This window comes from Drosophila simulans, unplaced genomic scaffold, assembly GCF_016746395.2.
Source record: "Drosophila simulans strain w501 unplaced genomic scaffold, Prin_Dsim_3.1 Segkk87_quiver_pilon, whole genome shotgun sequence".
NCBI lineage: Eukaryota > Metazoa > Arthropoda > Insecta > Diptera > Drosophilidae > Drosophila > Drosophila simulans.
In genome coordinates, this window is record NW_025416883.1 from 67,530 (window position 1) to 139,618 (window position 72,089).

At 40.1% G+C, this 72,089-nt stretch overlaps 2 protein-coding genes, 1 long non-coding RNA gene and 1 pseudogene across 3 annotated transcripts; all 4 read right to left on the reverse strand.

Moving 5' to 3' along the window:
• Positions 1 to 1,842: 1,842 nt before the first annotated feature.
• Positions 1,843 to 14,264, reverse strand: LOC120285674. Its single transcript, XR_005544894.2, has 4 exons — positions 8,794 to 14,264; positions 5,168 to 5,260; positions 4,949 to 5,089; positions 1,843 to 2,854 (listed from the first exon to the last, which is right to left on the reverse strand). It is a non-coding gene; the product is annotated as an uncharacterized LOC120285674 (long non-coding RNA).
• Positions 14,265 to 37,107: 22,843 nt separating this feature from the next.
• LOC27208205 (NADH dehydrogenase [ubiquinone] 1 beta subcomplex subunit 2, mitochondrial) lies at positions 37,108 to 37,665 on the reverse strand. The gene is made up of 3 exons (XM_016183816.3): positions 37,475 to 37,665; positions 37,294 to 37,417; positions 37,108 to 37,237 (listed from the first exon to the last, which is right to left on the reverse strand). The coding sequence occupies exons 1-3, from the start codon at positions 37,561 to 37,563 to the stop codon at positions 37,172 to 37,174; spliced, it is 279 nt and encodes a 92-aa protein (XP_016025878.1). The 5' UTR covers positions 37,564 to 37,665; the 3' UTR covers positions 37,108 to 37,171.
• A 24,911-nt stretch (positions 37,666 to 62,576) lies between these two features.
• Positions 62,577 to 67,147, reverse strand: LOC123327439 (annotated as a pseudogene).
• A 2,729-nt stretch (positions 67,148 to 69,876) lies between these two features.
• On the reverse strand, positions 69,877 to 70,531 carry LOC27208877 (NADH dehydrogenase [ubiquinone] 1 beta subcomplex subunit 2, mitochondrial). The gene is made up of 3 exons (XM_016184427.3): positions 70,372 to 70,531; positions 70,191 to 70,314; positions 69,877 to 70,137 (listed from the first exon to the last, which is right to left on the reverse strand). The coding sequence occupies exons 1-3, from the start codon at positions 70,458 to 70,460 to the stop codon at positions 70,066 to 70,068; spliced, it is 285 nt and encodes a 94-aa protein (XP_016025917.2). The 5' UTR covers positions 70,461 to 70,531; the 3' UTR covers positions 69,877 to 70,065.
• Between the last annotated feature and the right edge of the window lie 1,558 nt (positions 70,532 to 72,089).

Consider the following 72,089-nt stretch of genomic DNA (forward strand, 5'->3'; position numbering starts at 1 on the left):
AACTTTTTATTTACAACATTACAACTAAAACAATAAAAAATTTACCCATTTGTAAAGTGCAGACAAATGGGTAAATTTTTTATTGTTTGTAAAGTGCAGACAAATGGGTAAATTTTTTATTGTTTTATCGGTTGAGCCCCCAAATGTAGGATATTTATTGTTTAGCACAATTGTTTTTCCTAGCAATATTTTTATATTATGACAGTTTGCTTATTATATTATTTATATTAGGTATTAAATAAAACGATGACTCGTGCCAACACTTCTTGCTCTCCGGACATACGACGACTACGCAACTTTGCCTTACTCCGGACACGACAACTTTCAGCTTTAAGATCTTTTAACTAACCACGATAATCTATCGATAACTATAAGCATTCCTTTATATGGACGACTTAATCGTCAATGAATGCTCACAACAACACATGATCAAAAATTTAACTAATGTTTTTGAACTGTTTAGGACAAGTAAACTGAAGCTACATTCGAAAAATGCTCATTTTTTATGTACGAAGTGACATTCCTAGGTCATAAGTGTACAGATAACGAAATACTTTCGGATGACAAAAAATATGATGTCATTACAAACTACCCAGTCCCACATAATACGGTCACTACTTTCCGTAATTCGTCATTGCAAATGTCTTCATATACGTTGGGCTTAGAAGCGTCAAGAATTTGTGTAGACAAATCTTTTTGTATTTTTCCTGCGCAGGATTTTTTCTGTTTACTTTCCTGCCTGGTAGTGACTTTCAGGACTTTACATTGTAGGTTTTTTAGTTCCGATATGGTTATCCTGAATAGAGCATCTGCCACAAAATTGTCTTTTCTCTTTAGATACTCCGACCATACAAGGTGTTAACTCCTCCCCTTCAATATCTCGCAGATTAAGTAGCCTTGGTCTGCCCGGAGGTAACGGGTGAATCCGGGATCACGGTGATATTGTCTGATTTCGGTAGAGGTCAATTTCCTCCACAGGAAATACAAGGGAGAAAAGATGAGCAGAGCCAATCCTATCTCCGTTAGGAATGAAGCCAAAAGCTCTCCGGTAACTTGGGATACCTTTTTTTTTTAATTTCGCACGGGTCCCACGGCCACACCTCCCGCCCAACCGACCGAGGGGCGCTGCCGTGTATCGTACGGCTCGATTCGCGAGAAGATAGACGCCTTATATGTTAAATAATAAATAAATATTAGTGTTAGTAGGATCAAATGATGTACTAAAAAAGTTAAGGTTGATTGCTTTGGGAGCGGCAGAGAGTCAAGATTACAGGTAATAGGATAAAGTCTATTATAGTCAGTACATAATACTCTGTAAGGGTCATGCAACTCATAGTTAGATCTACAACGATTTAAGTTTTTATTCTTCTTTCAAGTTTGAAGTGAATCTACTTGGAACCGAGAAGTTAAGCCGACTAATTAAGTCGGGGCTCTCAACATCAACACGAATAAGCTTACAACTACAGACTGTTCCAAGCATAGCTCTACGGTTAGCTAGGGAAGGTAAATTAATTAAAAGTAGTCTACTGGAATAAGGAGGTAATATACGCTTTGCATCCCAATTTAGGCACCGCAAGGCTAAAAGTAAAAAGTTTTTTTGAACTGATTCAATGCGGTCCGAGTGGACTACGTATTGTGGACTCCAAACAGGTGATCCATACTCAAGAATCGGACGGACTAACGAAATAAATAAGGTTTTAGTCATGTAAGGATCATAAAATTCCTTAGACCACCTTCTTATAAATTTAAGCACACCCCTGGCCTTATTGACAATTGTCGAAATATGGTCAGAAAATTTTAGTTTAGGGTTCAGAAGAACACCAAGATCATCAACCCGTGTTATTCTGTCCAAAGGGACCTGGCGAATAGACAGGTTTAACACGCTGAAGATCGTTAAGCAGTGAGCTTTCGTTTATAGTGGGGCAAAATATTAGATTCGACCTAGATACGGCATAAGAGTATGTCTGTTCGGAATGAGGTAAAGTAGAATATGTTGTTTGGAAAAACTTGGCGAATAGATCGGCTATTGCCTGGTCCGATGTTACCGTAATGTTTTTAAAAAATAGCGAGGATAGGTAGGAACTTGTTTTTCGCTTAGTGTTAACGAAATTATAAAAATGTTTCGGATCCTGTACGAACTGGAGATTACAACGGTTTAAATAATTCCTGTAGCACTTAGCATTAAAAACGGTAAAGTTTAACCGAGCGCTTACATATTTAGAAAGGATAGACTGAGAACCGGTATTTTTAAATTTTGTATAAAGTCGGGACTTTACATTCGCTTTGAAGTATGAAACTTGAGTTATGATCTTTTCAAGATCTTTAAACTGGCGTCATGTACGTACTTTAGAGATAGCCGGTTATCGTTGGCTGTTACTTGCATCCGTCTTTCTTCAGCGTGGCTAACCGTTGTGTGGCCAATGGACAGGTAACCTTCTACTTTTGCGTAGGTCGCGTTGGGGCTCATCGCCAGCTTGCGGTGTTGCAGCTTTACCTGCTTCCCTTCGTGGGTCGTGGTATATAGCTGCATAAGGCGACTTGTGACTTTTGAGTCTTGGTTGGCATGGATGATAGCTTTGTTTAGGATAGCAGTTGTCACGTAGATGTTCCAACCAGTTTATCTAGCGAGGTTTTCTCACGGGCGCACTGGCTATCCGGTTAATACCCTCCGTTGCGTCTTTGAGATAGTACTCGACCAAGGTCTCAATTCTCATGTCCGCCAGGGTAGCGGCAAAGACACTAGAATAACAAGATGCGTAACGGCCATACATTGGTTTGGCAGTATGCAGCCACTTTTTTGGTGACGGCCAAAATTGCTCTCTGTCCGCTCGCTCACGCTGAGAGCGTAAGAAATCTAAAAATAGAATTTGCTTTCTTGTGTGAGTAAAAACAATAGACGAGAACGTGTATATGTGTGTGTACTTGTGCTAGAAGACGATTTTCGGGACGAATTCAATTCTGATCGATGAAACGAATTTACATATTTGGAGTTTTGGCCAATTTCGTAGCAATATGATGAAATAAAATAATAATTAAAAATTCACGCCCGTTCGAATTAACTACCCTTTACATATTTATATTTATGTTGATAATTAATTATGTATAATTATATTATATAATTATATTACATAATTATATAATTATGTATACACTACATTTATTGTGCTCTTAATGGTCAACAATAAATTTTTTTATACACATTTGTTTTTTATTATTTTTAAAAATATTTCAAAAACTTTAATGTGTATTTTACAAATATTAATAAAGATCAGATGGTTTTTTTCTTTTTCCGAAGTATTAAAATATTAAGTAATAAAAATTTATAAAATAAATAAAAATATGAAAACAGTTTGTTGCAAAAGTCAAACTGAAGTGCGGACACAAGCACTCGACAATAATTGCCTTTTTAATTTTTCACACGTCGCACGCTGAATACTCTAATGACAAATATTCTAATATAAAGTCATTTGTGAAATATATTTTGTGATATTATGATTCGTCTATTACTATTTCTAAGCTTTATTTAAATAATAACAACGTTAAGGCAATGCAAAACAAGAATTTTTCGCATGGTGCCAATTCATCAAAAATAATATTGATTTAAAGTCTACGAACTTCTAAGGTGAAGGACATATTTTGTCAAATTTACAATGCATGTGGTCATACGTATGTGAAAAATTCGTATGGCGTTACGCATTTTGTTATTCTAGTGTCTTTGGGAGCGGCTTCATGAGCGATTGTTTATGTTTGCATATGTGTGTGTGTGTCTATGTTGTTGTGTAAACTTATTATTTATTTTTATTATTATTTTATTAGTTATTTTTTAAGTTTCTTATTTAATATTTTATGTTTTCGTATTTCAAGTTTTTTGTCTTTTTTGTAGTTTTTTATTATTTTATTCATATTTTGTATTATTTTTTTAAAGGTTATTACATTTGGGGAGAAGGCAGCGCCCTGATTTTTTGTTTCACTTCCTTAAATTGGAGTTATGAAACATTTTTCCGTGTTATCTTCCAAGACCTCTTCTATGCTCAACCGCGGCTTCTCCTTAGTTTTAATCTGCCTGGATTACTTTCTAACTTTCTTGCCTGGATTGTAGGTGACTGGGCTTCCCTTATTTAAATTTTGATTCGTTGAGTACTATCAACTCTATTTTGGTGCCATACTCTACGCTTGAGACACCCTGCGTTAAGGACGTTTACAATTGTAGATCGCTGAAGGTGCTCACTGGCTTCTTCAGTGGTTACGCGTACCGTTCATGATAAGGGCTGCTTCAGAAGCCCTTGGTCCCCCGTTATCGGGAGCTAGTGGAAGCGGTGCCATTTCCGTGCGATACAAACTTTCTGGTTTCCGTAAGGGGTTTGGGCCTTCCAAAGCTCTATTGGCTTCTCCCTTGAAGTGTAGCCTGACCGGTTCGATTGGCTTAATCGGTTCGTCTCCATTTTTATGACCTGCAATTCCATGCAAAAGGAGTAGGCCACCAAGGCGCAAATTTTTTTGGATTGCGAAGCAATAAAAGCTTGGAAGAATCCCCATTGACACCTCAGATGAACACATCCAGAGCCCTATCTATGTAGGTTCCAATCAACGCGTTCACTACCTCAGGAGCGTGACTCAAATTCCATTTCATTCCTCAAATTGCTTAGAATCAACGGAAAGTGGTTATTCACCTCCATGTACAATTTTTCTAATTTACTGTAACCTTGAGTCATTTGACTCAACTGGGGGGCCTTCCTCGAAAGACCTCGTAATCACTCAATAAGGATTGCGCTCTATTGATCCACGAGACATATTCCCCTGGCTTGCCATCGAACGTCTGTAATTCTTTTACACAGTCGGGAAAGGTTGAAATTTCCTTCAACTCGTATTCCGTTCGTGCACGAGCCAAAGGTTGATGTTGGATGTTGGGTGGGTTCCTAGCCTCAAAGTCCCATTCCCTATCGCTTACCTTGCTAATATCGTATCTAATAGCACTCGGCGCGGTCAATGCGCATTGAAAAGCACTGAGTTGAGTAAGGGCTTCCTTAATTTCCTCCATGTCCATGCAAAATATGATCACCATCAAATATCAATCACCTACGGAAATTGCCTTCGGGAAGGCGTGGAAAAGTTTGGGGAACCAACAGCGGTAACGGAGTGTATCTGCAAAAAAATACGTTTCACTCACCCTGGATGGTACTTGTTGTGATATATTTGACGTGGTTATCTTCAGTGTTTCAGTGTCCTCCTTTCTTCTTATCCTCCTTACAATAAGTGCATTCTAGCGGGATAGAAGAAGATCATTTTAATATTACTGCTGGAATTGTATTTTAGTGCAATTATCCGAGAATTCAAGATGCAATATTTTTTTTCAACTTCTGCAATTCGTTTCATATTGTAACTAACTGTTTTTCTTAGTTCTGATCACTACGAGTTGCAGTGAATAGCTAAGAGACTGTGTGTTCTTCCCATAAAATTTATGATTTCTGTGATTGCCCGACCAAGGAGAAGACAGAGTTTCAGATTAAAGTCGCTTTATTGTAGTGTTTGTCTGTCGCGCAGCGTAGCTCCCGCTACGCCTTGCTTTCTGCCTTCTGTCTTCCGTCTGTCCGTATGAATTTTGAGATCTCTGGAACTATAAAAGCTAGAAGGTTGACATTCAGCATACAGATTCTAGACAAAAACGCAGCGGAAGTTTGTTGCCTCTTCCACTCAAACGCCCACAAACCGCACAGAACTGCCACGCCCACACTTTTGAACCATTTTTCGAAATTTTTGCATAATTTTTAGTCTTGTAAAAATTCTATCGAATTGCAAAAAAATATTTGCCACTCCCACTCTAACGCTCTACAACCGCCCAAAACGTCGAGATCTCAGAACACAAAATAGCTAGAAATTCTTTCTCATTTTATTCCCCAATATCTATCGAGATCCCAGAAAAATTATGAAATTGTGCGATCGCATTTCCACCAGCTGGGGGAAGTCAACTATAGCATTCTCACTTTTTTCTTTTTCGTTTGCTTTTCGACCAATGTTTGGAATTCTTTGAACTTTTCGTTTTACGTGTATACCGAAATGTATGGCGTTTTTTTCTCAATAAAAGTTGCAAAAAATGCTGTACCACCGTTTGATATTGTATTATTTGGATTAGTTAATTTTGTATTTTTATGTCCGTGTCATTCTGTTGGCTTTCGCAATAGTTTGGAATATTTTTCCCACATCTCTTGCACTTGGCACAAGTTTCGCTCACGAACTTTTTCATACAACATGAATTTATTTTCAAACAATATACCTTGTCTTTATTGATAATTATATGCAAATTATTTAAAATCAAATATCCAAGCCGATTTTGCCACCTAATCATTTCATGCTGTTTTTAATTTATTGCAAACACACTTTTAGTTTTATTTAAAAGGAAAAAAAATGTTTGCGTTTAGCAACAAGTACAGTGACTCCGCTAGTATCTATTACTTTCTCTTCATTATACCCTTTATTCGTAGGAAGCATTTCCGACCTTATAAAGTTTATGTATGTATCAGGATTAAAAGCCGAGTGTATCCGTTCGTCTGTACGTATGAAGGTCTCGATATCAGGATATCGATATCGATAACTAAAATGTTAAGATTAAGCATGCAGCATCCAGAGACATAGACGCAGCGAAAGTTTTCTCCCAAATATTGCCACGACCACTCTAGTGCCCACAAACCTCCCAAAACTGACACGCCCATTATTTTAAGAGGTCTGGTAAATTTCCATCGATTTGCCAAAAACTTTCTGCCACGCCCACCCTAACGCACACAATCCGTCCAAAAATGCCACTCCCAGATTTTTGAAAACTTGTTGGATATTTTTATAACTGTATTAGTGACAGAAAATTCTTTTATTGTTGAGCCAAGACTTCTTCTTTTTTTGAATCGTTGTTAGTTTGGATATTTTCGTTATTTTTAAAGTGATTTGTATTTTAAATTGTTTATGTTAGTTAGTTGGTCCGTACAGGTTGTTTTGTTTGCAACCTATATACTATCTTCAGTATATTTCAATTCTAATTTTTAGACAACTTCGGATCTAGCTCGTAACAGTATTGAATTGTTGCCAGAATTGAATATTATTTGAACATGAATTGTATATTTTAAATTGTTTGGTCAAAGTATTAACCAATCATCCAATGGTTCACAATCTATTTCGCAATTAAAATTTGTAATGAAATCCAGACCAATTATTCCATCGCACGGTATTGTAAAATTGTATGTTACTTGTTGAAAGGTTTGAGATATTATATATTTACCTGTTTTTTAGATCAATTTAAACCAACCCATTGGACCTGATTGTACAGTGTACAATGCCTTGTATGTTAAAAATATGTTTCTTTTGTATTTCTTTAAACACATCAGAATTTTCTTTAATCAAGGAAATGTCTGCTTCCATATCGAGCAAAAAGCTATGATTTGTTTTGCTATTTGAATAAAAATTACAATTATATTAAGACTAGGAATAATAGTGTATGTTTTAGAACTTAGTTTTGAGTTTCTAAAGGGTTATTGTTGTTTCCCGAGTTACTTTGTGTAATGCGGACCTGGTTATTTTGGCCTCTGTTTGAGTTACCATGTCCGCTAGAGTATACTCTATATTGGCCTTTTCCTCTATTATTGTGGTATTTGCGTTGGTTATTGTTATTATTATTGCCGGGGTGGAAATTTCGTCTTCTGCATTAATTCCCACGATTGACTCAATAATTGTGTTGTCCGTGGTACAGAACAGTATTTAATTGGTCAGTTGCAACTGTGCAACTATTTACAAATTTGGACATAGCATCATCCAGAGTGTTGAATGTGCCAGCCTCCATGATAAGTTTAACATTATCGATAGTAGAGTTCTACTTCTTGTATGTACTGATTAGCTGTTTTTGTTTTTTTTTTTTTTTTTTTAGATTTAATAATTTTGCCGAAATGACATCTACGGATTCCACATTGACCTTATTTTTTAGTTTGATTATTATTTCTTGGACCAAGTTCTCGTTTTCTATTCGATTTCAGGCATTACATTTTAGCTTAGTAGTCTAACTACGAAAGATTAATGCGATTCCTTCGGGGAATCTACTAGAGTCAGAGAATCTATGAAAACTTTTAAATTTTCAGCCTTTCCATCGAACCTGGGGTGAGTGATGTGCCCAATTTGAAAAATTCAGTGGGTGTGATAGTCATTTTGTCATCTTCGATTAGAGACTAACACATTATCACTGTCAGATTCGGTATAAATTATAGGTTTTGATTCGTCTAGTTCCGCAAGCTGACTTTCTATAAATTCAGCATGCAGTAATATTATTATCATTATTTTTTCTAAATCCAATGTTTATTACTCTATACTTTAGAGAAAGTAACAATTTTTGACACTGCTTTTTATGATCTCTCCATATATTTATTGAAAATGTCGACTATTCGATAATAATGTTTTACTTTATATGGTTTATTAGCAGATCGGTGTTTATTACAGTATCCTTATTAATGAATTTATATTCCGAATTAAATTTGTCTTTAACTCGGTTAATTTCCCTTGCTAATTCTACCCATTCCTTACATTTTGTGAATTTTTACTGATTAAAAGATATCTCATATTAATGTTTTTTATTTATGTGACATTTTCTAAATTTATTTTTTGTGGTTTTTAATTTTACATATATATGTCTAGATCGTTTGCTCCACTGATTTATTTATTTTTTAGTTTTTTAGAATGCATTTACTAGCGTAAAAATAATAATTGTATGAATTTTATGAATTCATTGTTTTAACAGTTAGAACTAACATAACTCTAGCTCACCGCAGTGTGTCCTCCAGACTTTCTGACGACAATGAAAATACCAAGTTTCCCGGCTAATTTCCAACATTGCGATGGCGAAAACACAGTGTGCCTGCACATATTTAGCTAACAAATCCCATCACATTGAAACTGGCTGACAACATATGTAAGTTCACTTAAAAATACTAACTATTGCAATTTTCGATCCGCGACAATTAATATGATTAATTTTTGCGTTTTGTTTGTTTTTTATTTAACAAAATTTCCTACCTAAATTGTTGCATGACTTTACAAGTCACACGCTATTTGGGCAACTTTAATGTCGCTCAATTTTACATTCGTCACAATATTTCGTTTAATGTATTTAGTTTAATGCATCACAGTGCATTCTAACATGCACATACATATATAAAAATAAAGTACATTTTTGTTCTGGTATTTTTGTTGTGCGATCCAGGTTGGGCTGTTGGTTCCGGTGCTGTTGTACTTCTGTCGCTGATCTTTCTTACGGGCGATGAAAGTGTTCTCGCAGAATGGCGAGCAAAGCGGTCCTACACAATCGTCTGCGTTCTTCTATTTTAGCGCCGGAATCTTCCTCTTCTGCTGTGGCTAAATTAAAGATTTAATGTTTGTATTTAAAATTGAAGTTTAGGTGGTAGTGAGCGCGGTTTCTTTGTGTGGTTTTCTTTTCGATAGTATATTTTTTACATGGTCGAGCTCAGCGTGAAGCTTGACCGATGTATTCCCAGATATTTTTCCATTGTTTAGTAAATTTAGCAATTTAGGACTCCACAGAATACAATTATTTATAAAGAAAAACTGAATGAAACTCCAGAAAAGGGATGGCTGGACATCCAAACACTTCGAATGGCTAGATCTGGCTAATGGGCTCCATCAAATTCAAATGGACCCAGACTATATTCAAAAGAAGAGAGAACGCTATAGCCGAGCTCCCGACTATCAGTACCCTCAACTACTCAGCTAGTGTGAAAGCGAACGCGAAATTTCAACATTTTTCTGGGATATCGATTGATATTGTGGAATAAGATGAGAAAAAGATTAAAAATTGTTCCAAAGTGTGGGCGAGATCGGGTTTTTTGCTGCTTTAGATCGTTAGAATGAGGGTGGAAAAAAGTTTTTTCGGCAAATCGATAGAAATTTACACAAGTAATAATATTATGAAAAAATATCAAACCATTTTTTAAAAATGCGGGCATCGCAGTTTTGTGCGGTTTTAGGGCGTTAAGGTGGGTGTCGCAAAAAGTTTTTTGGCAAAACGATAGAATTTTAAAAGACTAATACAATAATACAAAAATATCGAAAAAATGTTCTAAAATGCGGGCGAGCCAGTTTTGGGCGGTTTTAGGGCGTTAGAGTGGGCGTGACATCATGGGTCAACAAACTTGCGCTGCGTCTTTGCCTCTAGAATCTGTATGCTGAATCTACTGATATCTCGTCGTTCCTACGGACAGAACCAATTAATAAAATATATATCCTCCTTTGGCATAAATAACTTTTTCATTGCAACCTGGTAAGCTTGTTAATATTTGAAATATGCGTCACATCCTTAGCAATATATGTGACTTCATGTCCTCTTCCTTTAAAATTTGCACACTGTGCGGTCACTGATTGCCTTATGTTCACTTTTTGGAAGATAGGCGGTCACATTCCACTGAGTTGCAACGGCTTGGAATTTTGAAAGATGATTTTTTTAAATTCCCGTATAAGGAGTTTGTCGTCAGCGAATGTTGTTTTGGGCTTAGGCCCAGTTCTTTTTAAGTTTTTAAATCATTATGTTTTATAAACTTTTTAATTTGATAGTACATAGTTTAACGCGACAAATTAAACCCTTTCGCAATGTTTTTTACTTTAATTACAACATTAAATTTCACTACCATTGATGATCTAATAAACAAACTTAAAACTTAACTTTTTTAATAACGTTTAATAACCCAAATAATAAAATTTAAACAATTTTTGATTTACACGTGCTCAAAAGCAGAATACAATTTACTAAATGACAAAACACAAAACACTTGTGCCAAACCAAAATTGGTTGTCTGAAAGTGAATGCATTTTGTAAGCCGTATAAAAATTGTCATTTTGTGTCCAAAATATTCATTATTTGCATTGCTCATCGCCTTCGCACTGCTGCTATCAAGCGCAAGCAAGTTTTAAAAGAAGCAGGCGTTTTTATCGAAATGCTTATGACGACTAGTGTAGGTAGGGAAAGCGAGTGATAATAAGCAACTTAACTGCAGAGCGATTAGCAGAACGCTAAACCAAAGGTGCAGGCGAAAATACTAAAAAGAGGGAGCACGGAAGCTTACATTCTAACGCAGCTTCTCTGGCTAGATAACGAAGAAATTGCTGCACAGCAGAGGTGGCGTAATGTTTAACGATGTTTCCTTAATGTTTTTTTTTTAAATGGGCAAGACAGACAATTAAACAAAACAAGAGAGATTTATATAGTTGACTTCACTGACTAACACATACCCATTACTCATGTAGTAAAAATGCGAACGCGAAATTACATCATTATCACCATTTTTAAAAAGTGGGGGCGAGGCAGTTTTGGGCGTATTTTGGGCATGGCAAAAAGTGTTTTTAAATCTATAGAAATTAACAGGACTAATACAAATATGCAAATATATGAAAACATTTTTCAAAAGTGTGGGCTAGGCAGTTTCGGTCGGATTGTGGTTGTTAGAGTGGGCGTGGCAACATTAGGAAATAAACTTACCCTGCGTCTATGCCTATGTCATTCTAGCTTTTATATTCCCAGAGATCTCAACGTTCATACGAACGGACAGGCCAGATCGACTCGCCTATGGATCCTGATCATTTTATTTGGTCGTAAGCGCTTTCTTTTGCCTGTTACATACTTTTCAGCGAATCTAGTATACCCTTTTACTCTACGAGTAACGGGTATAAAAACAGGCACTTTGCACTTAAATGCCACTTAAATCTTCAAGCTTAATTTCAGTATTTCAGCGTTCATAGCGTCAGGCCGACATAAAGACGGACATGGCCTCGGACTCGGATAGTGAAAATGATCAAGAATATATATATATATGATTTATAGAGTCCGAAACTCTTCCTGTTTTGATCCGATTTTTTGCATTGATTTGGATCAAACATAACAGAGCGGGCCAAAGTGTAATCAAGCATTAAAACGATTACGGTTGTTGTTCCAAAGGCGAATAGTTTTCTGTTATTTCTACTTGCTTTAATGTGATATAGGACATCAGAGCAGTAATCGGTTTTATAAAGGGTATAAACATATGTGACAAATAGTAAATAGTACAAGCATCTACTGCAGGAAGACCATCTAAAAATATTCTCATCCAGTCGAATGTAAAAAATTAAGATCACGATCTCAGCAGGGCCTAAGTTTTCAGTTGACCGATTATAAGAGCTTATATTAATAATATATTACTGAAGACGTTGTGAAATTCATGTGAGCAGAAAGAGCAATCAAATTTCATCCCTTTACTGAAAGTGAACAAAAAGATTAAAAAATCGTTCAAATTGAATAACCACCACAAATAAAAGGGTGAGTATAAAGAATTGCCATATGAGAAAATAGATTCGACGCGCAGTGTGAGATAGAATATACAAATATGTTGTAGTATTGAAACGCAATTATTTACAATATCTGTAGTTAATTTCCAGGTACGAAATCAGAATCTGGCCACAAGAACGCCACCTCCCCAAATAGAAATTCTACCGCCAAGTTAAAGACATTTTTTCTTAATCATTTTTAAACGGATTGTTGAAAAGATAGTTTTCAAAAACGTGGGCATGTTTAACTGCGAGTCTTGTTTTTCCTTTTGATAAAAATCTATTCCGAGTTTTTTGAAACACAATAAAAACGTGCTGAGGCTCTCTTAGTTGCGGAATGCTTTTGAATGTGTTCCCAAATAAGTATTCTTTAATGTTTCCTAGGTTCCTAAATGTGTTTAAAATAATTATTTCTAATAAATATATTCGTGAACCTTTGAATGTGTTAATGTAGGCATTCGTTATTGGTTTCTAAAAATATATGAAACTAGAGAGAACGATATAGTCAAGCTCTTTGACTCTTTTCCCAAGAGTGCGATCGAGAATTTTAAACATATTTGAATCTCTTTTTAGTGTGGCGCGTGAACAATTTATTCTCGTTCGCAACCCAGATAGATAACTAGTCGAGAGAAAAGAGTGGAAATAATTCGCGGCTTTCCTGCTCTGAATGCCAGATTGGTGGAATCTCTGCTCGAAAGGGTCCCAACTAGGGTATATAAAGTTCACCGACTATCAGATACCCGTTACTCAGCTAGTGTTTTTGGTATAACGATAAAAATTGGAAATACAAACAATGAAACGAAGAAAAATCTAAACATTTTTCAAAATTGTGGCAGTTCTAGGGCGTTAGAGTGGGCGCGCCAAAAAGTTGTTTGGCAGATCAATATAAATTTACAAGACTTATAAAAATTATGAAATTATGAAATATACAACAATTTTTCAAAAATGTGGGCGTGGCAGCTTAAACGGTTATGGCGTTAGAGTAGGCGTGACAACATGGGTCAACAAGCGCTGCGTCTGTCTGTATGCTTAATCTCAACCTTCTACCTTTTATAGAATCACAGAAACCATCATCAACAATATCAATGTCGGCAGCGCGGCGGTGCCGGCCAAGGAACAGCGGGCTGAACAGGAATCTTCGATATATACATATATAAATAGAAACAAGAGAAAAAGAAATCCCAACAACAAACGAAAAGAATAGAAGAGGAATCTATTATTTTTATACCCGATACTCGTAGAGTAAAAGGGTATACTAGATTCGATGAAAAGTATGGGACAAGCAGAAGGAAGCGTTTCCGACTATATAAAGTATATATATTCTTGATCAGGATCATAGCCGAGTCGATCTAGCCACATGGCTAGACGGCCCGTATGAAAGTCGAGATCTCAGGAACTATAAAAACTAGAAGGTTGATATTCAGCATATAGATTCTAGAGACAAAGACGCAGCGCAAGTTTGCTGACCCATGTTGCCACGCCCACTCTAACGCCTTTAAACAGCCCAAGACTGCCACGCCAAACATTATTGAAAAACTTTTCGATATATACATATATAGTGACGTATTCACGCCAACTCATCACGCTCAGTTAATTGAGTTTCGTCTGCTCTCTCTGAAGCTCTCCTTAACGTAAACATCCAAGAACATCACATGATTTTACCGTTTAAAGCTATTTTCTGCGTTATCTGCGTGTCGATCGTCTATTACTTCACTTCACAACCTTGGGAGATATTCCGTTTTTTTCCTATTCTTTATTTCTGTAACCCATAGAGGCCCCTCCTCAATCTCACTCACATTTGAAATCAGTCTTAAGTTGAAAGTTATACCGTAAAGTTCAATAAGTCTTAAACCGATATTTAATAAAAACCAAAACCGAATTTATTCAGTGTTTAATTTATTTCGGAGTTGATCCTAGTTTAAATACGGATCATTTGTTCGACTTGAAGAATAAAAACTATTTAACTTTCAGCGTTGATCTTAGTTAAATACGGATCATTTGTTCGGCTCAATTAAAAAACTATTTAACTATATATATATATATATATATATATACCCGTTACTGGTAGAGTAAAAGGGTATAATAGATTCGTTGAAAGGTATGTAACAGGCAGAAGGACGCGTTTCTGGCTACACAACGTATATATGTTTTTCAGTAGGATCAATAGCCGAGTCGATCTGACGCTGTTCGTCTGATCGTACGTTTTTCCATTTATCCGTCTGTCTGTCCGCCCGTATGAATGTCGAAATCTCCGGAACATAAAAGCTAGAAGGTTGGTATCTAGCATACAGATTCTAAAGACATAGACACACCCAGCGCAAATAGGTTAGCACATAACACCAACAAGCCGCCCAGAACTGTAAAATTCTATCGATTTGCCAAAAAACTTTTTGCTACGCCCATTCTAACTCCCACGAGGCCAGACGAAAAATATTCGCCTGAGCGCTTCTTTTGAAAATAACATCCAGTCTACTCTATATTTAATGTTCGTTACACTTTTTAATCCGTTGTAAGTTCCCGTTCTCACAGGACCCGTTTAAGATTAACACTAAGCGCAAAACAATTTCTTACCCTTTCCTTACTATATAAACCAAGTAACAAGGAATAGAAACTATTGAAACTGTTTACCTCATCTCTGGAATCTTTACAGCTCCACCATATTTGGAAGGAGCCCTTTGTGATTTCTCTTCATAAAAAAGGTAACAAATAGGATACAAGGTATTACATAGGAATCTCTATATTTTCGACTATCCCAAAGCTTTTTCACCACGGTTTTATGAAACGCAGATCAACAACCACTAACCTTTTGTAGCTAACTTACTTCGTATGAAGGACATTTAAAAAGATCTTCAAACAGATGTCATATACACTGGCTTTATTAAAGCATTTGACTTTGTCAATCATTCTCCTCTTAATAGCTCTCTTCCTTGTATATTCCGGCTCCCATCGGGTGTCCCACCAAGGAGCTGATACCTTAGTAATAAAACATTCGCGTGTAATAATGATGTTAAATGTCGATGTTAAATTATTTCTCTAGTATAGGGACATTTCTTGCCATTTGGACTTACAATACGATAGCTTTCAATTATGGTGCCGTGATAAAGTACTAAACTTAAATTGCTCCAAGTGTAAATTTACGACCTTTTGTAGTGTCAATCCAATACAGACCAATTACACTCTAAGTGTGTGCTCTTTGGATAGAATAAAACGGGCGTTTGTATATCGCGTCTATCTTCTCGCGATTCGATCCTTAGGATACCAGCAGCGCCCTTCGGTCTGTTAGGCAACACTTGTCTATATATTGTCATTATTTATTTACAGAGCGAGTGCTGCCGCTTTCGAATGCAAAATTAAGACTGAAGCTACAAGTGAAAACGCAACACTTGTTGCCGGCTATGCGTCGACGTTTAGCATAATGCTTACCTTGCGCCATCCCACGACTCCGACACAAATGAGCGGCAAAATATTGACACCGCAACGGGTAACACTCGATGAGGGCGATCAGCGTCAATTTCCTCCTTAAATTAAGACGATAAAGGTACGGGAGACTTTGCACATTCTGAGTAGCGGTAACGTTCATCAGGGGGAATTTTGCTACTCCCGGAACTTGGCTCTGAACGCTATTTCAACGAGTGCTGTTTTCTACTTGCACCTTGGCGGCTCTGTCGTTGATGATAACGATCCCGTAATCCACGTAGGTGATGGGATCCAGGCTCCTGGCCACCCTGTGGTGCTTGCCCAATGCATCCAACAGATCTCGAACGCGCGCCGAATCCACATTCCGCAAGTGCTTCATGTGTGACAGTGGGAATGTTTCCGTTAAGTCAATCGTTTCCTCCACCACGCGCGCTTATTCCGACAGGTTTGCGGTGTGCCTCACGTATTCAAACTCCTCACATACCAAGATCTGTCCATCGACAATGGGGATGTATTTGGCGCGCTTTTAAGTGTGCCGAGACCAGGGACAAAGATAGGAAAGAATGAATCCGGTCCTGTGTGTGAATATTTTATTGATATTGCTGGGCAATGGTGGTGCATCCGTGATGCTAACACCAAAGTTGTTGGACAGCATAGACGTAGTTGTGTGCGAATTCAACGTTGGTTCGTTGTCGCAGTATATCATCTTGGCCTTTGGGGAAAGTAGTATTCGGACCAGACCTGCTTTACATTTTTTTTTTGAATATGTCTATAACACGATTCTTGCAGTTCCAGAATTTCGTGGCTGGAAACTTCCGAACTTCTTCATCCTGTATCATTGCAAGAGTTATGATTAAGGAATGCGGAGTTCCTTAAGTCGTGGTTTCCAAGTTCCGATTAAAGTAAGAAGACGTGTGATTTGTTCGGTCACAGCAACTGATCTAATTCTATATTCTAGCTCGGGTCACACTTAGACCTCTGCCGAGAGAAATAAATAGGAAGTACATAGTGTCTTAAATACTACAAGTGTAAGTGTTAATTTATGGGTGAATTTATGGGACGAAACTTCGAAGTGCTGTGTTGCCTACTCTTGAGTGGGTCAATTCTTTGCTGAACCGGTAACTCCTCCCCTCCTGGATTAAAGTGACGGCCACAAAGAAGGAGTAGCCGTCACGAAACTCGGCTCTGGTATCGTGCTAAACACCACTCTTCTTCTTATATTGATGAGGCATATTGTCGTAACGACTCCAACCAATAGTAATCCCTATAGTATAAATTATCAATAAATTATTTAATTGGAAGCATGGATGGATCTTAAGTTCAGCTTATGCAGCTGACAGTTTGATTTTATTGTCCTTAAGCACTCTGTGCTTAGAAAAACAAGGTGTGAGCTTATTCCTCCTATTTTCTTTTCTGAATACTATTATCTGAATTTACTGCAATTGGTTGGACTCTATCTTTGTTCAGTTTTTCAATTCTCGAATCCATCTACTGCTGTAACTGTGCTTTAACCCTAGGATACAGCGTATTCTGAAATTCATTTAGTCTTTGTAAGTAATCGCGTTCAGTATCGAAAGTAACTTCTTTATTGAACACGTGAGTTCTTCCCGAAAATATTTCCTGGTTTCGAAAATTATCCTGTAAATTTCAGTGAGAGATGAATGTAGTCTTTCCACTGGGGAATTACTAGACGATTGTTGGAACGACGTCACGTGTGTATCAATATTATCCGGTTACAAAAATCGGTAAAAATTTTCCCAGAAAACTCCGTGCCCTGTTCGAAAACAAGCTTTGTTGGTATACCTACTACACAAAAATAGTGTATTAAGGATTTTACCACATTTATACAACTCTTAGCTGGAATTGTATAGGCACTTGCAAATTTTGAGAATTTATCGATAAGCATAAGAGTGGTCTACCCGTTTATGGTATAAATATCCATATGAATGGTACCCCCGGAATCTCGGTCTTTTAACACTCAGGTCTGGGTGGTCTTAAATCATACTTTAGCATTTGGCACATATCGCATTGACTAATTATTTGGGTAATCCTGTGTTTCATGTATGGAAAGTAAAGAGTTCTCTTCAGGTGGTTTAACGTTTATTCAATTCCCCGATCATTACTTTTTAAATGGTACTCTTTGATAGCCTGATCCTGTTCTTCCCTGCCCCTCATATCAGTTAGAAGGGAGTTACATCTGATCAATCTCTATTCCATAAAATGTCAGCGTGTGATTCCTTTATTAATTCAAAAATTTGGTCGGAAGCGAAAATAGCGTGAAACCTTTTAGGTGTAAGGATTCCTTTCAAGGTTTAGGTTATTGTGTGAAGTACGAATATGATTTTAGTCATCGAGCCTCTAAACTTGTTCTTGAACAAAATGTAATTTCTAGTCCCGTAATCATTACCGTGCTCAAAGATGTATTGTGATTTGAATCTTTTAATGGTCTATCAGCTGTTCTTATTAGTAACTCGTTAGACTATGTTTGGATATGCAATTTGTTTCAATTCGTACGCTACTCAACGCCTCAGTTACTACATTTTGTGGGACTTTCTTATACTCTACTTCGAAACATTTAGGAATGTCCTAGACAGAAGCATTAACCTAAACATGGACATAAAGTATCCAGAAGACATCGAAGATGCTATAGTGATGTTCATGGACAAAATTCACGTGGCTGCGACATTTGCTACACCAGGAAGCAGAAATTCTCCTACCCAGAGTAGACGCAGTATACTTCCACAAAACGCTTTAGTTCTCATACATCTCAAACGAAGAGCTAGACGAGAATTTTCCAGATCAGGAGACGCACGCGCCCACAACACTTACAAAAGGTTATCAAATCGTCTTAACAAAGTTCTGGTGAAAAACAAACAAGACCACTTTGACCAAATGCTGGAAAATGCAAGTCCTGATGCATCGACGAGCTACTCGCTGTGGAAACTCACGAAAAACCTCAAAAGACAAGTTATTCCAAAGGCTCCCATCAGAAATCCGGCTGGTGGTTGGTGCGGCTCCAGTCAGGAGAAGGCCGGTATCTTTGCAAGCAGCTTAGAGGATAGATTTAAGCCATTGAAGATCAAAAAGCTCAAACCTAAAAAATCGCCTCCTAGATAACAGGACGCTCAAACTCCTTCCCATCACAGCTGTACTTTTCCTAGTCCTATTGTTCAATAGCGATCTAAGGCTGGGACACTTTCCAAGCAAATGGAAATCAGCAATCATAACGATGATTCCGAAGCCTGGAAAGCAACCCACTGAAATAGATGGATAAAGGCCCATTAGTCTTCTACCCACGCTAGGGAAAATGTTGGAAAGGGTAATATCGCATCCTCAAACTTCCAAGCGTGAGCCAAGCTATTCCAAAGTGGCAGTTCGGTTTCCGAAAAAGTCATGGCACTCCAGAACAGCTACACCGAATGACAAACTTTGCTTTGGAGGCAATGGAGGACAAGATGTATACAACAGCTGTATTCATGGATATACAACAAGCCTTTGATAGAGTTTGGCATGATGGTCTTCTAAGTAAGCTTAAGACCATTTTGACGCCACAGCTATTTCTTCTTATCAAAAGCTTTCTATCGAACAGACAGTTCAGTGTGGTTGTCGATGGCGACAAATCGTCTACGCGTACAATCTCTGCAGGCGTACCCCAAGGCAGTGTTTTAGGCCCGACTCTTTATTCGCTGTATACTTCTGATATGCCGGATTCCTGGTGCTGTACAGAAGTTGAAGACGAAAACGTTCTTATTGCAACCTACGCGGATGACACCGCGGTAATGGTCAGGAGTACAAGCATAAGTGAATATGTGACGGCCTTCGAGAAGTGGGCAAAGGAATGGAATATCGGCATTAATTGCAGCAAATGTGCTTGCGTCGCATTCACAAAAAGGCCTTTGAACTGCTCTGGAATATCCATGCTCGGCTCCACACTTCGACACGAGACCTTCTACAAATACCTCGGGGTGATTTTGGACAGAGGACTAACGTTTCAAACGCATACGACTATGATGAATTAAGCAGTACTTTCAAAGGCTGCAAAAATGTGGTGGCTCTTATCGCCGAGAAACAAACTCTCATTGGCCAATAAAGTTCGCTGTATAAATCCATCCTGACCCCAATTTGGAAGTATGCGTTGCAAATTTACGGAATTAAGGCCGGAGCTAATCTGAATAAAATAAGAGTTGCTCAAAGTAAAGTAGTTAGATCACTATGTAACTCCCCCATAGAAAGAGATCTTAATATTCCAATGATAGGCGATGTATTGAGGACCCATGCGGAAAGTTATATGCGGCGACTAGGTTACCACCCCAACACCATGGCCAGGAAGCTTATCCATCCCCCGAAAAAAAGAAGGCTAAAAAGATTCCACTCACATGATTATTATAATTATTTGTTCATAACTAAGAAACTAACTTAATTTGTAGTATTGTTGCTTGTAAGTAATGTATAAGTAATGTATATATTGGTATGCCTATGCTGTAAAATGTTATGTAAAATCTGGTAAAGCTACCACATAGGTAGCAGTAAACTTGTTTAATTCCAATTAATAAAATTTACAAAAAAAAAAAAAAATTATGTTGTAAATCACGAATGAACCCAGTACCCAAGACCTAATAACTAATTCTATTTATTTAGGTTTCAAAAGGAATCGTTCAGTAATTCCTCTGAACTTAACCTAATGTGTGATAAAGATAAATGAGACCAAGTGGTATCTTAATTATAAAGTACAAAAGAAAGAAAAATCTAGTCTAGTTATCAATTACTTAAAATGTAATATGTTATATTATCCTCCGGGTAGGGAGATCGCTGGGGTGTACCCTCTTCAGTCTTCGGAGGGAGATGGGATCAGCTAGGATAGTTGCTAGTCGGTTCGGGTGGGCCATAAGCCTGTCGGCATAACGGCTGCTATGGAAATTAATCTGATCCCCAAGAATGGTAACTTTCAGATCTCTTTCGATGACCATGTTCGTCACGTACCAGGGGAGCCCAGATGCGTGACGTGCAGCTCTCGACTGGACCACACGGAGCCTATTAAGCTGGGATTTGGCGGCAGTTCCCCACACCTGGATGGCATAACTCCACGTTGGAGCGAGAATGGCTTTGATTAAAAGAGCCTTAGAGCTCATTTGAAGTTGCTGGAGTGGAAGAGCCAGTCGAGCTTTTTTAGCTTCGCCAGTGACTTAGATTTGACCGACGTGATGTGGGCCCTCCAGGTCAGTCTCCGATCTAGATGAACTCCTAGGTAGCAGTGCGATCTAGCATTGGTGATAGGGCTTCCATCGAAGGTCGGATCTGTGCAGGTTCCGGGTCGCAGGGAAAAAGTTACACAGGCTGACTTTGAGGAGTTAATGGCCACATTCCATTTGGCATTCCATTTTTCGATTGGATGCAGCCATTCCTGGACTGCGTTGGAGGCAGTTTGCAGCATGGCGGTGTCATCGGCGTAAGTGCCCAGGAGCAGCTGAGCCAGGGAGACTTCGGTGTTGTTGGCGGGAGATGGCAGGTCGGCAGTGTACAGGGTGTACAGGGTGAAGGGCCCAAGAACACTTCCCTGTGGAACTCCTGCGTGAATCTCTTCCAGGCTGGCCGAGCATCACGCACTGCAACATCGAACGTCCGATAAGAGATGAACGATCTCAGGATGGCATAGTAGGGAGCAGGAAGGAGAGCTTTCATCTTGTATATAAGGCCCTCATGCCACACCCTGTCAAACGCTTGCTTCACGTCTAGAAAGACGCCGACCGTGTAGAGTTTGTGCTCGAAGCCATGCGTCACCTGGTTTACCAGTCGATGTATTTGTTCAGGGCAGCCGTGGGACTTCCTGAAACCAAATTGGTGTGGAGGTATGTGGTTCACTTCTTGCGGCAGTTCCATCAGGCGGGCTAAGAGTATTCTCTCAAAAATCTTAGAGAATGTTGATAGCAGGCTGATTGGGCGATATGCATCGATCTGCGTTGGCGGCTTTCCGGCTTTAGGTATCATGATGATACGTGCTCGCTTCCATTGCCTTGGAAAGTGCCCTAGCCTTAGCATGGCATTAAAAATTTTTACTAAGGCTAGGACTCCTTTGCGTGGCAGAGACTTCGCAGCACGGTTGTCGATGCTATCGTAACCAGGGGTATTCTTGATGTGTAGCGCCTTCAGCTGCATCATGACTTCCTGCGGTGTGGTATGCCTAATGGGGCGAGCCGGTACAGTCGGAGCGTCAAGAAAATTATTGATTTCTACGCGGTTTGAGTCGTCTGTTAGGTTGAAGGGCAAGAAGGTGGAGGTCAGGTGCAAAGCAAATGCCCTCGCTTTTTCATCGTCCGTCTTGAGCCAGAGGCCACTTTGACTCAGGACGGGAGATTGAAAAATCGGCTGTCTCTTGATATTTCTTGTGAGCCTCCATAACGAGAAGTTGCTGTTGTTATCTGGGCCAGTACCCTCCAGCAGCGTATCCAGATTTTCTCGTCGGGTCCTGGCTAGCAAACGATGCAGTCTGTTTGTGGTACTAGAGTATAGCTGCTTGATGCTAGGATCTCCTGTGGCGATATACCGTCTCCTGAGGCGCTTTTTGTGGGAGAGCAGCTCCCTAGCCTCCAAGCTCAGGATGGGAGCCCTCCTTGCGGTCGTGTGACGAGCTTGATGTGGGGGAGGTGTGGCCCTCCGTGCTGCTTCCGCGATTGTAGCTACGAGGTAATCTACATATGCTTCCAGACTATTGCAGGTGTCAATGGGGATGTTGAGATCATCTGTGGCCTCGATGTGCTCCTTGAAGGCCACAGTATTTGCAGTAGGTGACAGCATTTTAGTGACACCTTTGAATAGCTTGGCGTCTTCATCCAGCACAAACAGCAGGGGGAGATGGTCAGACGACAGTTCTGTCAGGGTTTGCACGTTGATTTCTTGCTGTCTGAATCCTTTGGAGATCCCGAAATCGATGGCACTTGGAGTGACACTTGCTCGAAAGGGATAGCAAGTAGCTTCTCCAGTTGCAACGATGTCGATACCTTTGCCCGCCAGAGCGGAGAACAGCACCCTGCCTCTAGTGCACATCCTGTAGTTTCCCCACCATCTGTGCTTTGCGTTCCAATCACCTGCCGCTAGGAACTTTGTGCCAAATTAAGCGATGATCAGCTCAACGTCAGCCTCCGTCCACCTGAGGTTAGGAGGGCAGTATACTGAGGCAATGTTAAAAGTACCCCTGCTTGCCGTCAGCTGGATAACTGCTGCCTGGATGTGATTTTCCGACAGGGTGGAGAAGAGTTGATGGGAGATGAGTGATCTAATAAGGATCGGCGCACCTCCGCGTTGGCTGTCATCCGGGTGGTTGGCAGTGTGGAGGGTAAAGCCAGGAACTCTGAAAGTGGACCGGGAAACGAAATGGGTTTCCGACAGCAGGAGGATGTCGATTTCGTGAAGCTCGATGAAGAAAGGATTTGCTTTCTTTTCTGGTCGTCAGAATTGGTAAAGCCTTTACCGCCGAAATTTTATTGGGATTCGGCTTAATTCCGTCCTCCGTGACCATGTGACACAAATATTCAATTTCCTACCTTAAAAATTCGGGTTTATCCGGTTGAATTTTTAAAATAGCCCGAATTAATCTGCGAAACACTAAGACTAAATGAGCGATGTGGTCTTGTAACGATGGTGAGAAAATTATGTCATCCTAGTAAACTGAACGGCATTCTCAGTTGAGGTCGGCTAGCACGTTATACATCACTCTTTGAAACGTTGCTGGAGCGTTTGTGAGACCAAACGGCATACCAATGAACTAGTGCCGTGAAGGCTGTTTCAAGTTTGTCGTTGGGATCCATTTCAATCTGATGGTATCCGCTGGCCAGATCCAAAGCCGTAAAATATTTTGCTCTACCAATTCTGTCGAGTACATCATTCTTGTCAGGCATGGGGTAACTATCCTTCCTATCGTTTTCTCGTTCAGTTTTTTAAAGTCCACTACCATTCTTCACTACTTTGTATTTGAAGCATCCATTTTTTTTTAACAAGAAATACCGGAGCGCTCCGAGGTGAGTGACTGTGCTTGATAATATTCTATTGTAACAGTAAATGGTCTACAGAATACGGGTCTTTCATCAGTAGTTCTTATTTTGTGCTTTAGCTGATTAGCAAATGGGACTTTATCCCCCTCACGAAATACTGTGTTCGAAAACCTTCTACATAAGCTCCTCGTCGTTTAAATGTTCTGCGCGGATGGCGTCAACTGTGGACGTTGGGATTGCGTCTTGTATTCGACCTCATTGGCATTAGCGAAAGCTAATTCGTCTTCATTAAATTCTTTTAATGAAATTTTCTTTTGTTCTCGTGCGCCGTGTAAATCAACCCGGTTATGAAGAAATCGTGTCCAAGGCGATTGTGGTCATACAGAAAAGACCCTCCTTGACACTCACCAGAACCTTGATTTAGATTCCTCTTTAATTTCACAAACCTCCGAAAAGCGGAGGGGCAGAATTGCGTTGGGCAAGGTAAAAGTGAATTGTGCGATAATGATTTTGGCTGGCAACTGGGTCAGAATGTTCATGCCTATTAATCCGTCAAAACATTGGTGGAAATTGAATATCAGAAAAGAAAATTCTCTTTGATCGTTGACTTGCTCGAAAATGGGTAGTTTTGTTATTTGTGACATTGGGTGTTTCTGCAGAATCGGAGTAATGGAAATGGATTTTTCCAAGGTAATCCTTGCATTATCCCGTACAATTTTAGGGGTGATAAAAGAGCCTTCAGCTCAGAAATTCCAAATTTCTATTGTCTTCAAATGATAGAATTTTGTAAGGCAAGTTCGCGTCCAACTGGAATTTACTCATGAATCCTGTTTGTTTTTCGAGGCTTCTGACCTTTCTACTTCATCGAAATTATGCTCAGCTTCTGTATCCTTTGTCTTATTGGTTATCTCGAAATTAGACAATCTCTGTCCGTTTGTAATAGGCCTGTTAGTGCTTGGCAAAATGGCAGCATATCTCGAATTTCGGTTGTTGTTATCAACACTATTGCGATTGAAACGGTTATAGTCTCTATTCTGGCTGTCTCTATTCCGATACTGATTGTAAGTTGGGCGAAAGCGATCGTTCTGTCTCACTGGTTTTCTGTTTTCGAAGTTTCAACGAAGTACAAATTTCTTTCCTTGAAGGCTATGTCATAAGCTTCGTCCAGGTCCTGTGCCTTCCAATCTCTAACTATTCCTCCGAGGTTCCCCCGTAGTCCCCCTATGAATGTCGCGAGGACTGTCTGCGAGACGACCTTCTGCCTAACTCTAATTGTTAGCGGTTCGGTCTCTTCTGCTTCAATTAGTCTGAAGAGCGCTAATTTTATTCTCGTGACCTGGTCGTAGAGTCTCTGTCCTTGCTTTAAATTGAACATCTCCGTCATTAATGTCTCCTCATCCCTTCTGTCCCTACAGTGTCTAATCAGGGCCTCCTCGATTTCATCCCAACTTAAGCTCCTGCTGCGATTACTGCCTCATTAGCCTTCCCTTCGATCTTCTGTCTAACTGCCCTCAACAGCATTTGGCCATACGGGGTCTGATCAGTACCTTTAATCATCAATATGACCTCCACTACATTGCTAATAAATTCGTTTAGAGTCAATGGATCCCCAGAATAAGTCGGTAAGAAACGAATTATATCTTGGATTTTCATTGCTCATTGATGAGTGGAGGCGGTAATGAGATACTGCTCGAATCCATATTTGAGTTTGCGGATGGGACTCGCGATCTTAAGGACACCGAACTACCAAAGACACTAGAATAACAAGATGCTTAACGCCATACCCCATTTTGGCACACGATGGCCGTGGCATTAGAGGTGGCTCCAGGCTCTCTCGAATTTTAGTTCGATAGCGAGAGAGCAGAGAGCTCTACAGCGAACAGCTCTTTTCTAGGCATACAGTGTTAGCAGACAACTGTACGTGTACACACGTATGCTCATGCATTGTAAATTTGACAAAATATGCCCTTCACCTTAAAAGTTCTTAGAATTTAAGTCTATATTACTTTTTATCAATTGGCACCGTGCGAAAAATTCTTGCTTTGCATTGCCTTAACGTTATTATTATTTAAATATAGCTTAGAAATAGTAATAGCATAATATCACAAAATAAATTTTAAAAATGACTTTATAGTAGAATATTTGTTATTAGAGTATTCAGCGTGCGACGTGTGAAAAATTAAAAAGGCAATTATTGTCGAGTGCTTGTGTCCGCACTTCGTGCCTCCAGATAAGACTCTTGCAATTAGCAGTTTTCATAATTTTATTTATTTATAAATTTTTATTTTCTACTACGTATTATTTTTATGAAATATTTATTTCTCAATGCAATGACTTCCTTTTTTCCATACTCTAATTATAATAATTTCCTTTTTATATGATTTAATTATTTAGTATATTTATTAAGTCATATGACTTAATATGATGGATGTAAATGATCCATTTTTATTATTTAAAACGCACATTATATTTAGTTGTTTTCAGTTTCAGTTTTTTTTTTTGTTATATTCCAATTTGATATTTTTAAAATGCGCGCAATTATATCATATTGCTACGAAATTGGCCAAAACTCCCCAAATATGTAAATTCGTTTCTTCGATCAGAACTGAAATTTCGGACCGAAAATCGTCTTCTAGCAAAACAACGCACACACACACATATACACGTTCTCGTCTATTGTTTTTACTCACACAAGAAAGCAAATTCTATTTTAAGATTTCTTACGCTCTCAGCGTAAGCGAGCGGACAGAGAGCAATTTTGGCCGTCACCAAAAAAGTGGCTGCATAGTGCTAAACCAATGTATGGCCGTTACGCATCTTGTTATTGTAGTGCCTTTGGTGCAACGGTTTATAGTGTATGGTGCTGCGACTGGAAAAGGTGATGCATTATATCAAAAAAGCGTTTTGCACCCACAAAATGTGTGCCATTGTGAAAAACATTTTAAGCAGTCGTGGACCAGATTTCTTATTTGATTGCTGCGACAAAGATCGAATATTTTTGCGGTACAATGACAAACAGTGCAGAAACACCTGGATGTGTGTTTGCCCAGTTTTCATGCGATGTTACTTTGGCAGCAAGATAGGATGTTTGACATCTGACGGTAGCCTAATCTGTCTCCCACTCTTAAAATGCCGTCCTTGCATACAATCGGAGAAAATTTAAGAAGTTGGGAACGGCTTCGAAACTGCTTGTTATCCAATAATTAGTTACGATCCTCATTATAGCAACCCTATGCCTATCGAAGACAAACGATGCTAGTGCTGTGGAAATTGCTCGTTTCCATGGATCCTCTTCTGATCGGATGGATTTTCTCGCAACTTTCACCACGATCATATTAAAAAATTACAATATTGTCAATTATAAAGAGGCTATGAATTTTCTGATTTATCGATTTGATACTAAAGTTTTACACTTTCAGGCAATATTTGGTTTAAAAGTTGTCGAGAAGGGATCATCAAATGGTCTTTGTGAGTCCAGTGATTGCAATAATTCGCATCTGCGGGCAATTCGAACCTTGACCACTACGCACCAAATTTTGGATGGACTGCTGATTCATATCGTCACTTGAAAACTGGGCCAGAGGACGAAGGAAAATTGGAAAGAAGACTTATCAATTAATGAGCTGTCTACCTGGGATACAATTGAGTCGTTTTTGAAGAAAAGGTGCAGGATAATGTAAAACTTGGTCCAAGCCTTGGTAACACAAACACCAGGCTAGCAAGTGGGAATAAACTAGCACAAATATAACCAAAACTGCTTCTGTTACTAACTCATACAACCGTTATGTTTATTTTGCGATGCAAGGCATCACTATTTGCGAAAGTGTTCTCCATTTTTAAATTTGAATCCGAATATAGTGTAACGATCTGTTTTCTTCGGTTTTCCTCGCTAATTGCAACGAATTGCAACGTCTAGTTCAGATGGTTTGTGTGGTCGTCCCACCAAATTTATGATTTGTGTCATTGCCCGACCAAGGAGAAGACACAGTTTCTGATAACTTTATTGTCAGACCACCTCCACAATGGACTCCTACCTTCCTCGCCGTCTGCTGTGCGGCGTTAATCCTATGTTATCCCGCGTCATCATTGACAACGGACTGCGTGCCGACTTGAATGGCCTTAGGATGTTATGGGGCAAGGTGTACCGTCCGTTAGGTCTGTGCTTTGTCGGGGTCTGAGGTCCATTATTTCTCGTTCGACTTGGCCCTTGACTCCTCTCGCATTCCAGCCGTCTTCGCTGTTGCTAGGCCTCTCCCTGCACCCGGATCTGTTGGGTTCTGCATCTCTACGAGTTGCAGCGGCTAGCTTAGGCAGCTTGTGTGTTCGTCCCACCAAATTTATGATTTGTGTGATTGCCCGACCAAGGAGAAGACAGAGTTCAGATTAAAGTAGCATTATAAGAGTGTTTTACAGCGGTCTCCTCCGGTGATTGCCGTCTGTTGACGTTGTGCCAGCCAATGGGTTTAGGATGTTATGGGACAGGGTGTATCGTTCGTGAGGTCAAGCAAACGCTCTTCACAGGACCACCCTTGCCGACCACTGAGTACACTGTCCCTTCTAACCACGCCAGGCCCTTGTCGAATGGGCTTAGGATCTTATGGGGACAGGAACGATATGTTCGTTAGGTCAAGCTAACGCTATTCCCTGATGCTTTTGCCGACCACACACTTGACTGTCCCTTCTAACCGCGACAAGTCCTTATGCTCTCCTGCAACGTGGATCTCTGCGTAGCTCCGTTCTTTACTTGTAGTGCTCGTCCTTATGTGTCTGCATCGTCAGGCATTGGCTGATTCCTTCTGCGCCCTGCGCGTGACCGTCACTTTTTCACTGTTCTCACTCGCTTCGATTCGTGGTATATATGAAGGAGAGTCTGTGTCCGACAAGGAGCAATTAATTAAATTTCATGGTGGTCCGGATATTTCCACAGCATTGGCATTAGCCTGAGATCCGGCATCGAAAAAGCTTCTATTTAATTTTTTTCAAATACCGTCCATTTAAAATCAACAATATTTTAAATATTCCAAATTCTAACAAAATCTAAGATCATTCTGCAATCTCTATGGAGTGCTATCATGGATTGGGATAACATTGCCAATGTGTTGACCTCACAGTTATCGGTCGTACGGAACTGAAAATTTTCACGATTCGTAAGGCACACTACGGCTTCCGTTGAGTTGCATGGATTCTACCTATACTCGTTTCCGATGGATAAGTTCGAGTTGGTGGATGACTTCAAAACGGAAACTTGGACTATGATGCGAAGCATCCGATACTATTAATAAAGGATTATCCAGTCACCACGGTACTTGTAAACGTCACGAGTAATATTTGCATGCAGGATCGCAGGCGTTGCTTGCCACATTACGGCAAAGGTTCTGACCGATTGGAGACTTCAGGTTCGTTGCTAGTGTGATCAATAAATGCGTCCGATATTTTGAAATGAAGCCTGTTACTTGGGAGCCTGTCAGCCAATCGTATGTAGCTTAAGGCTAATGTGTACCCTCATACTCAATAACCTCATCAATAAGACAAAGATCAGAAACAAGGCATAACAAAAGTGCTAAATCGCCGTCTTCGTTTGCTTTTCAACGAAGGAAGTTGTTCAGGATCTCACGAAGTATTCTTTCATCGCAGCGCTGAGAGGCCATACTGCTCATCGATTCCAATATAGTTGGAACCGTATCCTGCCAACGGGAAAGAGGTGAGCACTGTATCTGCACTGCTCTTCGAGTCTCTCTTTTCGCCATTATTTCTTCTCTTCAGCTAAACTACTTGGTAAGCTTATGCCTATAGGTATATATTTTGAAGCCAAGCTTTTGCTTAGTCAGTCTGCATACATACATTAATAGAACCTATCTGTGTGTTCTTATTACTTATAAACCTAAGGGTGGCATTCCCCATAAACAGAAATCACAGACCTAAACTCCGTAGGTTTTTGTTTTGTTTTGACCATGAAGAAGCTTTTCTTTCATTTCTCCTTTGAATAACCTTTTGTTTGCTTTTAGTGATCTTAATGGTACTATTGTTTACCAGTATTGGTTTAATTCGCGTGTTTGCATTGGATATGTAATAATATTAAAAGACGATCGTAACATTCAATTTTAAATTATCCTACCAATAAAACCACCACAACAAAGCACAAACTCCACGAAACTGGTTGTCAATGAACAAAAAATATTTGAATATGTCAACAAAGAAATAGTTGCAAAACGACTCACCCAGTCGCTGCCTCCTTAACAAGGCTGGTGATGATGTTGTTTGTAAAACCGCATACGAATATTGAGCAAGATTTAAATATGTTTACCATTGCCTGCAAGCCAAGAACATTTAGGCTACAATTTTGGTCATCAGCAAGAATTACATATCCATGCACACTGGGTCCTACGTTTTTTGTGTGTTTTCAGTTGAGTTGATGAATTTTAAAAGAAACAATGATGGGATAACGCATACAAGCAAGTCTGCAGTTGGCTCTATGCCAGTGTCTTGACAAGTTTTTTTTTCATATTTGGAGACTTTACAGCTTGTCGATTCAGAGAGGGTACGACGTCCACTGTGGCGACTATTTATACAGGCAACCTTATACAGCTGAGAATTGCTATTTTTTTATATCCTGAAATCAAAATATTAAAACATTTTCAAAGGGCTTGGGCGTGGCGTACCTTCCCACACATCTAGTATACTCTACCCTTTTATACCCTACCCTATTAACCGGTATAAAAGCAAACCTCAACTCATCAGAGTACTGTTATGATGTTGATTGCAGTATGACAGTACCCACACTACCATGAGACTTCTAAGTCATAATGCGAAGAACACTAATTCTTTTAATACATTACATTCAGGGAAATATTGAACAAACGATCAAACTTCCATGTTATAATTCAAGGGCGTCGCCAGTGTAGGGCAGGGGGACCTTAAATGAATTTTTAAGAGATTTCATAATTTGCTGCCTATCACGTAACTTCCCGTTGTTTATTTATACTATGTACTATTCTTATTCTCTTAGTCAATCTGCCTCCACTTCTATCGATCTGCTTCCCATACATAAGCTGTTTGATAGGTGCTTTCTCTAAGAGTTTCCAGTGTTGGAAGATGAATTCTACTATCTTCCCATACCCCCCACCCCCCTCCCCACCTTGTTTGATGGCCTGGCGACTCCCTTGCCACTGGGTGCAACGGCGATGACGCCGAATAGAACCCAGGGAACATATGGGCCAAGGAAGCATCCGGACTTGCCTGTATTTGGAGGGCACGCCGAGGAGTGCCCGATCTTCAGCTGTGCGTTCGTGGAGACGACCCGAGCGTACAATTTCACGGATCTGGAGAACAACCAAAGATTACTGAAGGCGCTGAAAGATGAAGCCCGTGAGACAGTGAAGGCGCTACTAATTCATCCAGGTAATGTCAGCGCCGCTTTAGGTTCGGCCGACCGGAGCAGATTATACGCAGCCAGTTGATCGGCATGCGAGAGGTGCAGCCAATTTCGGAGCACAACTTGGCGAAGATCAATTCTTTCGCTACCCGAGTGAGTAACCTCGCGGCCTTCTTGCAGTCAGCGAAGGCGGAGCAGCACCTGGAGAACCCAACCCTCATGGAGGAGCTTGCGGCCAAGCTTCCAACGAGCAAGCTAGTGGACTGGGCCAGGCATGCTGCAATGATTTTGCCCTTTCCCACTGTTGTCCACTTCAGCTTGTGGCTACAGGTCGCAGCCAGAGACGATGTGCGGGCACAAACGATGCCTCAAGACACCACGGTGAGAGTGGGCGTCGCTACCGGACGGGATTACTCTGGAAGGACGACCACGTTGTGCAGCCACAGAGCTACTAGATGGCGTACAAGAGGCTGGTCAACGTAGAGAAGAAATTAAAGCGCAATGAGCCGTTGGCGCAGGAATATGATCGGATTATAAGATTACGTGTCTAAAGGATACGTGAGGAGACTACAGCCGGATGAGGTCGCGGTGAAGAGCGGCCGGTTATGGTATTTGCCACATTTTGGCGTCGAAAACCCCAAGTCCGGCAATGTACGGCTTGTGTTTGATGCTGCAGCCTCAGTTGGAGGAATCTTTCTAAATGCAAGCTGGACAAAGGGCCTCGGCACTTTAAGACTTTGCCAGCTGTGCTCTTTCATTTTAGAGAGGGAGCAGTCGGAGTCTGCGTTGACGTCAAGGAGATGCTCCATCAAGTGCTGATCCGACCCGAGGGCAGTTCCCAACGATTCCTTTGGAGGGATGGCGACGACGAGAGAGATCCGGATTTCTATGACATGAACGTAATGTCGTTTGGAGCAGCATGCTCGCCGAGCGCTGCACATTACGTGAAGACCTTGAATGCCCTGAAGTTTTGGGATTCAAATCCGAGGAATATGGCCATAATGCAGCAGAATTTAAAGACGCGGAGAACCTGTTGGTCAGACAGGAGAGACAGGAGAGGAGATGCGGAGAGTGATCTCATCGAGCAACAAGTGCAAGTTGCAGCGAGTGCGGCCGACGCAGTCTATAATGGGACCCCCTCCAGAGGATAGATTGGATGCGGGTGGAGTACACTGGATTGGACTACTTTGGGCCACTGTTGGTGACTGTATCCCGTCACAAGGAGAAGCGTTGGGTCGCCTTGTTCACGTGCTTGATGACAAGGGCGATTCATCTGGAGCTGGCGCATGACCTGTCAACGGATTCCTGCATAATTGCGATCAGGAACTTCGTCTGCCGTAGGGGGCCAGTACATAGACTGCGCAGCGACAACGGCAAGAACTTCGTGGGAGCTGACAGGGAAGCAAGACGCTTTGGTGAAGTGTTCGAGATGGAGAAGATTCAGAGTGAGTGAGTGAGGCGAGTACATAGACTACGCAGCGACAATGGCAAGCACTTCGTGGGAGCTGACAGGGAAGCCAGACGCTTGGTGGTGACGTGTTCGAGATGGAGAAGTTTCAGAGTGAGTTGTCAAGCAGCAGCATCGAATTGGTTATCAATTGCCCAGTAAACCCGTCTGAGGTCGATGTATGGGAGCGCATGGTGCAGTGCGTCAAGAGAGTACTGCGTCATACCCTGAAGGAAGTTGCGCCGAAGGACCATGTATTGGAGAGTCTCCTGATCGAGGCGGAGAATATTGTGAATTCGCGTCCGCTTACCCATGTGCCTGTGGATGCCGAACAGGAGGCGCCGTTGACGCCGAGTAGCCAAAAGTAGCCAATCTGCCGGATACGCCTGGATTGGATGCGGAGCTGCCCAAGGAGGGTTCTACAAGAAAGCAGAGGATTGCTTGCATGCTGCGAGACCGTTTCTGGGGTCAGATGGGTCATGGAGTACCTGCCTCTTGTGCGCCGCGAGAAGTGGTGCCGAAGACCGGGGACCATCCACCAGGGTGATATGGTCTTCGTCTGCGATCCCGCCTTGCCCCGTCGAGAATGGTGCAAGGGCATCGTGTAGGTACACTTTACAGCGGAGCAGATGGAGTCGTCAGGCGCGCCAAGGTGAGCGTGAGCGACAACGGCCTATCGAGGACACTGACGCGACCCGTTTCTAAACTCTCAGTTCTGGATTTAAGTGAAGCGGTTATACACGGGGTCGGGGATGTCGCGGATAAAACGGTGTAATCGATAGGCGTAGTCAGTATTTCCTGATAGTGATAGGATTTTGTGGATAAATGAGTGCGGGCACACTAATGGCCGCCATTGCATGCCGCGAAAAACTTAGCGTGCATTGTCGATCGAGAATTAGGAACTGCGGTAAGATAAGATTAAGATCATTTATACTGATCATAGAATAAAACGAGCGATCTACTACTGCCGGAAGAGTCTTTCCTTTCCTTCGGGATCCAAGGTGAGTAATCTTTTCAAAAGCTTCTCTTTTCAAGAAACTCATAGTAAAGACATAAGCCATTAATCAGTTATCGATAAGCAAACATGTAAAGCTTCGTAGATCTTTCAGTTCTTGAATAACTCTGGTTCAATCAACGTTCAATAAATCTTATAAATACAAAAATAAAATTATATATTTTTTTATGATATTAAATACCTAAATAGAATTATAATTTTGTTTCACTTATTTGTACGATGTACATATGTGTGTATGTATGATAGAAAATATGTATGTATCTTACAACAAGAGAGAATGCTTAACGAGTTCCACGACGATACCCGCTACTCAGCTAGTGGAAATGCCAACGCAATATTTTATTTTTAAGGAATATCAGTGGAATTTGGTGGGGGAACATTAGTTTCAATGCTCTAATGTGTGGACGGGATATATTTGGGCTGTTTTTAGGCTACAGAGTGGGAGTACAAAATGTCTGACAAAATATCACATTTTTCAAAAGAGTGCGTTGCAGTTTTGGGAGGTTTGAGAAAGTTAGAGTGGGCGTGGCAACATGGGTCAAAAAACTTGCGATGCGTCTAGCTTTTATAGTTCCTGAGATCGAGACATTCATACGGACAGTCGGACCAGATCGACTCGGCTATTAATCCTGATCAAGAACATATAATCATAAAGAAAGATCATAGAATAAAACGAGCGAGCTACTACTGCCGGTATGGTCGGAAGCACTTTCTTCTGACTGTTACATATTTTTCAACAAATCTACTATTCCCATTCACTGTACGAGTAACGGGTATAACTATAACTGAAAAGGATGCTAGTAATTCTGCAGAGACGGTGTGGAGACAGCACAGGGTTCGGCATGTAGCCGAAAGTGAACGATTGTAAAAATATGAGCAGTCGGCAACTTTGGTTTTTTATTCTCTTAACATATCCAAAAGATTACATCTGAATGCATTTTGGTTGAGCACTCTAGAAAGCCTTCCCTAAAATGCTTCTACCGACCTTCTTTATTGTGTAACAAAGAAATTGTTTCGTTGTTCTGTGAAAAAATAAGCGCTCTGTAATACTTATTTTCCTCGACATGTTCCAAACTTCTGACAGGGTATATCCGAATAATATCTTGTTAAGGCAATGCAAAGATAGAGAAAACTAGAGCAGTGGTCGTCGGATGTCGCTGTATGCGTACAAGAGAGCTGCTGACTCTAGAGCTCTCCACTCTCTGGCTTTTGAACAAAAAATTGATAGAGCCAGCACCAGCGTTACGCAACTTGTTAATCTACTGTATTTGGTTATAATGAGCGTGGAAAAAATGACTTAGCGTATCTTTAGAAATTAACAAGAGAAATACAAACAAATCGAAATATTTTTTATCTTCAGACTTTTATAAGCCTTCTAAAAGATTTATATTTAGAAATAATGTTCCATAATGTGATATACAGCTGCAGTTAAAATAATAGCACTACTGCAGGTGGAAAGTTGATTTCCTAAAAAAAGGTATTGAATTTTTTTTTTTTAAGTCCGATTGCATGAATAATAAGTACCATATGTTGTCTCTCTAAGCGAGAAATTTTTAGTCTCTCAATGTAACTGTTCTTTTTGTTTTTGGGCACTTTCTACAAAAGCGCGCTAAATGAGGCGGTAACAAAAATAGCACTGACCACGTTTTTGCTGAATAAAATTAATAGGAGTGATTGCTTTGGGTTTTTTCTCGACAAATTTTGAAAAAAGGAGTTGCATTAAAGGTTTCAATTGAATTTTTTTCGAAAGAAGACCAAAAATTCTCTAGTTATGGGTCGGGAAAGCATTCTACCGTCGAAAAAAGGAATTTTATTAAAAACATGATCTCTGAAGGTAAAACCTACGCTAAAATGGGACGGTTTGTTGGTTTTTCAAACAAAATGATCCGCAATGCATTGCTGTTTGTCGAAAAGAACGAAAAACGTGGAAGAAACCCCTTAATGTCCAACGTGGAGATCAAGCGCTTGGTTCGGCAAAGCAAGAAGGAGCCTTTTAAGCCGGCGACGGAACTGAAGAAGGAGCTTCAGATAGCTGCAAGCGTGGAAACAGTTCGCAAACACTTAAGACAAAACAACCTTAATGTGTGCAGTCCCAGAAAAGTCCCGCTTTTGACTGTGAAGCATGTGGCAAAGCGAATCGAATAAGTCAAGATACGCAAGGACTGGCCTGTGGAGAAGTGTCGCCATATTTTGTGGTCAGATGAGAGCAAAATCGTGTTTTTTGGTGGGAAAGGCTCTCGGTCTTATGTTCGGCGTCCACCACGAGCTGAATATAATCCTCGCTTGAGCTTTAAGACGGTAAAGCACGGGGGATCAAACATCATGGTATGGGCGTGCTTTTCATACTATGGAGTAAATCCGATCCACAGGATTCAAGGCATCATGGATCACCACATTTACAGATATCCTGGAAAATGTTATGGTGCCATATGCCGAGGATGAAATGCCGTTTTTTTTGGACGTTTCAACAGGATAACGACCCAAAACACACAAGCAAGAAGGCTCGAAAGTGGTTTGAGCAGAAATCGATCCGAGTATTCAAATGGCCTGCTCAGTCACCCGACTTGAATCAATCGAAAATCTTTGTGTGGACGTGAAAACAAGGTTTCTGAAGCCAAACCCAACAATAACGAGGAACTTTGGATTCGTTGGGGATCGAGGGTCAAGGATTCATGGAGCAAAATTCCTCAAAAACGGTACCAGGACTTGGTGGACTCCATGCCAGGACGATGCGCAGCTGTCATTGCCAACAAAGGTCACGCAACCAAATATTAAGATTCTTTAAACATAGTTCTTGAGATATAATCCATTTGTTGAACTCTTATTTTATTTTTTTATTTATTTATTATTTAGTTTTAGCAAAATACGAGAAACAGTGCTATATTTGTTACCGCCCAAATTTGAAGGTTTTTTTTTGTTTTACCAATTATTTTTAAAATATCCTTTAGATCTGTTACCAATTTTATTATTTCGATTAAAAATCATTGTAGTATTTAAGTGTAGTGAAAAAAATGTCAGAAAATAGAGAAACGCTGGGGCAAACACGAAATGTGCTTATGGTGCTATTATTGTTACCGCAACTGTATGTAATGCCGGATGATCGAATCTTGTCCGGTTTGTAAGCTGGATTCTACAAAGTATTTAATATACACTCATACAGGGTAGCAGTTAGGAACAAAAGTAAATTCAATAATACATGCAACAATTGCGGGAAAAAAATGTATTCCGATCGAAGACCTTCGCGGAAAATCTAAACCGATCTAGAACTCTATGGCAGAAAATCTACGCAAATTGTATTGCACTTCAGTTCAATTAAGTTTAGCCAATTACTAGCCATCTTACAAACACCAGTCAACAATATAAAATGGCTTAATATTGTAGTTTTATTTTTTGTAATTCACTGTTCACTGGCAAAATATGCAGCGTTTATTTTGTCAAAACATTTATGCCGACTAGTGCACGCACATACGTATGCACATACGTTGATTGGGTAGAAAAAACTGAATGTTGAACAGAGTATTACGCAACAAATAAGTCCAAGCAGAATAATAATTTTAATCAATATTTATGGAGTATGCTTTCACATATAACGTTTAAAATCAATCCTTTGAAACACCCAACTCTGTGTTGCTCCATTTCCTTGAGTTAGGATAATCGAATTCCCCCTGTGAATAATGTTTTAATATAATATATATATATGTATATATATTCATTATCTTACCGTTATGTGGTCAGGTTCATGCCATAAGTGCCAGATTACCCACCACCACATAGCTCCACCAACAGTTACAGCACCAATTTTAGTTGCCTTTGAATGGGGAGGGGGGCCATTACGGTAAGATACCCTAAAATAGTAATGTAAGTTTAAAATGAAATATAATTGAATAGGTTTCCCAACTTACACATGACTTTTCCTTTGAATTATGTTACGACCTAAGATCGTACGAGGAAAACACCCGATTGAAGAACCCAATCTAAAAGCAAAGCTCATCGTCTGCTCGAAATTAGTTTTAAAAAACCTAATAAAAATTATTTTTTCACTTGCTATTTACTCAAGTAATTTATTGTTATGGTAATAAGAATGGCTAGTGCGGTATTTCTCCAAACTAAATACCCTGTCCATAATTGTAGCATCAATGAATAATAGCGTATTCCCAATAGTACGTTTGTCTTTGACATGTAAGGGTGTTCCAGAATTTGCGTCCAACTCACTATGTATCACAAAGTAACGCTTATCAATCATTTCATCCCATCTAACCATATTAATTTTTATTGATGGATCTCGATAAGACAAATCCCACCAATGCACTATGGTCCAGAATTCGTTTATTTTGGCATAAAGACTAAATTTTTATGTCAATATATCGTTCTCGAGCAAATATTTTCTAATAGAAAATTGATCATATAAATAAAACCCAAAAACAAAATTGACCGAAAGCTTCACTAAATCGTTTTATGAGCTTTTAAAGGTAAAGTGTTAAACAGCTGATTGAGAGAATGCAATTCCCGCCAAATTATTTGCTTACTTTTGGACGTGGTACGATCGTTAATACGCATCCATCAATTATAGTAAAACATGGAAAATAAATGCCAAGGTATGATGTTTTTAACTTATGTAGGTAATATATGTGTAGTTGTACTGTTTTTGCCTTGTGAAACATCAAATTAATGTGTATTTTAACAGATAATACTAACGTGTCCCCTGTGTTTCGTGGAGTATAACTAATTTTCTGACAATTTCTGACAAAAGCTAAAAACGTCAGTTTGTTTGTTTGTCTTTCACGGTAAAGTAATATCATTTGCTCATTTTTGCTCGTTTTCTTAAAATTTGATTTTATATAGGCAAGTTCGAGTTCAGACATAGCGACCTCCTGGACATTTGGAGGCGTAACAGTAGGCAAATAAGTTATGTTTCCAATTACGTTTATTCCGAAATCAACAACAATAATCTGGAATCGAAAAAGACAGAAGAGGTTGACAAAAAAAATAGTAAATTTTGAATTATTTATTAAAAGAAAACTGCACGAGTGTAACAGACAATTAGACCGATTTATTTCCAAACATACATGCTTGGATCCGGTGTTTTGAATTTGTTTTAAACGTATCATAAGAGCTGAGATAAAAAAGTGGCATATATGAGGAGAGGACAAGGTTCAAATGAGTATTCGAAAAATATATATATCCAGGAGGAAATGTGGAGAGAAATGGGCCTTCGAGTAAGCATGCCGAAGCAGAATGGCAGCGGCAATAGCAATGATGGTAATACGGCAAGAAGAGCTTTCGCAAGTACCAAATTCCCGTCGATAACCAGCTTCAACGAAAATCTTTTGGAAAAGTTTCACATTATTTTAATAGCAATATCGTCCAACTATTTTATAAATTCCGACAAATTTCGTTCTTTTTGCGATATAACTTTTCAATTATATATGCAAACGTGTCCATGGTATCCTATGTCACCAACGATCCATAAAGTACTGGTCCACGGATTTCAAATCAATAATTCGGCGTTGGTTCCACTTGGATGCCTAGGCGAAAATGCGAGTGAAGCCCGGAATAAACTTTACAAAAGGGACCGACTATCACATGCACGGACAAATAGTCTGATCAATACGATGAGTGATATTTCTCCACAGAGCGATTGATTCCTCGGACCCACTATTATCAACAATTTGTTTAAAAGAAGGGAGAGAAAAAATAGGAAAAAACACTTTCGAAGGCAGTAATAAGTCTTTTGGAAATACAGTCTAATTTTAAACCTTATCCATCAGACAAAATATTGGATTCACATTCTGATTCTCATTCGAGTTCAGATTCGAAAATTTATAATGTAGAACTAGAAGAAGAGGAAGCGATTATTTTTAAAACAACAATACACACACTTTTATTAAAAAAAAAAAACAATGAAATTTCGTTGACTCCTGAGTCATACCAGTAGTTAATATGGGAGGCAAGAGAGGGCGTGGTCGAATTTTGTGTGCAAACTATTTGTGATTTAACAACAAAATGTACAAAGTTTCAAATCTGTAGCTCAATTTTTAGACTTTATGCAAAAAAATCGAATTCTGGACCACAGTGCAGTGGCTGAATTTTCAGTTTCCATGGATTGCCTGCTTATGGAATTTGACTTAATGTACACAATCGCATTTTATTTACAAAACCTATCAAAAACTCTCGGTATCTCAAGAAATAAAAAAGATTAAATATTTCTTAGTCTGTTCTGAGTTTTGTTTTGGAAGACATGAATACTGCCGCCCTAAGACCACCTCTTGATTTTTGTCATGGAATTTTTGAGAGAGAGAGGGTAGCTGCTACCCTTGTATCCTAGATCGAGAGAACGTTTTTTTTTTCAAGAAGACGCCACCATTTAACAACTGCGAGCAGCGACAAAAACCATAATGGGCGATCAGAAATGAGAATTAAAGTAAAGCGTTTTATTTGAAATGGTTTTTCGTGAATTTTGCATTCGGTGTCGAGATGCATTCACTTTTATTCCTAAATTTTGTATTCCTTTTTTTTAGGCCCCTTAGCAAGTGTAATTTCAAAGAGAAAGCAACGGCTGGTTTGGCACTATGCAGCCACTTTTTTGGTGACGGCCAAAATTGCTCCCTGTCCGCTCGCTTACGCTGAGAGCGTAAGAAATCTAAAAATAAAATTTCCTTGCTTGTGTGAGTAAAAACAATAGACGAGAACGTGTATATGTGTGCGTACTTGTGCTAGAAGACGATTTTCGGGACGAAATCAATTCTGATCGAAGAAACGAATTTACATATTTTGAGTTTTGGCAATATGATGAAAAAAATTAAAATTAATAATTCACGCCGTGACTATTATAATTTTAAAGTTTTTTAAATTGGTTTGTTAAGATAATTATGTGTAATATATATGTACATTTAACATTAATTATTTACATAAAACCATAATGAGTGTCTAAATATGTGTTTTGACATGATAAGTAGGCAAACTATAAATATGTTATATTTACGGGCTGCAATAAACATGTCACAGGGCAGCATATGTGGCAACTACAGATAAGTACGATATGACCACGCGGGAGATGATTAGCGCGGTCATAGCCCTCAAACATAGATTTAAGAATAAAAATCAGCTGCGGCGTCTTACAAGCGCTGCATTAAATAATTAGATGATAAGAACCTATGTAAGAATGAATAAAAGGCGAAGCCCTCGAAGCAGCGAGTCAGTTAGATTCAAACACTCGAATTGAACTCATTAAGTGTACGCACTAGTTCATAGTGTGAACAATGAGAAAGCACTACTTATATTTGTGCACAATTTATTTGTGCTCAACATTAAATTTTGTTTTTTATTATTTTTAAAAATATTTCAAAAACTTGAATGTGTATTATAAAAATATTAAACAAAAGATCAGATGGTGCCTTTAGTTTCCCGAAGTCGGAGTCTACTGAGTAATACAAATTTATAAAATAAATAAAAATATGTAAACAGTTTGTTGCAAAAGTCATATCTGGAGGCACGAAGTGCGGACACAAGCACTCAACAATCATTGCCATATTTACTTTTCACGCGTCGCAAGCTGAATACTCTAATGACAAATATTCTAATATAAAGATTTTTTGAAATTTATTTTGTGATATTATGTACATAGATTCGGCTATTATTATTTCTAAGCTATATTTAAATAATAATAACGTTATGGCTTGGCATGCGACAGCCAAATCAAAAGGATCCAGGCTATTCAAAATAAGGTAGCAAGACTTATCACCGGCTGCGAGTGGTTTGTTCGAAACACCATCCTGCACAGAGACCTGAAAATCGCAACGGTATTTGACGATATAAACCAGCACTCGAACAGATACCATGACAGGCTGGAGCGCCACAGAAATCGGCTGGCCAGCGCTCTAAACAGATCTCGCCCACCAAGGAGGCTCAATAGAAGGCAACCGAGGGATCTCATTACCCGATCTCCGATCTCCCGACAAGGGTCAGAAGAAGCTGACGCTTATCTTAAGTCCTATTTGTTATATGGGATTGTTACGTAATTGCAGTAAAATTACTGTACATTTGAAAAGCTAACTATAGTTAGCCGGCGAGCCCAAATGAGCTGAATTAATAGATAAGAAGGACACAAAGGGGCTCCAAGACTTCCCCGTATCCCTTATCAAATAAATTATTGAAAAAAAAAAAAACAATCATTGCCTTATTACATTTTCACACGTCGCAACCTGAATACTCTAATGACAAATATTCTAATATAAAGCCATTTTTGAAATTGTATTTCGTGATATTATGATTCGGCTATTACTATTTCTAAGCTTTATATAAATAATAATAACGTTAAGGCATTGCAAAACAAGAATTTTACACATGGTGCCAATTCATCAAAAATAATATAGATTTAATGTCTACGAACTTCTAAGGTAAAGGGCATATTTTGTAAGATTTACAATGCATGAGCGAGCACACGTATGCACACATACAGTTGTCTGCTTGTGTCTTTATTAAACTAAGGAGGTTTGTTAGAGATTGGCGGATATTACATCGGAACCCAAGCGTAAAAAACTATTTAATTGCGGTATAAAAAATATTTATAGCATTATGTTGCAGGAGTAAAGATCGGAAAGCTAGCTATAAAATTATTTAGCCTCAGAAAGTTTGCCTTGCAAAAATAATGAATTCGGTTGGAAGACTTCTCAAATTTTTTTTAAGATGATATGGATCTTCAGGTTGAGTACTGTGGACAGTACACACTTTCAGCGCTTGTTAGAAGACATAGATCCAATAATCGACCAAGAGAGAGTTTCGAATATAATTAACTTGCGACAACGATTGCGAGTCGAGCACGCCGTCAATAAAATAATTTTGTACGATATTCGATTTTTCTTCTGCAGATCTTATTGCGCGTGTTAACTCCTCCCCGCGTTAGGTTAAAGTCGTCCTCGGCTTTTCGGGAAGGTATCGTCATCTCGATGCTGGAGTCGGGGTGTCGTCTTTTGACTCGACAGTAACGGATGCTTTGGATGATCCCATAAACAACTAGGACCACGGCGATGGTGACGCCGCTGCTTAAAATGGGTCTCGAAATGATGTCAGATTTCAGACTACCAATATGTTGGAGGTTCTGCAGCGACAGCTCGTGCAAGAACGGCAAGCTTAGTTGATCTCGATGGCTAGTCACATTGATCTGAGAGGCCACTGCCGCAGCGGGTTTCTTCTTTAGGACGCCCTGGTGGTTTTCGTAGTGGGTGCCGTTTAGAGATATACGATCGTCATATGTGGCTAAGTAGGTTCCCGAGATCATCTTACTGCTGCCTAGGCTATCTTCGACCATTAAGGTTGCGTCGTTGATAATCAGGACACCTTCTTCAACAAGTGTCACCGGATCCAGATGGCCAAGGAGAGTGGTGCACTGTGCGACGGTTCCAGACACCAATTGTTGAGCGCAAGTCGGGTTCTGCAATCTCTTGCAGAAGGTGGTACTCATGGCTGCGTTACATTCCTTGCCGGCGTAGATTCGTGCACCGCATTCGGCTACTACATTATTATTCTCAAAGTCTAATATTATCTTATTATGTTGAACTGGGAAAACGTTAATTTTTTTACAAACTGTTTCTGGTTTAGGATATTTGATTAAGAAATACAATAAATCGTTGTTCTGAAAGGCTTTAACGCTAAATACTCTTAAAATATCTGCTAAGCTCGTATTTGTGAGAAGTTCATTGGCCAGATCATGAATGTCAACACTATCCAAAATAAGGGGGCTTATTAAATTTATTTTAGCTAGAGTTAGCGACAGTATCAAGTCTTCTAGGTTTGTAATAATTATTCTATTTTTAGCAAGTATACTTTCAAATAGGTGTTCTGAGTCCGCGTTGTCTGTTTTTCTTATTGCATTCATTGACCTTGTAATTTCGTTTAGTCGAGATTGAAGTTTCGTATTTATTTCGATCTGTCTATTTGCTGAATCTATTAATTGCCCTTGTTTAAATTTAATGTGTTCCCAGTCGTCGAAGTCTGGGGTTCCGGCTATTACCTTGAGTGCTGTACCTAGTAGATTTATACTGCGAGCATGTCTATGGTGTACCCTAATCGTAGCTATTAGTGATTCTATGTGCCCCACGTTGGGCGCCAATTAACAGACAACAATTTTAATTAATGCGATTTATTATGCGACTATGCGCGTTCTGATGAGTTTTTAAACTGAAGACAGAAAACTTAAGCTTAATATGAAGTAGCCCGTCTTCTGAAGCAGCGCTCACGGCAGAATGCTGACATTGCGCTTCACACGCTCCGGGCAGTAGAATGTTGGAATGCAGGAGTCATATTTCGCGACTTAATTGCAGTCGCGCTGACGTTACTGCGGCCGCGTCCGGTCTTATCGTGGAGTTAGCGATTTTGGCCCTGCGCGTGTTAACTTACATACCTGTGAAAACTTTCGAGTTAAGTATCTCCGGCTGTAACCAAGTCTCTGTAAACACAATTATATGGTATGCAAAGAAAATACTGTCAGAACACAAAATAGTTCGTTTTCTATGCAAGCCTCTGTTATTTTGATAGGAAAGAGATGACTAGATGTTAGTTTTTTGAAGAAGAGGAAGAAAATTCTGCGTATGGTGCAGATGTCTGGCCACAGTAAGGGAAGTTTAATTTCCACGGGCCCCCTCCATACTCTTCGGTCAAATATCGACAATATGGTCGAAAAAAGGTCAAAAGGGACAGTTATCTTGAAAGATGAAATGAAATGTTAGAAAATTTAAATTTATTCACTTGATATGCTTTTGTTCAGTCGAAAATTTAGAAGCGAAAATTTGTTTATTCAGTGTATTGTATTTCTGAAGGGTCAACTTGTGCCGGTTTTCCGGTGGAATCATCGCAATAAACGGAACATGCAAATTATAAAATATGTATGTTTGTTAAAGGGACGGGGCGAGCAAAAGGAAAATAACAATAAAAGAAAAATATGGATTAACGTATTCCGCTTCTAAAAGTTAGACGCCCTTTTTCTGTGTCCCTGAAACGGTACATTCGGAAAGTGCAAAACAGTTCTAGGCTAGCCCGTTTAAGACGATTGTAGAGGGGTTCGGAATCCAACACATCAAAACGCCGATATACTCACCCCAAAGTAACGCTGGCGGCAATCCGGAACCACGCCAGTAGGTATCACAAGAGATCAACGCGCCACCAACGATGGTACGCGACGTAATTGTGACACACTACTGGAAGTGCAACTACACTCTCCACGCGAGGGCGGCTGGAAACAGGCTCTTAGTTAGGTCATGTCTCTGCTAAGAGTGCTGGCTAATCGTAGTTGGGCTGGAGCTGGTAACTCTCAAAAATTTCCACACCTCCGGGCCGGACTAAGATGTCATTCGACCCGTGCCGAAAGTCTGCCAGGCTGGGGGCCCGTGTAATAACTAGCCCAATCGATAACGGAGAATCCGGGCAAGTGGCGTCCGCCCGGTCTAGTTAGCCTTACCCGGGTACTGCGGATCTCTGCCCGTGCGGACCTTTTATTTCTCTGCAACTCGTGGGTAATATGAGCAATAGACCAAATAATTTTAAAATACCGCAGGCCTTGACTGCGGGAAATGTCGCAAGACATTACGAGGACCGTCTCCTTGACGGAGAGCGGCCTACTTCGGTGGTAACACCAAAAAATGCTCCTAAACGGAGTGCGCCAACGGCACAAGCACGCCCAGTTGCGGGAGGGAAGTATCGGGCAGCCACACCGAGTCACTCGAATGTGGTCCAAGCCGGCCAAGCGGGACGGGCTAAAAACCCATTACCGCAACTTGGTTGGCCTGGGCCCGGGATGACCCTAACCGTAAGGGGCTGAGCGGGGCCAGAGCGAAGTGGTATCTTCTTTACCTTCAGCAGGGCAAGTCACCTGCTTAAGCTTTGTCTTTGGTCAAGACACCGCAGCCGCTAGAGCAAAGGACCAACTCTGCTTCGAAGCGGGCAAACACCACCCTGACGCCTCCGACGGAAACGCCTAAGAGGCAGAAGGTGGAGAAGAGCAGGCCACTGACTGCTCCCTTCGATGGACCAAGCACCTCAAGGGTTGCAACGGCAACTGAGGTACGCAAGCCATCATATGCGACGGTAACTGGGGTCATTAAGGTTGCGATCGTACCAGAGGGGTACCCCAAAGTCATCCTCAGCAGTGAGAACCTCTCACAGCTCGAGGACGCACTCTTGGAGGAAATAGTCCTCTCCGGGTTGGGATTCTCGAATCAAGTTTGGAGGAATCCACTTCAGGGTGGGCCACCTGATAGTGGACTGCCGCAACGCAACCACTGCTGAGTGGCAAAAGTGGATCATGGAATTGATCAAGAAACAGAATGACGTGGACACTGAGAACTGGCGTCTCATATCAAGGAAGAATAAGGGTGGTGGCTCGCTCCTCAGCCTTGGCATTGATGACAACTCATGCGCCAAGATTATCTCTAGTGACCACAAGCTGAGCTTCAGGTTTAGAGACATCTCAGTTTGTGGTCTAAAGAAGGCTAAAACGATAAAATCCGGCCCAAGACAGGTCGAGACTCCTCGAAATCCACCAGTCTCCGCGGAGAAGCCCAATAAGCTCTCCGAATCCAGCGAGAGCCTGGCGTATGATGAGGATCTTAATGCGACCATCATCGAGATGGGGGATCAGACCCCGTTATCCTCTCAGGAGCTAGGCATGGAACTAGACCTGCTGAGTAAGGAAGAATCGATACCGGTGGATGGTGATCTGGGTATCTCCAGATCAGCAACGCCGACGATGGAGCCGATCATCTAATGGTCGGAACTACAGGGATAGCCTCGGCTGTGCTGGCAAGGATGTTCACCAAACAACATCTTGGGCTAGCCCCGGTACAGGAACCCTGGTATAACCAGGGAATAAAAGAAAGGCGTGAAGAACGCCAAGGTAATTTGGGATCAACGGGCCTCTAGCCCTAGAGCCTGTATCCTGGCATGTAGAAGTCTTAATTATTATATACTTACAGAATTTCTCACGCGGGACTGTGTACCGATCGTGGTAGAAGATGTGGGAGCAGCCAAGAAGACTGTGGTGGCATCGGTATACTTTGCCGGTGACGAGGCGTGCCAACCGCCCGAAATCACTGCACTGGCAGAATACTGCAAGAGGACACACTCACCCATCATCATCGGATGTGATGCAAATGCACATCACGTGATATGGGGCAGCAGCGACGTAAATCAAAGAGGTGAGTCACTCTTAGAATTTATCTTGAATAGCAATCTAGAAATCCTAAATGTCGGCAATGTTCCGACATTTGTTACCAGGGTAAGATCCGAAGTTCTGGACATTACACTTACCAGCAGATCAGTGGCTTCGCATATAAGCGACTGGCACGTATCTTTTGAGGAGTCAATGTCAGATCACAGAATTATTCTTTTTAACATAGGGCTAAGTCTAGAATGTAGCGAGCGTAGGCGCAATCCCAGGAATACGAACTGGGAAGGGTTCAATGCCTCCTTACTGCGGAATCCAGCTTCTGGGGTAACCGGGAAACTCCGTACCACTCTAGAACTGGAGGCCGCCGTGGAAGATATTAACTCGTGTCTTGCTAACGCGTTTAGAGAAAACTGCTCCCTTGGTCGAGCAAAGAGGGAAAAAGATGCTCCATGGTGGAACGACCAATTGGAGAAGTTACGGAAAGCGACCAGGCGTCTCTTTAACAAAGCAAAAAGAGAAGGGAACTGGGATGCCTACCGGAATAAACTGACTATGTATAACCATGAGATCAGAAAAGCCAAACGAAGGAACTATAGAACCATCTGTGAGGCAATAGTAAACACATGTGAAGGCGCACGACTTCACAGAGAAATCTCCAAAGGAGTGCCAGAATCAAATCAGACACTACTTACGGAGGATAACTCCTATACTATAGGAAGTAAGGAGAAACTTGAGCTACTACTGGCAACTTACTTTCCGAAAAGCACGCTTCAAACGAATGGGAATACCCCGGTAACGGCACAAAGTAGACCGTGTGCTACTGATTGGGCCAAAGCAAAATCAATAGTAACAACGGAGAGATTAAGATGGGCAATTGGTACATTCCAGCCCTACAAATCTCCTGATCCAGATGGCATTCAGCCAATCCTGCTACAACGAGCGCTAAATCAGCTCGCAGTGCCGATCAGGAAAATACTGATCAGCAGCCTAGCTTTAGGACACATACCTACTGCCTGGAGTGTAGCAAAAGTGGTCTTCATTCCAAAAGCTGGAAAGAAAGACATCACTGATCCGAAGTCGTTCAGACCCATCAGCTTGACATCGTTTTTGCTAAAAACGTTGGAAAAGCTAGTGGATGTCAGCATTAGAAGCATTCTGCTTGTAGAGCATCCGCTCCAACGGACGCAGCATGCCTACAGGGCGGGCAGATCAACTGATACTGCCCTATATCACCTGAAAAGCCTTATTGAGGATTCACTTACTCATAAGGAAGTGGCGCTATGTGCCTTCTTAGACATACAGGGTGCATACGACAATACTTCTCATGAGGCCGTCAACGCATCCCTGGCAAGAAGAGGACTAGATGCAACAACCAGCAGATGGATCAAATCAGTACTGGCATCTAGGCGAGCCATGGCCACTATAGGAGGACAGTCGTCCACAGTATATACCACAAGGGGATGCCCCCAAGGGGGTGTCCTCTCGCCTCTCCTGTGGAGCTTGCTGGTAGACGAGTTGCTGGACAGACTGACCCGCAGAGGTATACTTTGCCAGGGCTATGCTGATGATATTGTCATTATAGCCAGAGGTAAATATGAGGAAACACTCTGCGATATCATTCAACTGGGCCTCAATATGACCAGGGAATGGAGCAGGGAAGTAGGCCAGAGCCTTAATCCTCGCATAACTGTTATTGTTCTTTTCACAAATAGGGACAAACTACAGAGAATGAAGGCAATAACCCTGTCAGATTGTCGCATAGAGGCCAGCAAAGAAGTTAAGTATCTTGGGATAACCCTCGAATCCAAACTTCGCTTCAAAACTCATGTCGATAACACAATTGATAAGTGCACCAGAGCACTTTTCACGTGTAGGAAAATTGCTGGAAAATCGTGGGGAACCTCACCACGCATAATAAGATGGCTGTACCTCATGGTAGTCAGACCCATACTAACATATGGAGTAATAGCCTGGGGTGATAGAGCACGCCTTAGCACCACTAAGGTGAAACTTCATAAGCTCCAAAGAATGGCCTGCATATGCATGACAGAAGCAATGCGCACCTGTCCCACTGCAGCCCTAGAAGTACAAATGGAGGTAACGCCGCTTCATATCGTCATTGAATAAGAATTGAGGGAGCAGGAAATGACTGCAACCTTACAAGAAAGGATGCGGAAAGCCTAAAAAGGGATATCCCTTTGCTGATGCAACCAAGGGATGAGATGCCAGCTGAGCACAGGTTCGCTCAGAACTTCAGCACTCATCTCAGTAATAAAAACAGTTGGACAACCCTGGGGAAAGTACACCATATGAAATCACAAACAATAAAGTGGTATACAGACGGATCCCTCACCGATGAGGGAAGTGGGCTGGGGGTTGTAGGCCCCAGGTTAAAATACAACGAATCAATGGCCAGATACACCAGCATTTTTCAAGCTGAAGTCTGTGCTATTGGACGCTGTGCGGAGTTTAATCTGCAAAGGAACTATCGTGGCAAGGACATTGCTATACTGTCTGATAGTCAAGCAGCCATAAAGGCGCTCAGCAAAGCTAAGATAACATCTAAGTGAAGTGAGGACAGTCCTAGACAAACTGGGAGCTGTCAACAAACTCACAATAAGGTGGGTCCCGGGACACAACAACATCCCGGGAAATGAGCTAGCGGACAACCTAGCCAGGAAAGGGGCAGAGAACCCTCTAATTGGGCCCGAACCATTCTGTGGTGTTGGTCACCACAGAGTACTGGGCTTACTTAAGTCAATAGAGGAAGAAAAACGTCTGTTCTTCTGGGAACACCTACCAGGACTTAGGCAGTCTAAGATTCTCCTTCGTGAATATAACCACAAAAGATTCAAGACCTTAATGACACACGGGAAAAACACCGTGCGCATTTAAACTGGCCTTCTTACGGGGCACTGCCGACTTCGCAGTAATTTGCATAAGATTGGCATTGCAGTCAGTAAACTCTGTCGCTTCTGTTGCATGGAGGAGGAGAGCTCTGCACATATTATATGTGACTGCACGGCGCTTTCCATCAGGAGGAACAGACTCCTGGGCATGTATGTAGTCCCACGGGAAACAATTGCAGCCCTGAACCCCAATAAAATTCTGGCTTTTATACAGGGCATTGGACTTCAGGGAGATCATTGAGTCATGAAGGGGTAGTACAATAGATCCTACTGGGTCGCAGTACACATAGAAACCCACTTAATAATAATAATAATAATAATAATAATAATAATAATAATAATAATAATAATAATAATAATAATAATAATCCGGAGTCTCTTTGACAAGGATCACAGAGAGTGGGATTCGCATCTGCCGGAGATCGAGGTGGCCATACAGAATATCCCCCACTTAGCCACAGGAGAAGCCCCGTTCTCCAGTGCATTCGGTCATCACATGTTTCTGAATGGATCCAGTTACAAGCTAGCCAGCATAATATAATACTCACAACGAATAATATTGTAGCATATTGTAGCAATCTACCCTACCAATACAATAAATGATTGGGTATAACTTAGCGTCAATGCATTGTGACACTTTGTCATAATGAATATAAATATACAAATACGCTAAAGACCGCCAAAAACTCCACAAGCATTCCAGCGCCCAAGTAATACGGTCTAACGCTTTACTTAAGCCGATCGCGGAGCATGGGAATGCTACACATAACATATGCATGCCTTCTGCATACATATGTATATTTATAAATGTATTTAAGAATACATAGATATAAGCCATGTATGTTCGGGTTAGCTGAACCCAACATCAGCACACTTTGGGCATTCAAATAAAGAACCTCAAACAGAGCAGAAGCTCTTCTCTCCTTCTTAATAACAACAAAATACTTTAAATAACTAGCACTCATTACATGGCGACCGTGACAGTGTCCACAGTGTGAAACAACGCAAGCGCAATTGGGCCAATGCCCCAATTTGCGTCGTGGAGACATTTAAAACAAGCAAAGGTGCGAAACAACGCAAACGGCTAAATGCCAATGCCCCAATTTGCCTTAATTTTAATTTCTAAACCCAAGCCGAGGCGGGAAACCGCTGCTTGGAAAACATTAATATCTGTTAGGCATTTTACTAATCACTGACCCACTGATTGAGAAGGGTCTCTGGCAAGATGATGTGACATTGGTTCCACTTCCTTGATGATTTCTTGCAGCCAGATGTCTTTAATGTCGCATGTTGCTGTTTGACCATGGAGTATTCCTTTGATGCAGTGGATTTCGATTAGGTTGGTTTGTGCTCGAGCACTTTCGCATATGTAAGTCGTATGAACTTTCGGACACTTTTCTTCAAAGTACGTAATCCGGTCGTCTTGATTATATAAAATATAATTAGGTGTGATTAAGAATTTATTTTGGTGTAGTGGCAGACGGACTACGTGTGCTAATTGGAAAAATTATGTCTTAAATATAGGTATTTTAACATGGAATGTTATGTATGATTTATCGATATAAGTTCCTAAGGTTAGCAATCTATATAAATGTTCTTCGGATTCTATTGTTATGTTCTGATTTGATATAAATTAACTATGGAATTTCTGTTTCTGATAATATAAATTTAGGTATTATATTGAGTTTAGTTAGCAAAATACTTTCCGATTTGTTATTAATATGGTTTTGTAAAATATGTATATTGAAATTAATTCTAGTAATGTATTGGAGTAAGTGTATTTCGCTGTGTTCGTCATTAAGTGTCTTATATATATTGTTATTGTAGTTTTTAATGAATTTGTTGATAATAGCTTGTTCTTGGTTTATGTGTTGTGTAAATTTTCAAATCTTAAAGTAATTTCCTTGTAAAATATATTTTGTTGAATAATTTTTTGTGTAATTTGATTTTCGTTTTCCTTAACAACGTTAAACTTATCATTTATTTGTTGGGTGTATTTTGCGTCCATATTTCCTGTCGAAAGTTTTATTAAGCTGTCAAGACCGTTCGCCAATCCTTTTTTTCTCTCCTTGAGGTTATTAATGCTTTAATTTTGATTTTTAACTGGTCTACTTTTTCTTTCAAACCTTCAATTATTTCTTGTTAAAATTCTATTTGTTTCAGGTCGTCTAATGTCGTTTCCAATTTTTCTGTATTTTCAAGGAAGTCTTTTATATTAATTTTGTGTAGGAAGTGTCTGTATGATTGTACCAGTCTTGCGTTTCCCAGGTCGATCTTCGCGATTTTGCTATGGGACTGTATACCCTGCCGCAAATTTAGAAAATTTTTCAATGATAGTATTGTTTTTCCGCTGATTGTATAAATGTCTACGTGTATAATTTGCATTGGGGCTAGAGGAGTTTCTGTTTCTGAATATTCGAGTCTTTGCGGTTGGCTTTCGTACTTAAGTGTTTGGCAGACGTCGCAGTAGTTAATATGTGTGAAACTTTGGTTTTTAGTATTGGAAAGTATATTGACCTTTTTAAATGGGCTACTGCCTCGTCTATTCCCCTGTGGTTGTTTAGTAAATGGTATTTGCGTATTTCTGCTTCTTGTTCGTGTGGGTCGATTATATCTTTTAAGAGGTTCGTTCATCTAATAACCTTGTATAGTTTGGTTAATAAAAAGTATTTCATCATGGTTTCTTCAATAATTTTGAAGATTTCGTCGGGTGCAAAGATAGCTCAAGTTTTGTTGGGCTTAAGTAGTTGTTTTAGAATATTAGTCATAATATTGTTCTTGAACGGCATGGAAATGGATCTTTCGGCTTTGTGGGAACCTGTACCAACAGCGACGCTGCTGGAACAAGCAGCGACGTCACAGACGCGGGAGCGGGAGAGACGCGGTGATGAGTGGGCAGCGAGAGAGGGAGATTCAGTCAATTGTGAACCACAGGATTGATAAGTCGTATTACCGAAGAACGAATAAAGCGTATCAATAACAGAAGCTCAGCGTGTATCAATTGTGTATTTTCGTGTCTTTAAAACCGCGAAACAAGCCTGTAAGCCTGTTTCGAGATTTTAAAGACGGTTTGTAGGTTGAATTCGTTTAGTGGTTTACGTGAAAGGGAGATTAGGTCGGAAGTGTCATTGTTTCCGGGGGGGACAATGGAATAAGTGCTAACTTCGGCCGTCACACGGCTTACAGCGTCTGCTACCAGATCCTTTCTTGTATATGTCGGAGATTGAGTAGATCTAACGTATTATTTGAATGTAACCGAAATTGTGTGGTTGATCCGTTATGTTAAGAAGGAGCAGCGAATAATGAAATTCACGGAAATTCACGTTCCGTTATTGAGTGGGTATAATTTGTGTGTGTTTCAAATGAGCATGGCGCCTGTTGTTGTTGTTGGTAGAGTTTCGTGGAAACGAAGTAAGGATGATGAAATTATGGAAACAAGTTGAGGAATAGAAGGAAAGCATCGAGAGGGCTACGCTTGAGTCTTGAGAATCAGTCTGGTTAGAACGATCGAAGGGACAACACGCAGGCGACTTGTTGTGCTGGACAATATGGACGCTGAAGTGAATGATGAGGAGCGCTCGGCTTCTCCGACATCAGAAGTGGGATCGGCCTACTCCCAAGACCTTATCGGAATCGGAATTAAAAGTTTCATGGAGTTGATTAAATCTATGCAGACTTCCAAAATGAGGACGCAACCCAGCATTTTAACACAGACACTGCAAGTGCAGATACAGCTGCATGGCGCAAAACTGTCGATATAATTATGGGAGAAAATGTGTTTAAGGAAGCGCCTTGGTTATGGCACTAAGCAACTCATTACAAGGAGGAGCGTCCCAATGGTTATCCCAGATTTGCTACAGTGAATTAAGTGGCCAGAATTCAGAGAATTATTTACAAAAGGATATGATAGTGTAGAGACGCCGGCCGCCACTTTGTTAAACATCCTCAACGATGGCCCAAGAGTAAATGAGTGTTTGTCTGTATATGCCAGCAGGCAAGTAACGGTATTGCTCTCGAAGTGGAAAGAAATGAGCAATGAAGAAATTGCTGTATCGGTCGTGCTCGCGCATGTAGCTCAAATAGACCACCGACTGCAGCGTATATTATTCACAACGAATATCCAGATACGAAGCGAATTGGAAAACAACTGCGTGCCTTTGCTTTTGGTAATCGCAATTACCAAAAGTTACCAGAATGCTTGAGCAAGGCAAGTTCCGTTATTGAGTGGGCATCATTTGTGTGTGTATCAAATGAGCCTGTTGTTGTTGTCGGTAGAGTTTCGTGGAAACGAAGTAAGGATGATGAAATAATGGAATGGAGTTGAGGAATAGAAGGAAAGCATAGAGAGGGCGACGCTTGAGTGAATTAGTCTGGTTTGTGCGATCGAAGGGACAACACGCAGGCGACTTGCTGGCGACTTGGACAATATGGACGCTGAAGTGAATGATAAGTCGCGCTCGGCTTCTCCGACATATATTATCTCATAGTCGTATTCCAGTAATTGTAGTTTCCATCGAACTAGTTTTGAATAAAAATCTTAAATTTCTGTCCGTATAAGTAGGGGCGAAAGTGTTTTGTTGCCCAGATAATGGCTAACATTTCTTTTTCTACGGTTGAATAGTTTATTTCCGTATCAGATAGCGTTCTGCTAGCGAAGGACACAGGCCTATCGTGGTAAAGCGTGCCTTGAGATAATACCGCCCCTATGGAGAAGTTACCAGCATCCGTGGTTTATATAACGGGTTTGCTGAAGTCGGGGTATTGGAGGATCGTTGCATAGCAGCGTTTTGCAAGTTTCAAAGGTTCTAATGTATTCCTCATCTATTTTGACTGTTGTTTTGCCTTTTGGTTGTTGTGTCAGAGTATTGGTGATCGCAGCGAAATTCCTTATGAATTTGCTATACTAACCGAGTAGTCCTAGAAATGACTTAATTTTTTTTAGGGTTTTTGGCATAGGCAATGCCTTAATGGCAAGTAACTTTTGAGGGTTAGGTTTTATACCAGAATTGGTAACCGCGTGACCCAGATATTCGATTTCTTTCCGGAAAAATTTAGATTTCTCCGGTTGGAGTTTTAGGTTAGCTTTGCTTAGTTTGTCAAATACCAGCTTTAGATCATTCACATGTTCCTGGAGTGATCACGAAAAGACTATGATGTCGTCGAGATAAATTAGGCAACATTTACCGTAAAGGTCACTCTTTGGAAGGTTGCTGGGGCGTTGGTGAGGCCGAAAGGCATTCTTAAAAATTCGAATTGTCCGTCTAATGCCAAAAAGGGCTTCTTGCTACTGTCTTTGGTATGCATATCCACTAGATGGTACCCACTTGCTAAGTCTAGAGCTGTGAAATATTTTGCTCTACCTATCCTGTCTAAAATAGGTAAGCCCCAAGGGGAGTGGCTGTGCCTAATAATATTTTGGGCCAAAAGTTTTGTTAATTGTCTTCGTATCTCCTGTCTTTCTTTGGGGCTATACCGGAATGGTTTTGAAAGGTACGGTAAATTCCTCCACCTTTAAGTGGTCAGTCTGCAGTGAGGTAAGAATGTCGGTCTTGTCTTGGGGTATGTTGTCACTGACCTCAAAAAAGTCATTTATTTTGATAAAATCGTTCTCTGTGTACTTCTCAACTTGTAATGCTGAGTAGAGACCCAGTTTTTGTTTGTCTTGTTATTTATTGACCACTTCCATGAAACTAAGGTTGTTCTTAACCTGGTACAATCCTCCTGATATGAAGATGTCTTCTGAAATTTGTGTTGTTTCGCACCAAAAGACGCCGTTAGCGATGCTAACGGGTAGTTTCAATATGTTCTTGAAAATTTCCTCTAGAACGTGGAGTTCTGAGGCTGTATTGTTTGTTAGTACCGATTTTTGAATATTCACTATTGCCTTCACTCTTTGTAAGATCTCCATACCAATTAATCCATCGAATAATTGGTGGAATCTAAACAGAATTAGTTTGTAAGATGTATTATCTGAGAATTGTTTGACTAAGGGTACTCCGGTTTCTTGGTCGACTTCGTGCACGTTAAGTGCGGGATTAATTGAAATTGTGTCTATTTTTTGGGAATTTTAGAGGGTATCCGGATTTTAGGTGGATTATAACGTATGGCAAGGGGGACCCGGTCTCTCGTTTAATTAAGTACCGTGTTTGTTTCTCGAGGCACTTGGTAGAAAATTTTAATCCTCATCTATATTATGCAGTTGAGTGTTAAGAGCAAATTCGTTTGAGGTCTGTTCTTCATTGTTGATAGTACCCCTAGTCCTGTTGGAGTTTGAGGTATCAGGTCTGTTGTGTTCGTAATTACGGTTAGTTTACATATTTTTTGGCATTATTGTACGTCATTTCTTTTGTATTGGTAGTTGTCTCTTAAATTCGGGGTGTATTGCTGGTACGTTCTCTTTCTATCGTAGTCTCTTGCTCTGTGACTATCGTTTTGGTTGCCCTGATATCTTCTCTAATATCTGTCAAATGGTCCGCTTTCCTGCTTTTTTTATTCCCTCTTCTTGATAGCCTAGAAGGCTTGGAGGTTGGTAGGTCTCATGGACCTTACCGCTAGTCCGAGTGGGCCTTTGATACCCCTTATGAACGTATTTAAACAGGTGTCCGCGAAAAATTTCTTCTTTCTTTTAATAGATATTGGTTCGTATTCTTTAGTGTCGGTTAGTTTGAAAAAGGTCGTTCTAATTTCGCAGATTTTTTCGAATAAAGTTTGAATAGGAAGTTTAGCATCAGCGAGGTTATGTAGTTCGGATAAGAGAGTTTGTTCGTCTCGCTTGTCGGAACAATGCAAAATTAATGAGTCCTTGATTTCATCCCAGTTAAGGCTTAGCCATGTCGTTAGTTATGTATCATCCGTTTGCCCCGACACTGTTTTTGCACGTCACACCGAACACGTTGTGGAGGCCGAAAAGAACCGCATCGAACTTGTTGTTCGGTGGCAACGAGCTCCCAGTGATGTGTGGGCGTATGGCCTGATGTCGAGTTTGTTGACATTTTTTGATTTTCTGTTAGCTTGTTTTTCTCTTCCTTTTTGTATACCTTCTTTTACATCACTACACGGCTTATCACAATACAAGACTTATTCATGACTTTCAACCTGGTTGCAGATGTCCCTTGGGGTTGTATCCTGCGCCAGGATACCAGACTGCGACAGTTACCAGTATCTCCTGAGGGTGGTGTACTTCCGCATGGAATTTTGCTTTAAACAATCGGCCTTTTCTCTTCTGTGTTCCAAACTGAACTGAATTTACTTTATTTCTCGAATAAGAGCTTAAGCTATGCTGTTGCGGCAGTTCCAGTTATTCATCCGAACTGTCGCAATTGACATCCTGTCCAATGCTGACTCGGCATTGCAATCTTCTTGCATCACTTCGGCGATGAAATCCTTCTAGGAGTCTTGGCGGGTGGTACCGAATTGCGTATACACTGTATGGTCGAATAGGTAACTCGCGCGTTTCGATGTATTCGCAGGAGATAACTGAAGCATACTGATCTGCTCGTTTTTCTAGCTGTCCCCCACTCGGGGACAAGGTAGCGACGTATCGTCGTGCAGCAAGACAGGCGCCGCATCGTTGTCGCCCCGCTCCAACGGTAATGTAACGGTGAAGAGAAACAACCACAATGCAAAGACGCAAAACATAAAATGATGAAATAATTTGAGATAATGCGAAATATTTACACTCTAAGAAACCAGCAATCTTTATACTCCGACATATATATGACGGAGCGTAGATTTAATCCAAATTGTGAAGCGAGTCCCTGTAGTTTTCCTCTTTTTAATTCTGGCCGCTGCGTGTGTGTGCTTTTCCTCGTTCTCTTCTCGATAGACACGCACGGCCACACTACTATCAGGGCCACACTCGATCTCAATGTTATTGAAATCTCACAATCGATTACAACTCGTCCTATCGATAAGTCTCGTGAACAGTTGACCATCGATAGGGCGCCTATTTCAAAATATCATTCCCTTCTCCGACACGGCCATTCTGATAAATTACACGCCCTCGTGTATGAGCTACCCTCAACCTTCAACCTTCAGTTGTACTTTTAATGTGACAATCTTATTCATTAACAACTTTGAATTTTTTAACTTAATCTTTAACATTCATTATTCATTTCTTAGAATTCTTCAATTTCTTGACTATTTCGTTCATTTAAGCAATTTCTTTTCAAATCAAAATTTTATTAATTTTCCTCCTTTCATCTCGTCTTTACTTATTCTATTTTTTCATTTTCTTTTCTCATTTTCGTCTCTTATTTTCTTCTCTCATTTTCTTTTCTCATTTTCGTCTCTTATTTTCTTCTCTCATTTTCTTTTCTCATTTTCGTCTCTTATTTTCTTCTCTCATTTTCTTTTCTCATTTGCTGCATGGCGCAAAACTGTCGATATAATTATGGGAGAAAATGTGTTTAAGGAAGCGCCTTGGTTATGGCACTAAGCAACTCATTACAAGGAGGAGCGTCCCAATGGTTATCCCAGATTTGCTACAGTGAATTAAGTGGCCAGAATTCAGAGAATTATTTACAAAAGGATATGATAGTGTAGAGACGCCGGCCGCCACTTTGTTAAACATCCTCAACGATGGCCCAAGAGTAAATGAGTGTTTGTCTGTATATGCCAGCAGGCAAGTAACGGTATTGCTCTCGAAGTGGAAAGAAATGAGCAATGAAGAAATTGCTGTATCGGTCGTGCTCGCGCATGTAGCTCAAATAGACCACCGACTGCAGCGTATATTATTCACAACGAATATCCAGATACGAAGCGAATTGGAAAACAACTGCGTGCCTTTGCTTTTGGTAATCGCAATTACCAAAAGTTACCAGAATGCTTGAGCAAGGCAAGTTCCGTTATTGAGTGGGCATCATTTGTGTGTGTATCAAATGAGCCTGTTGTTGTTGTCGGTAGAGTTTCGTGGAAACGAAGTAAGGATGATGAAATAATGGAATGGAGTTGAGGAATAGAAGGAAAGCATAGAGAGGGCGACGCTTGAGTGAATTAGTCTGGTTTGTGCGATCGAAGGGACAACACGCAGGCGACTTGCTGGCGACTTGGACAATATGGACGCTGAAGTGAATGATAAGTCGCGCTCGGCTTCTCCGACATATATTATCTCATAGTCGTATTCCAGTAATTGTAGTTTCCATCGAACTAGTTTTGAATAAAAATCTTAAATTTCTGTCCGTATAAGTAGGGGCGAAAGTGTTTTGTTGCCCAGATAATGGCTAACATTTCTTTTTCTACGGTTGAATAGTTTATTTCCGTATCAGATAGCGTTCTGCTAGCGAAGGACACAGGCCTATCGTGGTAAAGCGTGCCTTGAGATAATACCGCCCCTATGGAGAAGTTACCAGCATCCGTGGTTTATATAACGGGTTTGCTGAAGTCGGGGTATTGGAGGATCGTTGCATAGCAGCGTTTTGCAAGTTTCAAAGGTTCTAATGTATTCCTCATCTATTTTGACTGTTGTTTTGCCTTTTGGTTGTTGTGTCAGAGTATTGGTGATCGCAGCGAAATTCCTTATGAATTTGCTATACTAACCGAGTAGTCCTAGAAATGACTTAATTTTTTTTAGGGTTTTTGGCATAGGCAATGCCTTAATGGCAAGTAACTTTTGAGGGTTAGGTTTTATACCAGAATTGGTAACCGCGTGACCCAGATATTCGATTTCTTTCCGGAAAAATTTAGATTTCTCCGGTTGGAGTTTTAGGTTAGCTTTGCTTAGTTTGTCAAATACCAGCTTTAGATCATTCACATGTTCCTGGAGTGATCACGAAAAGACTATGATGTCGTCGAGATAAATTAGGCAACATTTACCGTAAAGGTCACTCTTTGGAAGGTTGCTGGGGCGTTGGTGAGGCCGAAAGGCATTCTTAAAAATTCGAATTGTCCGTCTAATGCCAAAAAGGGCTTCTTGCTACTGTCTTTGGTATGCATATCCACTAGATGGTACCCACTTGCTAAGTCTAGAGCTGTGAAATATTTTGCTCTACCTATCCTGTCTAAAATAGGTAAGCCCCAAGGGGAGTGGCTGTGCCTAATAATATTTTGGGCCAAAAGTTTTGTTAATTGTCTTCGTATCTCCTGTCTTTCTTTGGGGCTATACCGGAATGGTTTTGAAAGGTACGGTAAATTCCTCCACCTTTAAGTGGTCAGTCTGCAGTGAGGTAAGAATGTCGGTCTTGTCTTGGGGTATGTTGTCACTGACCTCAAAAAAGTCATTTATTTTGATAAAATCGTTCTCTGTGTACTTCTCAACTTGTAATGCTGAGTAGAGACCCAGTTTTTGTTTGTCTTGTTATTTATTGACCACTTCCATGAAACTAAGGTTGTTCTTAACCTGGTACAATCCTCCTGATATGAAGATGTCTTCTGAAATTTGTGTTGTTTCGCACCAAAAGACGCCGTTAGCGATGCTAACGGGTAGTTTCAATATGTTCTTGAAAATTTCCTCTAGAACGTGGAGTTCTGAGGCTGTATTGTTTGTTAGTACCGATTTTTGAATATTCACTATTGCCTTCACTCTTTGTAAGATCTCCATACCAATTAATCCATCGAATAATTGGTGGAATCTAAACAGAATTAGTTTGTAAGATGTATTATCTGAGAATTGTTTGACTAAGGGTACTCCGGTTTCTTGGTCGACTTCGTGCACGTTAAGTGCGGGATTAATTGAAATTGTGTCTATTTTTTGGGAATTTTAGAGGGTATCCGGATTTTAGGTGGATTATAACGTATGGCAAGGGGGACCCGGTCTCTCGTTTAATTAAGTACCGTGTTTGTTTCTCGAGGCACTTGGTAGAAAATTTTAATCCTCATCTATATTATGCAGTTGAGTGTTAAGAGCAAATTCGTTTGAGGTCTGTTCTTCATTGTTGATAGTACCCCTAGTCCTGTTGGAGTTTGAGGTATCAGGTCTGTTGTGTTCGTAATTACGGTTAGTTTACATATTTTTTGGCATTATTGTACGTCATTTCTTTTGTATTGGTAGTTGTCTCTTAAATTCGGGGTGTATTGCTGGTACGTTCTCTTTCTATCGTAGTCTCTTGCTCTGTGACTATCGTTTTGGTTGCCCTGATATCTTCTCTAATATCTGTCAAATGGTCCGCTTTCCTGCTTTTTTTATTCCCTCTTCTTGATAGCCTAGAAGGCTTGGAGGTTGGTAGGTCTCATGGACCTTACCGCTAGTCCGAGTGGGCCTTTGATACCCCTTATGAACGTATTTAAACAGGTGTCCGCGAAAAATTTCTTCTTTCTTTTAATAGATATTGGTTCGTATTCTTTAGTGTCGGTTAGTTTGAAAAAGGTCGTTCTAATTTCGCAGATTTTTTCGAATAAAGTTTGAATAGGAAGTTTAGCATCAGCGAGGTTATGTAGTTCGGATAAGAGAGTTTGTTCGTCTCGCTTGTCGGAACAATGCAAAATTAATGAGTCCTTGATTTCATCCCAGTTAAGGCTTAGCCATGTCGTTAGTTATGTATCATCCGTTTGCCCCGACACTGTTTTTGCACGTCACACCGAACACGTTGTGGAGGCCGAAAAGAACCGCATCGAACTTGTTGTTCGGTGGCAACGAGCTCCCAGTGATGTGTGGGCGTATGGCCTGATGTCGAGTTTGTTGACATTTTTTGATTTTCTGTTAGCTTGTTTTTCTCTTCCTTTTTGTATACCTTCTTTTACATCACTACACGGCTTATCACAATACAAGACTTATTCATGACTTTCAACCTGGTTGCAGATGTCCCTTGGGGTTGTATCCTGCGCCAGGATACCAGACTGCGACAGTTACCAGTATCTCCTGAGGGTGGTGTACTTCCGCATGGAATTTTGCTTTAAACAATCGGCCTTTTCTCTTCTGTGTTCCAAACTGAACTGAATTTACTTTATTTCTCGAATAAGAGCTTAAGCTATGCTGTTGCGGCAGTTCCAGTTATTCATCCGAACTGTCGCAATTGACATCCTGTCCAATGCTGACTCGGCATTGCAATCTTCTTGCATCACTTCGGCGATGAAATCCTTCTAGGAGTCTTGGCGGGTGGTACCGAATTGCGTATACACTGTATGGTCGAATAGGTAACTCGCGCGTTTCGATGTATTCGCAGGAGATAACTGAAGCATACTGATCTGCTCGTTTTTCTAGCTGTCCCCCACTCGGGACAAGGTAGCGACGTATCGTCGTGCAGCAAGACAGGCGCCGCATCGTTGTCGCCCCGCTCCAACGGTAATGTAACGGTGAAGAGAAACAACCACAATGCAAAGACGCAAAACATAAAATGATGAAATAATTTGAGATAATGCGAAATATTTACACTCTAAGAAACCAGCAATCTTTATACTCCGACATATATATGACGGAGCGTAGATTTAATCCAAATTGTGAAGCGAGTCCCTGTAGTTTTCCTCTTTTTAATTCTGGCCGCTGCGTGTGTGTGCTTTTCCTCGTTCTCTTCTCGATAGACACGCACGGCCACACTACTATCAGGGCCACACTCGATCTCAATGTTATTGAAATCTCACAATCGATTACAACTCGTCCTATCGATAAGTCTCGTGAACAGTTGACCATCGATAGGGCGCCTATTTCAAAATATCATTCCCTTCTCCGACACGGCCATTCTGATAAATTACACGCCCTCGTGTATGAGCTACCCTCAACCTTCAACCTTCAGTTGTACTTTTAATGTGACAATCTTATTCATTAACAACTTTGAATTTTTTAACTTAATCTTTAGCATTCATTATTCATTTCTTAGAATTCTTCAATTTCTTGACTATTTCGTTCATTTAAGCAATTTCTTTTCAAATCAAAATTTTATTAATTTTCCTTCTTTCCTTCTCGTCCCTACTTATTCTATTTTCTCATTTTCTTTTCTCATTTTCGTCTCTTATTTTCTTCTCTCATTTTCTTTTCTCATTTTCGTCTCTTATTTTCTTCTCTCATTTTCTTTTCTCATTTTCGTCTCTTATTTTCTTCTCTCATTTTCTTTTCTCATTTTCGTCTCTTATTTTCTTCTCTCATTTTCTTTTCTCATTTTCTAACAACATTATCATTTTACCACTCAGGGTCAGGTACCGCCACGTAGCCATCGATAAACTGTGTACTTCCATACACCTTCCGCCTACTGTCTCTTTCAACAGTTTCCATTTCATATCTTTCAACAACTTCACTTACTGTCTCTTTCAACAGTTTCCATACCATTTCTTTCAACAACTTCTCTTACTGTCTCTTTCAACAGTTTACATATCATCTCTTTCATCAACATCACTACTGTCTCTTTCAACAGTTTACATTTCATCTCTTTCATCAACATCACTACTGTCTCTTTCAACAGTTTCACCTGGCGGGCTAACATCGATCTCCAGCTCGCTTGGCACCTGCCCATCTGGCAATCTTCTTAATCTCTCATGCGCATACTTATACCGCCTATTACTTTTCAAACTCTTTAAAGTATATCTGTCATTATCCAATACCTCAATAATCTCAAATGGTCCTCTATATTTAGCATCTAACTTAGTCTGGTTTCTCTCACTATTATTTAGCAACACAAAATCTCCAACACTGAATTTTACTATCTTAGCTCTGCCTTTATCAAATCTTTCCTTCTCATACTTTCCTGATCTTTCTATATTCTCTAAAGCTTGGGTTCTTATCTTAGTCAGATCTATTTCAGTTTCTGGTTCATGAATGGGAACAAGGCCTAAAGGTCGAGCAACCTTTCCCATTAATAATTCTAATGGACTCGCTTTTGTTATCTTATTAGCAGTACAATTAATAGCTAATTGCACGTCACCCAATGCCTCTTGCCACGATCGAGAACTCATTTCAACAGCTGTTAATAAATTTTTCAAGGTACTCATAACTCTCTCAACCTGGCCATTACCTCGGCTTGCTCCTGTTGCTATCAAATGTAATTTTATCTTTTGTGAAGAGCAAAATTCAACGAACTTAGCACCTGTAAAACTTCTTCCCTGATCAGCCACAATACGAATAGGCCATAAATAGCATTTTCACAGCTCTCTGCACTTAATGTGAACGTGTGGTAGAGATAAACATACTTGGTAAATGCATCTATCTGTACAATAACATATTCTTTACGATCGCTTTTACCACTAAGCTTGCCTGATATGTCTATGTGAACAGTATGCCACGGAATGTTTACGTTGGGAATAGGATGTAATTCCATTTGTAATTTTCCAGAAGATGATTTGGACACTCGGCAGGTTATACAATTTTCAACAAATCTTCGAACGTATTTGGCCATGCCCTCAAATCAATAGAAATCGTAAACCTTGTCAAGTGTTTTCTCCCAGCCCAGATGCATTATGGATTCATGTACTTGGTTAATAACTGACCATCTAAATCCACGAGGCACCACTGGCAAACATAGATCTTGCCATTTCTTTGTATGATTCTATACAAAACTCCAGCTCTCAAATCATATGTCTTAGCCAAATCGAATGGACATTCATCATTGTTCAGCTTGGCAACGATTTCTACGATATCTTGATCTTTCTATTGCTCTGCACAAATCCAATTCTCAGATACTTCAGTTAAGTCGATTCGCTTTTCAACAACTTTCGCATATTCAGGGGAATTTTCCGGAGGAAGTGGATTTCTGGAAAAGAAATCGGCATGAGCCATACGCTTGCCTTCTCTATACTGTATGTCAAAATCGAAATAAGCCCATATAAAATGTCTGTAAATAAGCCCACCAGCGATAGACTCTACAATCAGTGAATATTACAAACTTTCTGCCATGTAAGTAGTGCCGGAAATGCTTGACTGCATTTACCACCGCAAGAGTTTCCAACTCATACGAAGTATATTTAGATTCGCATACACTTGTTGTCTTACTGTAGTATTCCCCTACATACGGTTTATTTTCAATTCTGTGCAAGAGTATAGCACCATATCCGATTGCACTCGCATCGGTGTGTAACTCTATTGGATATTGCGGGTCAAAGATAATCAAAACTGGTTTATTAGTAAGAATGTGAATAATTTTTCTACGAATTTCCTCATGTTCTATATTCCACTCAAATTTATTTTTCTCTGAGGTGAGAAAATATAAAGGCTTCATTAGCTGTGAAAATCCTGGAACAAACTGACGAAAGTACGATGCTAACCCAATGAACTGTCTCAATGTTGTCACTGACCTAGGAGGTGGCAAGGCATTCAAAGATTATACTTTGCGAGTATTTGGACTAATCTCACCTGCTCGTACTTCGAATCCTAAATATTGGACAGAAGTCCTCAGAAAGAAGCATTTTTCAACATTGAATGAAAATCCTGCCTTTGATAAAATATCCAAAACAATCTTTAACCTTTCGAGTGCCGTTTCCTTGGTTGGAGCTACAATCATTATGTCGTCCATATACACAATGACATACGAATAAGCGACCTCGCCTAATGCCTTTATAACTGCTCTTTGAAAGACTGATGGCGCATTCTTAAGTCCAAATGGCATCGACAGGAACTCATATTGGCCGTCAGGGGTGACAAATGCCGTGTACTCGACAGAGTTCGGATGCATAGGAACCTGATAATAGCCACTTGCCATGTCCAAGCAGGTAAAGAACTTTGCACCACGCAACCTGGCTATCTGATCAGATATTAAAGGCAACGGAAACTTGTCAGCTACTGTATTCGAATTCAATTCTCTATAATCCACACAAAGCCTAGCTGATCCATTCTTCTTTTTCACCAATAGAACAGGGCTCGCAAAAGGGGAGCTACTCGGTCTGATAACTTTGCAATCTAATAATTCTTGAACTTTGTTTCGAACCACATCTCTCTCACTGGGGCTCAATCTACATGGTCTTCTCTGTACCGTTTTTGTCTCATCAATCAATCGAATTTTCATTTCTCCCGAATTTACGCGAGTCTGAGGCGTTCCCGCTCATGTTTTTAGCAAAACTCTCTTTAATCAAAGAGCACTCTGCTCCAGAGTCAAAGATAATTGGAAAGTTCTCACCTCGTAGCAGCATACTTGACTTTGGTTCATCCACCACGCACAGCTCAGCTCTCTTCTCGTTCCAAAATCCAGCTCCACCACTTGCCATATTTTTGGGGCATTGTGAAGCTATATGACCTTGCTCCTGGCAGCGATATCAAGTTATACTGCCTTTAAAATGCTGCTGAAATGATTGGCTTCCTCGGTGATCCTGTCTCGACATGCCAGCGCTCTGCTTCCTGTTTCGGCAGTCAATCATCTTGTGCCCCATTTTACCACAAAGATGGCACTTCAAGGGCGCGAACTTAGCTCGCTTTCCTCCAGATTCCTCATTTCCAGAATGATGTGTGCGCCTGTCAAAAGCGAAGACCTGCAACTCAGCCTGTAGGTCGCGTCTATTCTTGATCTCGGCAGTGTAGGCAATTCTTTGTAATCGGCGATCAAAGTTGGCCAAATGTCCCAAAACCACAGACACAGCCATCCTCTCGGTATCCAAGCCCTTCCATTTGCAAACGAGTGACGTCACCATGCGACTAGCATATATGGCAAGGCATTCACTGTTGCCTGGGCGACTGTTCAGTAACTGTAAAAACATGGCGGCTGGCGTCCTGCATTTGCATAGCGTTGTTGGAATAACTGCTTAAATTCCAACCATGTCACACCAGCATAGCACACTTCTGACAGCCATTGGGACGCACTTCCTTCCAGCGATTTTGTTAAGGCCAATATTAATGCACTGCCTTCCAGAAGTTTTTCAGCCACAATAATATCAACCGTAGAGCACCATTGAGTAGCGTCGGCGACTGGAATGTCGGCGTTAAACTTTGGCAATGTGACGACGCCATTTTGTGCCGGTTCTCGCACAGACGCTTGCAGTGTTTTTGCCAATTCCAAGAAACTTTGGTTTTGGTGCTCCATCAAGATGCGCAGTTGGTCCTCCATGGTGTGCAGACGAAGGCACAATCCCACTTCTGGTGACGGAGCGTAGATTTAATCCAAATTGTGAAGCGAGTCCCTGTAGTTTTCCTCTTTTTGATTCTGGCCGCTGCGTGTGTGTGCTTTTCCTCGTTCTCTTCTCGATAGACACGCACGGCCACACTACTATCAGGGCCACACTCGATCTCAATGTTATTGAAATCTCACAATCGATTACAACTCGTCATATCGATAAGTCTCGGGAACAGTTGACCATCGATAGGGCGCCTATTTCAAAATATCATTCCCTTCTCCGACATATATGTATGAAATTAAAATTTTTTCAAACTTTGGCATTCTCATTACCTGACGCTGTAATAGAAGATATCACCGATAAACAAATAGGCTTTTACAGGGTTTTTGTTGATAGGCTAAATGCATATTTCTCACCAAGCAAAATTCCAGTTTTGAGAGACATTTGTTTGGCCCCACAAAAATGGGAAACAGAAATGCGATTTTTAGTTACTAAAGCAGAAATCGAATGGATTTGTCTCTAAAGGACAATTCAATTAATTAAAGGACAAACTGTCAATTATGACAGTTGGGCCGAAATAAATCTAAAAAAAAATCTAGAAAAATATTACACCCTTTCACATATGATAGATGCCTGTCAAGTCGATGGGGAAATTAATAAACAGTCGGAAAGGATGCGATCTGAAACGATAAAGAAACCAGAAACCGAAGGAGTAAGGAAAATCTCAGCAGGGCATATGAATTCAAATAGATCCTTTAAATGTGGTAGATGTGGTCGTAAGCGCGAGAGAACTCAGGACCAATTTGACTATGCCAATCGTCAACGCAGCAAAGTGCGTTGGGTAGAGGTAAAAAGCGATCTGAAACCTGGAGGAAATTGTTTTAAGATCCACAGTGACGATGACTTATTAACTGTCAGGTTGGTGGGCGCGTAATTTCATTAGTAATCGATCAGTAGTAGTAGTAATCGATAATCAGGATCTCGATTCAATCTAATAATCCCAAAAGACTGGTCCATGTCTTCAAGCGGAATAGGCAGAAGTATTTAATGTTCGACCAAATTCAACGAACAGTTTTAGAGGCTATACTTTACAAGAATTGCTGCACGTAATTTGCGTTTTTGAAGCTCCCCATTAGGTTTGAATCCTGAGGTATTTGCTTCATTTGTTTTGTAATAAAAAACGAAACATTGGGAAAGGATACGGCACTCAAATTAAATGTCTTACGTTTGGGACTCGAATTAAAGAAAATTAAAAATGTCACGCCGCTTCCAAATTGGAAAGGCCAGCCCTAAAATTATAATTAGATGCAACCATCAAACCGATTCAGCAACCAATAAGATGTATACCAGTTGCACTTGAGGACAAAGTAATCGCAAAATTGGAAGAAGCTGTGGGTCTTGACATTATTGAGCCATCAATAGGTCAATCACCTTTGATATCACCTGTGGTCATAGTATTCTAAGAGAATGTCAATATTAGAATTTGCATAGACATGAGTCTTGCTAATAAGGCAATCTTAGGAGAGAACTATCCACTGCCTGTATTTGAGACATTTATGACGAAATTAAGGGGAGCAAAGCACTTCACACGATTCTTAAATTCTTGGGGCACATTTTATCAGACAAAGGCATTGAAATAGATCCAGAAAAGGTGACAACGATTCTTTCATTCAGAGACCCCAAAAACAAGGAGGAAACCCGAAGTTTTTTAAGTCTGGTTACATACGTTGGTAACTTCATTCCCGACCAGACCAATCGTACAGAACCCCTAACAAGATTGCTAAACAGGGAAATCAAACTTAAGTGGGACGAGACAGAAACAAAGGCTTTTGAAGACCTAAATTTGGCGAAAGTGCCGAGCTCCGAGGACGCCAGTCCAGTTGCGTAAGGAGCAGTACTTTTGCAATTCGATACCACCAGCGATCCAAAGATTCTCTCAGATCGAGAAAGAAAGCCTGGCTCTAGTGTGGGCAGTTGAAAAGTTCCATTTTTATTTAGCCGGACTAAAATTCGAATTGGTGACAGACCACAAGCCATTAGAAATCATCTTAAAGCCAACTTCAAAATCCCAAGCTCGAATTGAGCGATGGCTGTTACGCCTACAAGCTTTTAAAAACAAGGTCATCTACAAAGCGACTGGCAGATAACTGAACATAATGCATTTCAGGTTATTGAGTACACTGTCCCTACATTAATAACAATAAACCAAATATCTGCGGACTGATAACGGGAGACAATATATTAGTACGATTTTCGAACTATACTGTAACACCAAAGACACTAGAATAACAAGATGCATACATTTGTTTGGCACTATGCAGCCACTTTTTTACTTTACATATTTGGGGAGTTTTGGGCAATTTCGTAGCAATATGAAATTGCGTGCTTTTTAAAAATATCAAATTGGAATATTACAAAAAAACCGAAACTGAAAAACAACTGAATCTAATCTGCATTTTAAATAAGAAAAATTGTTCATTTACATACATCATATTAAGTCAAATAACTTAATAAATATACTAAATAGTTAAAACAAATACGAAGGAAATTATTATAACTACTGTAATTTAAAACATAAATTTTCCAAAAAGAAGACAGTACATTGAGAAATAAATATTTCGTAAAAATAATACGTTGTAGAAAATAAAAATTTACAAAATAAATAAAAATATGAAAACTATTTATTGCAAAAGTCATATCTTAAGGCACGCAGTGCGGACACAAGCACTCAACAAGCATTGCCTTATTAATTTTTCTAACATCGCAAACATGACAAATATTCTAATAAAAAGTCATTTTTGAATTTTTTTTCGTGATATTATGATTCGGCTATTACTATTTCTAAGCTTTATTTAAATAATAATAACGTTAAGGCAATGCAAAAGAATTTTTCGCATGGTGCCAATTGATCAAAAGTAATATAGATTTAAAGTCTAAGTACTTCTACGATGAAGGGCATATTTTGTCAAATTTACAATGCATGAGCATACGTGTGCACACATACAGTTGTCTGCTATCACTGTATGCGTAGAAAAGAGCTGTTCGCTATAGCGCTCTCCGCTCTTTCTCTCTCGAACAAAAATTCTAGAGAGCCTGGAGCCACCTCTAGAGCCCCGCCGAAAAAATCGTGTGCCAAATAATTGTATGGCGTTACGTATCTTGTTATTCTAGTGTCTTTGCTTATACGGTGTAGCAGTTGGGAACAAAAGAAAATTTAATAAAATACCTACAATTCCGGAAAAAATAAAATTTATTCCAATCGAAAACCTTCGCGGAAAATCTAAACCGATCTAGAACTCTATGCCAGAAAAGCAACGCAAGTTGTATTGCACTTCAGTTCAATTAATAGTATTGTTTATTTTGTGTAATAGATAATATATGCACTTATTCATACATACATGTTAGTTGCTTAAAAAAAATTGAATGTTAAAAAGAGTATTACGGAACAAATAAACCAGAATAATATAATTACATGGCTACATATCGCATTTTAATCAACATTTATGGAGTAAGCTTGAACATATGTTTAAAATCCATCCTTTGAAACACCCAACTCTGTGTTGCTCCATTTCCTTGAGTTAGGATAATCGAATTCCCCCTGTGAATGTTTTAATATAAAATATATATATGTATATATATTCATTATCTTACCGTTATGTGGTCAGGTTCATGCCATAAGTGCCAGATTACCCACCACCACATAGCTCCAGCAACAGTTACAGCACCAATTTTAGTTGCCTTTGAATGGGGAGGGGGGCCATTACGGTAAGATACCCTAAAATAGTAATGTAAGTTTAAAATGAAATATAATTGAATAGGTTTCCCAACTTACACATGACTTTTCCTTTGAATTATGTTACGACCTAAGATCGTACGAGGAAAACACCCGATTGAAGAACCCAATCTAAAAGCAAAGCTCATCGTCTGCTCGAAATTAGTTTAAAAAAAAACTTATAAAACTACTTTTATTAAACTTGTTTTTTATTGACAAATAATTCAATGTTTTCGTGATATAAATGGATAGTTCGGTATTTCTACAAACTTAATACCCTGTCCATATTTGTAGCATGAATGAATAATAACGGGTTCCCAATAGTACGTTTGTTTTTGACATTTAAGGGTGTTCCAGAACTTGTGTCAAACTGACTTTTTATATTACGAAATAAAGTCTTTCGATTTGAAGGATATCGATGAAGCCGATCCCACCAATGATTCGGTATATTCACCAAAAAACAAAATAACATAAAGAAAAAGAAAGACATAACATTAAGAAAAACTAATTAACATTAGTTTTTAGTAATATGCCATATTATACCCGTTACTTGTAGAGTAAAAGGGTATACTAAATTAGTTGAATAGTATGTAACAGGCATAAGGAAGCGTTTCAGACCATATAAAGTGTGGGAACCGGTGCGAGAGAGTGACCGTCAGTCACACAAAGATAGGAACGATGTTCCACTCCCGGATGGCAATGACGCTGATCGCCAGTAGGACGCGAATCACCATACAGAGTGGATGTACACCAAATAGCTCATATAAAGAAGTGAAATTATCGATGTAAACCACTACTTTGTATACCTAACTTAAAAACATAATAATAATACTATTTTGCAAACAATATTCTCCTTTCTCCGTTATTCTCCTTTCCCTTATCGTTCTATGATCGGTTAAACAAAAAAAAAAAAAACAAGAACAAGAAAGAGCGTTAAAGCACCATATTTAAAAAGAGCGTAAAAAGATATTCGGATACGCAGAGAAATAATGTGTGTGGAAGAGCGTTAGAAAATATTTGTAAACGCAAAGGAAAAAAAATATATGGTTTAAGAGAATTTGGTAGTACAAATAAAACCAATTTTGAGACAAATAAAGCTGACTTTAAGTCAGGGACAGTACCAGAGTACAAGCCGGAACAAAATATACTCACACGTATATGGGAAAATATATATGTCGAAGTATGCTCGTCTTCCATTAGAGCGTAGCGCGGTTTGATGTTTTCGCAGGCGATAACTCAAGCTTACTGATCTGCTCGTTTTTCTAACTGCCCCGCAATTACCTGGAACCACACTCGGGGACAAGGTCGCGACGCATCGTCGTGCAGCTTGACAGGTGACGCATCGTTGTCGCCCCGATCCAACGATAATGTAACGGTGAAGAGAAACAACCACAATGCAAAGACGCAAAACATAAAATTATGAAATAATTCGAGATAATGCGAAATATTTACATTCTAAAAAACCAGCAATCTTTATAATCCGACATATTTAAGTTAACACGCCGCTGATGCCCCCAGCACTTGTCGTCGGTCATTGAGCCCTTCAGGAGCGTATGCAGAAACCGTGTACAACAAAGTTGCACTTCGGCAATACGGAATGCCAGAGTCAGCGGAATAGTCGCTGCCATATGAGACGGCCGCACATCGGGCCGTCGCATTACCGACGGAGGCTACTGGGCATTTACAACGTTCTTATGCCGACCGTCCCTTGAGAATAAAACTGTTTCATTCTCACTACAACGAAGCAATAAAATTATTTAACCCAACCCAAACCTTCT

Excerpts from the sequence above, each read along its gene's own strand:
- LOC27208205 (XM_016183816.3), bottom strand. The coding sequence starts at position 37,563 with ATGAGCTTTGCTTTTAGATTGGGTTCTTCAATCGGGTGTTTTCCTCGT. Across the intron at positions 37,418-37,474 it reads ATTCAAAGGAAAAGTCATGT|GGTATCTTACCGTAATGGCC; the intron begins GTAAGTTGGGAA and ends TTACTATTTTAG. Across the intron at positions 37,238-37,293 it reads ATGAACCTGACCACATAACG|GGGGAATTCGATTATCCTAA; the intron begins GTAAGATAATGA and ends CATTATTCACAG.
- LOC27208877 (XM_016184427.3), bottom strand. The coding sequence starts at position 70,460 with ATGAGCTTTGCTTTTAGATTGGGTTCTTCAATCGGGTGTTTTCCTCGT. Across the intron at positions 70,315-70,371 it reads ATTCAAAGGAAAAGTCATGT|GGTATCTTACCGTAATGGCC; the intron begins GTAAGTTGGGAA and ends TTACTATTTTAG. Across the intron at positions 70,138-70,190 it reads ATGAACCTGACCACATAACG|GGGGAATTCGATTATCCTAA; the intron begins GTAAGATAATGA and ends AAACATTCACAG.